Genomic DNA, 71,577 nt, shown 5'->3' with positions numbered 1-71,577 from the left:
GCAATTGTTCATGTTGCAAATTCATTATAGGGATTCCATATGAGAAGGACCCTACAAAGAGGAGAAAGAAGAATTAAAGTAGCAAATGGAGTTTAAGCTCAAGTTGAAGCCATTGGAGATCTTTCTCTAGAAATAGTTGATGGTTTTCTACTTAAGCTTTCAGATGTTCTATTTGACCCTCTTTGCGAAGAAACTTAATAAGTGTTTCACGTTTAGATGACGATGGATATGATTGCCATTTTGGTAACAGCAAATGTCAGATTGTTTATAATAATAAATGTGTTGGTCTTGCCTTCCGACAAGATAAGCTTTATTTATTATCACTTTCTGAGAATGTGAATGATGTAAGTACTGAGAATGAGAATGCTTCCTCGTATATGAATGAAACAAATAAGCGAAAGAGAATGCATGATGTATCTTTGAAATTATGGCACTATCATTTAGGCCATATTTCGAAGGGAAGAATAGAGCGATTGATTAAGAAATCAATTCTTCCGCCCTTAGAATTTTTAGATTTAGAACAATGCATAGATTGCATAAAAGGAAAGTATGTTAAGAAAATAAAGAAAGATGCAAAATGAAGCGTGGGAATTTTAGAAATAGTTCACACAGACATCTATGGTCCTTTTCCTGTGAAGAGTGTGGATGGTTATGATTTATTTATAACATTCACAGATGACTATTCTCGTTTTGGCTATATTTATCCAATGATGGAAAGATCGAAAGCATTGTATAAATTTAAAATATTCAAGAATGAAGTTGAAAATTAGCATAATTTAAAGATTAAGGTAGTAAGGTCTGACCATGGGGGAGAATACTACGGTCGACGCACCCCATATGGCCAAGTTCCTAGACTCTTTGCAGGGTACTTACAGGAAAATGGCATAGTAGCCAGTATTCTACACTGGGTGAGCCTCAGCAGAATGGAGTAGCTGAAAGATGTAACTATACCTTAATGGATATGGTGAGAAGCATGATAAGTTACTCTACCTTATCGATAAGTTTATGGATGGAGGCGTTAAAATCGCCATTCATATACTTAATCGAGTGCCAAGTAAGTCGGTGCCCAAAACAACGTATGAGTTGTGGACAAGAAAGAAACCCTCACTAAACTATTTATGTATGTGGGGTTGTCCAGCTGAGGCAAAAGTATTTGACCCAAACATAGGGAAGCTGGACTCCAAGACAGTCAGCTGCTATTTCATTGGCTATTCAAAAAAGTCAAAAGGTTATCGCTTCTATTGTCTTGACAGACAAACGAAGTTTGTAGAAACAAGACATGTTGTCTTCTTGGAGGATGATATGATTAGGGGGAGCATGGTAGCATGAGAAATTAGTTTTGAAGAGAAGCGGATATACATGCCCACTCCTATGGTTCAGGAACCATTTCTTCACGCTACCTGTTGTTGATGTACCAACGGTGCAAAATACTGTAGTAACAGCACTTGTTGTTAGTTCTCCTATGGCAACAAGGAATGAACATGAGGAACTTGTCCTTCAGGATCCCCAAGAACCCATTGTCACACATAAGGGAGAGCAACAATAGCCTTATGTAGAACAAGCGTCATCTAACGAGGCCCCTAGAAGGTCTCAAAGAGTCAGGAGATCAGCCATTCCAAAAGATTATTGTTTACACCGAAATTTGGGAGAAGAGCATAGGAACTCGTAGGCTTCCAAGATTGTGCCAATCAAGGAGTCGATTGCATAAGGACTGATATCAATCGGTTCATATGCGACACTAGGATCGGTTCTCTCTGAATTACGTCAGTAGATAACGATGATGAGATATGATTGGTGTCGGGAAGATACATGTCGGACTCTACAAAAGGGGAAAGATTAGGGTCCAAGTTATCTTAAAATAGGAATGTTTTCTTGCTACTAAAGATTGTACCAAGTCATACTCGAATAGGATTTGTTTTTACGCTCTGGATAGAAATATCAAACCCCGGCTATTGTAAAAGACACACAATCAATCCAATACAAGTTATTTACTTTTTTGGCTCCGGCCACCCCTTAGGAGTAGGAGTAGAGTAGATCTCGGTGAGTTCTTCAGCAAGTACGGCTGCATCGATCTGGTCGACCTCCACTGCTTGTCTATAAGTACCATCATGGCTTATACCTTTGTTCGTACGGCAGCATCAATCTGGTCGACCTCCACTGTGACTCTGGTATAAGTTAGTTATCGATTCTTGTCTAGTTTAAGTAAGGCTGCATCGATCCGGTTGACCTCCACTGCTCGAACTAGATTAAGGTCAAGTTATCGGCTATATCTAAGGGTGGCGTTCCTTTGGATAGATTCATTAAGTTACCGATATTGCTTATTGCTTCCATTATTTATTTAATTACATCAATATCACTTTGCCCGATTGGGATTGATTTAGATTGGCCTTATATCTTTTTTAACCCATCGTTTGTTAATCTAAACTAAACTAATCTACACTTAAAATGATAAGTTATGTTTTATCGTCTGTTTTATATCAATCTTGATCGTGCATAGCGTGCGGTTAAGGCATGTCTAATCTTAAGTAGATCTATTGGCTAGCAAAAACTATTCCATGGCCCATTATCACGGCATGTGTGAGTCTTCCTCACACCCCACTATTAGCACCGTGGAGTGGGGATCGTTATTTAGTAGATCTGTTCCTGAGAAGGCATGACCTTAACTGTGCACTATGTCTGAATCGGTTGTTTTAGCTGATATCGAGTGCTTTCACGAACAGTTCATGTCATGAGACTGTTGAAGTAGAGATAGGTTGAAAGATGTGTTAGCCTTATGATCTTATTATTGTATTACGGCCTGCATGATTCTACCTCATGCCCCACTAATATTAGTAATAAGTTAGGGTCATCGAGTCTATTATTGTTTCTACAGCCTGCATGATTCTGCCTCATGCCCCACTGGTCATAGCGATACATTAGATCTAATATGTTCATTAGATTTATCTTTATTAAATGGTTGAATGATGATGAGCTATTTCATTTATACAAAAGGGGTTTAGTTACTTGCAGTCATTGGCTTAGCATAAACTAAGTATTATTGATATCTTATTTCTATTGACTAATATTTGTCTAAATAATAATATTCATCCTGAATGATAACCGATTCTTCTTATACAACCCCATGAGCTTTAATTGATTTATTCTTATGAATATGCTAGAATCGACTATTTAGTCGATCTCCTTTCATATCGGCTCTCAGAGCCACACATTCAGGACTGTCTGGCAACATCGGCATGTTCCGCCCTAAATTACTGATAAACTTTCTCTCTTTGTCAATTGTAGGGTCAAATTGACTAGCACGTCTTGGGAGGAGTGCGTAGGATCGACCATCCCTGCGCTGAAGCTAGGCGGATCTCCAGCTCTATCGAGCGGACCCTTCCGGCTTGCTCGTGTGCCCTCGGCATAGGACGAAATTTCCGTGTCGACACACGTTTCTGGCACGCTCAGTGGGACCCCACAATCATCATGGCGGTTCACAACAACAATGACATCCTTATGGTACATTATGAAGATCTACCTGATGGAGATAAATGTGTCATCAACAAAGCTAAAGAAGAATTTCAGAATAAGTGTTTGTTGTCCTACACCAAAACACATGACAACACAATTGTTCAGAAATATCTACTACCAAGAGTTCTATTACACGGGCAGATGGATACAGTTGAAGCTAAAGACAGGCATTTCTTTACAAAAGTTGTAGGCAAATCTATTTGTAATGCCATATCAAGCCATAATGAAGCTTTCTTGGACACATTCCACAATGCCATGAAAGAAGCGATTCATGGGTTTCTAGTTGGTCAAGTTGGGCTAACTTATTACAATATTCCACATTCGGTGACCTAAGGGACTAATCAAGTCGGTACCAGCCATCAAGAGGCAGCACCAGCTAGTAATGATGATGTCCAGGCAGTTCAGGGTTCGTCTGAACAAGCTTAAGGGACTACTATGAATCAAATATAGTATAATCCTAAACCCTCAGAACTGTATGTGCAACAGTTGGCGGGGCAAGGTTAGAACCAAGTGATCAATTTTAGCACATCAGGCCACATACCATTGTCGTCTCGAAAAATAGCTCCATCAATTCAAAGGATCCATAGAGATATAGATCCTCATGTCTACAATCAGAGACTTCAAGCAGCAAGCCAGCAAAGGACCCAGCAAATAGAGATTCCACAAGGGTATCATTATGGCATAGATTATAATACCCTTCACATGATTCTGAATCTAGGGTATCATGGTGCATGGGATTTCAATCCACAGATGGGTCAGCAGGTGCAGGGAAATCCAAATTCACGTGCTAACGAGTTGTTGCTAAAGGTAACCGAGATGATAAAGAATCAGTTTAGTCTGAAGCCAAAAGGTCTAACCTTCTTGTACAAACACCCATATCTAGAATGGTATGATTTGGTCGCTCTTTCTACAAATTACAGGCTCCTAGAGTTCGCTAAGTTCACTGGCCAAGACAGTACAAGCACAATAGAACATGTCAGTCAATATCTTACGCAATTAGGCGAGGCGTCAGTTGAGGATGCCCATCGAGTTTGTTTCTTCTCCTTGTCCCTATTAGGGCCAGCCTTCACTTGGTTTTCATCATTGCCGGTTAACTCCATTACCAACTAGGCTGACCTCAAGAAGAAATTTCATACATATTTTTATACTGGGACTAGAGAAAAGAAGATTACCGATCTGACAACTATAATGCAGAAGACTAATGAATTAGGCACTGAGTTTCTTCAGAGGTTCTGAGAAACTAGGAACTTATGCTTCTCCTTAAACTTAGTTGATGATCAACTAGCTACTTTAGCCATTCAAGGAATGCTGCCAATGTGGAAAGAAAAGTTGTTGGGACAAGAATTTGACAACTTGGGTCAATTGGCTCAACGAGTGATAGTGCTCAATAGCTAATTCCAAAGCATGCACAGGGACACTCGATCCCAGAAGAGTATCACAGTGGCCGAAGCTTATAATCCATACTCAGTCGATGACGGCTATGAAGATGAAGAAGAAGAGGTTGCTACGGCTGAATGGAATTGGGGCAAAAAGACAGTAATGGTGCCAAATCCTTGGGGAAGAGGGGTTGAGGAGAGCTATGACTTTGATGTCACAAAATCAAACAAGCTCTTCGATTTCTTGCTTGAGAAGGGGCGGATCAAGTTGCCCGATAATCATGTTATGTTGCCCCCTGATCAGTTAAAGAATAAGAAGTCCTGCAAGTTCCATAACGCTACTTCTCATTCCACTAATGAATGCAGAATTTTCTAGCAGCATATATAGAGGGCTATTCAGCAAGGAAGGCTCAAATTTGATATGCCTCGGAAAATGAAAGTTGATGATAATCCTTTCCCAGGAGATCAAAACATGGTTGATGCTAAGCTATTCAAAGGAAATACTAAGGTCGTAACATCAACTAAATCAAGGGAAGCTAGGACAATCGATCCCGAGATGCAAATATCGGCCGACAAATACAGAGAAATTAGAAGACGTCATGATAAGCAAAAGAGCCAATATGAGCAAGGGGAAAAGTCAAAAGATGGGGCGATAAGGCCGTGAGTTACATCTCGGATCCTGTTGAATAAGTGGCAGCGGTAGAAGGAAAAGGATTATCAACATTGGTTAAAGGATCAAGAATACCAGCGTCAACTAGAAAAATAGAGGTATGAAAGGAAGCAAGCCAAATCACATTGGAATTGTTCTTTCTTCAGACATTGCTGGAATGAAGGTTTGAAGTTTCCTACCAGACATGACTGTCCAAAATGCAGCAACCAATATTGGGAGTTTAGGCAATCTCAAACCAACCGCCAGTCTATCCATGCTCAAGATGCATATCACCATAATAACATGGATCGATGTTTAAAAAATAAAAGTGTTCACGATCGGCTTAGGAAACAAGTTGTTGACCAAGACTGGGTTGATTATGAAGAAGAAGGCAACGAGAGAGAATATATTTGGCAGGCAGGCCAATGGTGTCCGGGAGGTTTGATAAGAAGCCAGAAGAGAAGGGTGCAATGCCTAAGCAATAAAGAGTTGGAATAGGCTCAGGCATCCGGTAAACCTCAAGTATGGCATACTAAGTGAACAACTGATAGAAAGCAACCATCGGCTAAGATCCAAATGGCTTTTCTGTTGCTATCAGAATTCAGAGCTCCAATAGATCAAGAAGTTTATTTAGATTTTGATGAATCAGAATAGGAGGAGATAGTTACCAAGTTGACGGTTGTGCAACAAGCAATATTTGATAAACCAGTCAAGCATTAGCACTTAAAGGCTTTATATATGAAAGGTTTTGTTGATGGGAAGCCGATGAACAAGATGTTGGTGGACGGAGGTGCTTCTGTCAATCTTATGTCTTACACCACTTTTCATAAACTTGGCAATGGACTATGAGATCTGATGGAGACTGACATGATGCTGAAGGATTTTGGAGGTATTGCGTCCAACACCCGGGGGGCAATAAATGTCGAGTTGATAATCAGAAGTAAGACTCTGCTCACCACATTCTTCATCATTGATGGAAAAGGGTCGTACAGTTTGCTCCTTAGTTGTGATTGGATTCATGCAAACTATTGTGTACCATCAACCATGCATCAGTATTTGATTCAATGGCATGGAGATGATGTCGAGTTGGTTCACGCTGATGAATCTATGAGCATCGCAACAGCCGATCTAGTCTTTTAGGAACTAGGAGATTTTGAATGCTTTTATGGCAAATTATGGGAAGGAGGCTTCATTAAAATCAGCAATGAAAGCCAATAGCCAATGCAACCAATCAGCTCTGAGAGTTTGTTTTAGTAAAAAGTCATGGCTTCACGTCGGCCATGGGATTAAGAAAAAATAAGCATTGGTCCTGGAGATGGGTTTAGGCCAACATATGTGAATGCTAAGTCGAATCATAAGTGTGGTTCAAAGTTGATAGATCTCTTAAAGGAGTTCTGTTTGTCTTAACGAGATGCTTGACCTAGGTTGATCAATCGTTTAACCTTTGGTATGAAAAGTTCTGCAGCAAAATATTTAAAGGGACGTTATCCTAGCATTTGATCAACATTTGATAGCCGATTTGTTCAGTCATCGGCTCTAATAGCCGATACCAGAAAGGTATCGCCGCTAGTTCATAAAACAAAAAATCTTCAAAGACATAAAAGCCAATACGATATGTATCGCCTCCAGAGCAAAAAAGAAATAAAAACAAAAACAGTCATACACAAGGGCATTGCACTGAGACCCATTCATGAAAGAACAGGAGTCTTTGTTCATCGGTTTACCCAAAGTACAAACTATTCGAAGACCTTGTTCACTACATCCTGAGTGGATGTGATGTTCACAATGGTCTCCACCGCTATGCCAAATTCTTCCATCAAGTCCTCATGTTCCTCAAGACCGTCGCCCATGGGGAAACCCATCTCCATGGCATGGAGCTCGTACCCAGTCTAGACTTGCGCCATGGTTAGCACCATCGCCGCACCATGATGAACGCCATGGAGGGCGATCTCCTGAGCATGGGCCGAAATGTCGTTGAGGCGAGCATTGATGAGGGAACCCCAAGCATTGACGTCATCCACGGCCGTGTTCACCGCCAGTTGAAGAGACTCCAACTGCACTGTTAGGGCTGACGATCGCGGAAACAGAAGAGTTGTCAACATAAAAGACAATGGAAATCAGAGTAAAGTGTTCCTAGGATTCATCTTACCCGCCACCATGGCGTTAGACTCAGCCATCCGCGCTTGAACAGCACTAGCCTCTTCCTCGGCCGCATGAAGAGTGGCCTGAGAAACCCTAAGATGGATCTTGAGCTGGCCATTCTCCTGAGTCACTTCGGAATAGCGGTTCTGAGCCGCACGCCACTCTCGGAGAAAACACCGGGCGTCGTCGCCGTTGTATGAGTCAGAGGAGTCTGACGATGAGGCGAGCGTGGGAGATGCGGCGTTAGAGGGCTAACCGGCCCTGGGAAGAAGATGGAGACTAACATTCAAAATGAATCTATGGACAAATCAAAATAGTTCGCCATTACAAGAAGAGGATGTCGATCTCACCTCATACGTCAGAGGCACTGATTCACTGGCATGTTCTCTTCCAGAACCTCCTCCACCACACACTTGCCGCGGTTCTCCTTGTCGGCCATGAAGTTGTTTGGATCTACGAGAAGGGAGGAAGGCCGCTATAGTGTTCTACGAGGGTGGAGAAATGCAGAGGAACAAGAATGGTTGCAAATGCGGATGTGCTCAAGGTCAGAACCCTCGGCCGGTATTTGAAGACATGAAGCGAAGAGGCGGACGCCTCGAGGCGTGCAAAAGGCAACCGCAATCAATAGAAAGCGAGGCGCCACTTCACTAATGCCGAAGAGAATACGGTGTTGGGTGATCAAGGATAGAAGATTGAGGGGTTCGCTTAATGAAGGTCATGTTTTTAGACTTAATTGGATTAAGATTAGAAGTCTGGGATCGACTATCTCAAATTGGCTCTTTAGCGAAAACAAGAATTACGATTAAGTGATGAAGAGTATGATCGATTCTACACAAGATACGCGTTAACATGCAAATTACAAGGCTAGAGCATCCTAGATTGCGTTCAGTACTTCTAGCCGAATAGCATCAGCTTCTGCAATCTGTTGCTTATATTCTTTGGCTGATCTAGGAATGTCCTCAAGGCCGTTGTGGATGACCCTATCTTCTCTAACCTTGGCCAGCAGTTCTTGCTTCTTCTGTTTGATGACATCAGGTATTCGGGCTAGGGTGGACTTGCGATGGTCAATGGCAGCCTTCACATTTTCTAGCTCCCTCTCAAGTTCTGCGCGCTTGATCTCCAGTTAGGACAATTCTGGATCTGTCCTGAGGGAGGAATTCTTCAGATCATCAATCAATTGTGTTAGCTCTTTAGTCTCTTGCTTGTTCAAATTCCTCTTGGCTAGTAAAGTTTCACGATCAGATAGATTCCTCTGAGCCTTTTCCACCTTCAGGGCCTGAGCTTCAAAGATAGACAAAGATGATAAGATTCTGGAGAGAGCTGGGGATGGATTACTCATGATGGCCAAGAGGACTCTCTGCATTGAATCAGTGTCTTAGACCAAATTGGCTATATTCTTCTCAAGCATTAGCAATACATCTCTTAGCCAATTTCTGGTCTCTTCTGACAAAGCTTCCTTAAAAGAGGTGGCTGACGAACTAACTTCATCTTCATCTAAATATTCCTCGAGATTAAAGGAATAGCTCAGAGCTAGGAGATTGAGTGCCTATGTATAAGGAAATCTCAATTAGGAGGTTTGAGTTAGTTCATAATGAAATGGATAGTTAAGAAGATACTACACCTTCTCTGAAGTTTCTACCTAGAGAGGAGGAACAACTAATGATGCACCGGTGACGTTTGGTTGAATCAGATCTGGACTCTCAACATTTACATCTGCAAACATTGGAAGATTTTTAGTTCATGTTTGTTCCAGAAAGATAAATTTAGAAAATAACTTCCTTACCATCAGTTGTTTGCCGAACTGGGGAATCGACAGTTTGAGTGTCGACGGCAACAAGACCACCTTCAACACCAATAGGATTGCTAAGCAGACTGTCAGGCTCCTGATCTTGCACAGGTGTTTCCTCAGAAAATATCTAGCACGTTAAGAAGTCAGATGAGGGGTAAAAGACTAAGTAAATCAAGAAGTCAAAGAAAATGCTTTGACAAGCATCAAGGATAAAACTCAGATTTTCTGTTGATATGGAAGCATCGGTTATTTCAACCAAATTCTGCTCCTCTTGAGGATCAGCCAATGGGGGTTCAGATGGTGCTGAGTCAAACACCTAGGATAGTAGTTCCGCACCTAGAGCAGGTTGGGACGCAATGCTCGATAGCTGTGAAAGAATGGAATCAGCAGTTGAATAACATTTTCAAGAAGAAGATAAATTGTTTACCTAAGCAGCTGATGGCCTCGTTTGGCGGAGTCTCTTCCTAGTAGTAGTTTTTTGGGTTGTACCTTGAGCTGCCTTGCGCTTTGAAGACTGATATGTTACGACGGTGGGGGCAGCATGAGTTTTCATCAGTTTCCCCAGTGTAGGCGCAGCCGATCCCATTCTTGAAACAGGACATGGTGGTTGATAGTTTATAGGACGCCCCTTCCTATCCAAGCTTGGAGGATCAAATTCAGCGTCCTAAAAAGGATCAGTTAAAACAGTTGGCAAAAGAATTCATCGAATAATTTTCTTGAAAGAAGATGGCAAATTACCTCTCTATCAGAAGCGAATTCCCCATCCAAAGCTACACACAAAGGATGGACCGATCCACAGAAAAGATGGGAGCACCATTCTTGCCACCAGGAGTTGAAGAGAGTGGAAGAGAGGCTGACTCTAACCCAGTCATGCAAATAGAAGGAGGGAAGATCTGATCCTAGTTGAAAAACTCTAGAGGCTTCTAGTACTTCATTGATATCTTCCCGTGGCTTCAGTATGTTCTTGAAGAATAGCTGAGGAAGCAATTGACCAAAACTAAACTGACAAGCTACAAAGGATGGGCTGTAAAACTCATAAATTGGAAGGTTGCCTGAAATGAAAGAGCCTGTAACCATTTTGCCATGGCCATGATGAAACTTGGCTGGAAGAACACAAGGCTTGACGAAAGAATTGAAGATTATGGCCGCCTCATCGTCCGAACAGCCTGACTCAAATCAAAACTTGAATGGGAAGATCAGCTCATCATTCTCGTCATCATATGGTAGCCAAGTTAGGATGTCTACATCAAACCCTCTGTAGAACTTCTTGAAGAGATGGCCAATGTCAAAATCAATTGTTATGGCCGATACAGCCTCACCATGGCTCATGCATTGCCAGGTTCTTCCTTCTTCACCTTTATATTCCTCATCAAAGTTAGAAGAAGGAAAGCTCGGTCTTTTGAGATTAGACCTCACAAACTTATGCATATACAGGTTCAGCCATAGTTGTATTAACCACCAAGGGCCACTGGCAATATGCACTGGTTCATTCTTTAGAAATTGGGCAGCCACCTGGTACATCAGATGATAAGCGACTCCTAGCAGATACTTTCCAAGAGGGATATCTTTGCCTAATGCTAGGTGCTCCACCATGAGTTTGTGACTATAGGTTGGACCACAAGATGACCCACAGAAAATGAATCTTTCCAACCACATGTTTAGAAAGGCCACGTATTCCCTTTTGCTGACGGCTGATCCATCTCCAACATGATTCAGAATGTAACTGGCCCATCCTGTATAGTCTGCTATTTTGGCTAGTTTCTTGGAGCCAGCACTCAAGTACTCGTAAGGCTGCATTGATCCAGTAATTCTAAGGCCGGTCAATATGTAAACATCGGCCAGAGTGATGGTCATTGGGCCATGACCAAATACAAAGGCATTCAGGGCATTGGACTAGAAATAAGATGCAGAAATCAAGAGTGAATCATTCCTCTCCATCCCGGACAACAAGAGGGTCAAGCATTGATTCAGATCATAAAGCTCTCAATCTCCACCCTTTTTCTTAGACACCCTACGGAACCAATTTCTCCATCCCTTAGGCATCTTTAGCCAATTCCTGAAGAGAGTTTTGGTATTTCAAGAGGACAAATCCACTTCAGATTATTTAAAGGGGATTTGGTTGGTTTCTTGATGGATGAAATCAGATGGATCGGGATCACCCATAGGCCCAAGAAAATAGATATTGGAGGCAATAGCTGATGGAATCAGGATTTCGTTCCCCATTTCCTAAGAAATCAGACAAAATAAGTTTGGGGAAAAAAGAAATACAAGGTAGCGGCCGATGATTGGGAAGAAACTTGGAGACATACCTCAAGGATGTGGTCGATGGTTGCCATTGCAGCCGAAATTGGTTTGAATCTAGCAAGGATTGCTTGGATGATGGCTTGTTGGAACAGGTGATTTGCTAGGGTTTGAGGCCTTGGCGATAACGGCGTCGGCTGTTAAAGTTGGCCCGAGAAAGAAGGAGAAGGTAAATAGGACGAGTGAGTTGGAAAAAATACTATTGGGGTGTTATATAAAACTCAGGCCAAGAAGTCAAGAGTCATGAGTATATCTTGGGATAAAACAGTTGCGGCGTGGTAAGCCAATGAACCAGAATTTTGGTATAAAATCATTTTATCCCAAAACTGGGGGGCATGTGTTTACACCAAAATTTAGGAGAAGAGCGCGGGAACTCGCAGGCTTCCAAGATTGTGCCAATCAAGGAGTCGATTGCATAAGGATTGATATCAGCCGGTTCGGATGCGACACTAGGATCAGTTCTCTCTGAATGACGTCAGCAGATAACGATGATGAGATATGATTGGCATCGGGAATATACATGTCAGACTCTACAAAAGGAGAAAGATTAGGGTCCAAGTTATCTTAAAATAGGAATGTTTTCTTCGTACTAAAGATTATACCGAGTCGTACTAGAATAGGATTCATTTTTCGGCTCCGGGTATAAATATCAAACCCCGTCTATTGTAAAAGACACACAATCAATCCAATACAAGTTATTTACTTTTTTTTGCTCTAGCCACCCCTTAGGAGTAGGAGTAGAGTAGATCTCGGTGAGTTCTTCAGCAAGTATGGCTGCATCAATCTAGTCGACCTCCACTGCTTGTCTGTAAGTACCGTCATGGCTTATACCTCTGTTCGTACAGCTGCATCGATCCGGTCGACCTCCACTGCGACTCTGGTATAAGTTAGTTATTGATTCTTGTCTAGTTCAAGTAAGGCTGCATCGATCCGATCGACCTCCACTGCTCGAACTAGATTAAGGTTAAGTTATCGGCTCTATCTAAGGGTGGTGTTCCTTCGGATAGATTCATTAAGTTACCGATATTGCTTATTGCTTCCATTGTTTATTTAATTACAGCAATATCACTTCGCCCGATTGGGATTGATTTAAATCGGTCTTATATCTTTTTTAACCTATCGTTTGTTAATCTAGACTGATCTAATCTACACTTTAAACGATGAGTTGTGTTTTATCGGCTGTTTTATATCAATCTTGATCGTGCATAGCGTGCGGTTAAGGCATGTTTGATCTTGAGTAGATCTAATGGCTATCGAAAACTATTTCATGGCCCATTATCACGGCCTATGTGATTCTACCTCACACCCCACTGTTAGCACCGTGGAGTGGGATCGTTATTTGGTAGATCTGTTCCTGATAAGGCATGACCTTAACTGTGCGCTATGCCTAAATCGGTTGTTTTAGCCGATATTGAGTGCTTTCACGAACAGTTCACATCATGAGACTGTTAAAGTAGAGATAGGTTGAAAGATGTGTTAGCCCCATGATCTTATTATTGTATTACGGCCTGCGTGATTATGCCTCATGCCCCACTGATATTAGTAATAAGTTAGGGTCGTCGAGTCTATTGTGGTTTCTACGGCCTGCATGATTCTACCTCATGCCCCACTGGTCATAGCGATAGATGAGATCTAATATGTTCATTAGATTTATCTTTATTAAATGGTTGAATGATGATGAGTTGTTTCATTTATACAAAAGGGGTTCGGTTACTTGCAGTCATTGGCTTAGCATAAACTAATTATTATTGACATCTTATTGCCATTGACTAATATTTGTCTAAATAATGATATTCATCCTGAATGATAACTGATTCTTCTTATACAACCCCATGAGCTTTAATTGATTTATTCTTATGAATATGCTGGAATCGACTATTTAGTCGATCTCCTTTCATATTGGCTCTTAGAGCCGCACATTCGGGACTGTCTGGCAACACCGGCACGTTCCGCCCTAAATTACTGATAAACTTTCTCTCTTTGTCAATTGTAGGGTCAAATTGACTGGCACGTCTCGGGAGGAGTGCGCAGGATCGACTATCCCTGCGCTGAAGCTAGGCGGATCTCTAGCTTCATCGAGCGGACCCTTCCTGCTTGCTCGTGTGCCCTCGGCACAGGACGAAATTTCTGTGTACTCTATGAAGTTTATGAATGTGAGGAATTTCAAATGGAGGGTGATCCCACCTCATTTGAAGAAGCCATGAGAAGCACTCACTCATCCAAGTGGCTTGAAGGCATGGAAGATGAAATAAAATCAATGAAAACCAACGGAGTTTGGAACTTAGAAACAATTCCTAAAGGAGCCAAGACAGTAGGCTATAAATGGGTCTACAAAACTAAATATGACTCCAAAAGTAATATAGAAAGGTTTAAAGCGCGACTTGTGACGAAAGGTTTCACGCAAAGAGAAGGCATAGATTACAATAAGACATTTTCTCTAGTCTCACGTAAGGGTTCTTTTAGAATCATAATGGCGCTTGTAGCACATTACGACTTAGAATTACATCAGATGGATGTAAAGACGGTGTTCCTAAATGGGGATTTGGAGGAGAACATTTACATGGCACAACCGAAAGGTTTTGTTGTGGAAGGAAAAGAACGTATGGGATGCCGTCTAAAGAAATCCATTTACGGATTAAAACAAGCTTCAAGATAGTGGTATTTGAAGTTTGACAGTACAATAAGAAAGTTTGGGTTTCAAGAAAATGTAGAGGACAATTGCGTTTATGCAAAGTTCAAGAATGAGAAATACATTTTCCTAGTCTTGTATGTGGATGACATCTTGCTCGCTAGTAGTGATGTTAATCTACTACTAGAAACAAAGAAGTTCTTGTCCTCAAAGTTTGATATGAAGGATCTCAATGAAGCTTTGTTCGTCCTAGGAATAGAGATTCACCGAGATAGAGAAAAGGAGGTTTTAGGATTATCACAAAAGGCATACTTAGAAAAAGTTCTAAAGAAATACAGTATGCAAAATTGTAAGTCATAACCTGCTCCCATAGTCAAGGGCGATAGATATGGGGAATTTAAATGTCCTAGGAACTAATATGAGATCGATCAAATAAAAGCGGTTCCATATAGTTCAGCTATCAGAAGTTTATAGTATGCTCAAGTGTGTACTCGCCCTGACTTAGCGTTTGTTACTGGGTTGCTTGGCAGATATCAGAGTAATCTAGGAATAAAACACTGAAAATTAGTAAAGAAAGTGTTACGTTACCTTCAAGGTACGAAGGGTCTTATGCTAACGTACAGAAGATCTTATTCCCTGCACATAGAGGGGTATACAGATTCTGATTATGCGGGAGATGAAAAAAAGTCCACGTCAGAATACATATTCACTCTCGCAGGAGGAGCTATATCGTGGAAAAGCTCAAAGCAAACCGTCACTACATCATCCACAATGTATACCGAGTTTGTAAAATGTTATGAGGCCACAGGGCAGGTGAATTGGCTAAAGAAATTCATGCCTGGGTTGAAAGTGGTAAACAACATACATAAACAACTTAAGTTATACTGTGATAATAATCCAGCAGTATGTTATGCTCACAACAATAAGTCAAGTGGTGTTGCCAAACACATTGACATAAAGTATTATGTTGTAAAAGATAAAGTCCGGGATCATATAATTAGTCTTGAGCATATAAGAACAGAAAAGATGCTCGCAAATCCGCTTACAAAAGGCTTACCACCCAGCGTGTTTAGAGAACACTTAGCCGGCATGGGTTTAAGGGAAAGCATATGATTCCTAGACAATAAGGGCCTAGTTAAGAATCTGTTTCAAAACATAAAGGTGCATTGTAGCTGTTTAATCTAATGGCAACTGACCGTGATGATGAGGCACGCTCTATGCATTGATCTGTAATGGAATGGGAACAAGATAAAGTAAGTAAGTTGAGTTTAAGTAATAAGGTGAGATTAAGGGGGGGAATATTAGTTGATATCCAAGGCCAATTGGGCCCTTGGATCCGCGCCCTGATCGGGGGCGCCCAACCCTACATGGTTGGTGGGCCCCCGTCACACTGTGCTATAAAACAAAGGTGGGGGTCGGCGGCTCAGATGACGAAGTTCACCTGAGCTATAGTCGCCCCACCGACACAACCCTAATCCGATCTAAGAGAGGGTGCGCAGCCAGTAATGGGAAGCACCGCCATCGGCCAACGCCGACACTGCACCGCCACCCTTTGACACAGCACCGCCACCGGGTCTTCACCAAGCACCGCGATGGCGAGCCCGTCTTCCTTGAAGGCGGCCGATGGTTTGCACCCCCTTCACCCCTCTCTCTCTCACTCTATCTATTAATCCTGTACTAGTAGATGTTTTAGGACTCACTGTTTATTCCAAAAGCAAGTAGACACGCTAGATCTATGGCTAGTGATCATGTTTTAGGTCTATCACCTGAACCTCCACCACCGGCGACATGGAACATGGCTTAGGGTATTGCATTTTTTTCCTTTCATATTTTTTTCAGATACTATTAGTTTATCAGCAAGCGAATTGGCTGTTGTCATATAGCATCATCTTTTTGGATTTTCTGGCAGATCATAAGTATTAGCAAGAGGTCGATCTCGATTATTTCGTCAGCGGAAACAATTAGTCAGAGCTGTGGACTGTGTGTGATGGCGTCATGGTCAACCACAGTACGTAGTCGAATGTGTGTGTTGTGAGCAACTGTGTTGTACTCAGTAATTCTAAAAAAGGAGTTTGGTTACAGCATCATGGTTAAGATCCCTATCTGGATTTGATTAATCAATGTCATGTACCATTGCTCTATGCATACTTGGATATAATATCTACAGACATGATCATATATTCTCTCTACTCGAGCCCGATTTGATTTGATTTTTTGTTTCTTTTAGATCCAATTCCTAGTATACTACCATTGTTTCTGTTTTAAATAAACCATACAATATGATGTCAAGAGGGTCATTTAATCTAGCGCACAATATCGTTGCATACATCAATGCAACATCTATTTTGTTATAATTGATGTATTATAAGATAAACTGATGCTCAAAGTAAGACTTTTTAATCCTATATAATACTTCTAATAAAAGGTAACTTGAGAGAATATTATACGAATATGATAAGGTCAAGGGACAGAATTAGTGTGGAAGCTACACAGGCTATTTTGTGGCTGCAAGAGAAACCAAGGACTCTTTAATTTCTCCGCCAAGATGGCCTACCACTAACTTTTACTATGCTTACATTCACACCCAACCAGGAGGGATATTCCATGTGTAAATAAACCATGTAATCCATCATGATAAGGAGACGATATTGATATGATGTGAGAATTGAGTATAGCTCTTCTTTAAGAAATCCATAGAGTAATATCCGATGCTAGTTTTGTCCTATCCGCCACATACCCTTCCGCGAGTTGGTCATTATCAAAATATTTATTAATGTCTGATTTCTTATATGAATCCGAATAATATCTGCAGACATGATTGTTCTGTCTACTTGAGTTGTACCATTTTCATTTGCTTTTAGTTGTTGTTATTGATTTATTGGAATATAAAGATAGTACCACTGCCCTTTTTTAGATCCAATTTCTATGCTGTGTGCAGTACACTCCCTTTTGTTTCTTCCTATTATATAATAGTACGCCATAATATGATCATTTCAGTAGGTTATATTTAATCTATTGTACAAAAGTTGCATGCATCAATAATAATAGAACACCTATTTTCTTACAATTGATGATGTATTATAAGATATAAACCAAGGCTCAAAATAAAACTTTCTAATCCTAATACCTATTTTGTCATGTCAAAACACTATACTACGTAGTATAAAATATTGTTAGAAATCCGGCAGTTACCTACGCATCCAACCAGCGCGTAGCACTCAATCATATGTTGTGCGTGAGACTTGGCTATGTATACCAACTCAGTCATATATTGTGCGTGAGATTTTGGCTACGTATACCAGTATACCAACTCAATCACGCATATGTTGTGCGGATCTGAATCTTAAATATGACTTGGCTACGTATACCAACCCCGGCCAAGCTCCAACTTTATATCATACGTATCTTATATTTCTATAAATTTGGTTAGATTAATAGATACAATATGATTTTTTTTAAAAAAAAACACAGGCAAGAAAATATGAGGCATATGTTAATAGAGAATAAGAACCATACAACAACTCAAACTAAACATAACAAAAACATTTACAGTTGAAGTGACAGCATGACAACCACCACAATAAACATAGCCTGCTTTACCACCAAAGCACATGCAGACAGCGCCGCAGAAAATAAACGAAGAGCTTAGGGGAGGGGGATGTTCTCAAATAATGATGCCTCGAAGGAAAAAATGACATTCACAAATGTCGTCAACACCTGACGACATCCACTCTGCACTTTAACCATTTTTTGACAGTGGTAAAATGCCCCTCACTTAACACCATTAAGTGCCTAAACTAACGGAAAGGCCATATAGGTAACTAAATTTAGTTTTCGGACCTCATAGGTAAGTTAAAAAAAGATCCATGAAAGGAAGCTGAACTTTTTTTTAGTGGGGGGGGGGGGGGGGGGGGGGGGGGGGGGGAGGGGCTCATAGGTAATTTTCTCTCTAAAAAAAAGCATGACACCGGCCCGGCTGCTAATAAGCCCATCCAATGACAGATTTAATAATGGATTCACCGATCACTGCTGCATGCTAGCAGCACAAAAGGCCAAGCCCACTTCATGAACGTGGACGCTAGCAGCCCAGCAGAACGCCAGGAAAAAAAAGATTGATTGGACGAGGCTCTCCGCAGACACGGCTCCGGTGTGCCGCATGAGGATGGCGACTTGGTACGAGGAATTGAATGAGGTACCCCCAACTGTGATTGCTTTGCTCCAAGAAAAAAACGTGAGCTGATCTTATTGATATTGAATACAATCGCATTTCTAGGCAATCACAATGAGGCTCTCTGTGCCCTCCTTGTACACATAGTTGCATTCCTCTCTTGCCATATACTATTAAGATTGTTGAGATTGTCTACGTGTTGATTAATTCTTGTTTCATCAATTCCGAGTTAACTTTGCACACTCAGTGTCTAACTTATTCTAGAAAAAAATCGTGTAATTAAATTAGTGATTTTAATCATATGTTATGAATGGCTACAGCCTACATTCAGTATCAACTTTATCAATTATATGTTGACTAATTAGATATGCAATCAAAGCATGTTGGAACGATCGATTCTAAAATCTAGCTATTAAATTGAACGGTACACAATTTAGTTCTAGTTTCAATAAGGTAAATCCTACATTGCTTATTTTGGTCCGAAAGAATTTCCCTCATGCTAGCTGGGATGGATTGCCCTGACCTTCATATTTACATTGTTATATTAACATGAGTACTAATGCAAGATGTGTCTAATTATATACTATTTCTGAGTCTGATAGAATGATCATGGATGCACAAAACTGTCTCAACTTTCCTTATTTGTTTCTATCAGCTCCTCAAACCAACGTAATTCTTCCTATTGTCACTGCATCAGTGGAGAGATGCTTTCAAGGACAAAAATTGTAGAGATGTTTTACAAAATTGTGTCATTTTATGAATTTGTTAATGATGATGCCACTATCTCGGTGGAACATGGATTTTGTTATACAATTCCAAACGATAATGTGATAATTTTCCTTATTAAGATAGGCGGCCATACTTGTAGAGCACAACTATAAGAGGTATTATATATCTTTGAGGTGGAGTGATGTGAGTCCATCAGCATTTATATTTCACGCGAAGAACTGTGTGACTTGTGATTGCCTGGTGGGTTTTCCCCCAGATTTTTTTTTGCAATTCTTTTGGTTTGGTTTATGATTTTTTGATAATTCTGAAAAACAATCCGTCTGTACAAATCTCATTTCTAAGGGCGCTTTAGCATCTGCCTCTATTAATCGCTTATTTCCTCTATAGAACATTTGTAACCTTATTTCTCGTTAACAAATTAAAGACCTTTTCCTAGAGGCGGCTGAACACCCTCGCCTCTAGAAAACTATTTTGTCCACCTCTGAAAAAGATGTTTGTAGTAATACTATGAAGTCTAGAAAAATACATACAACAATTATATCTGATGGTGGTACGCTGTGGTAATTAAAAGCTTGTTTCTTGTTTCCCATGTGAAGTAGAGTGGATTTAGTGAGGTTGAAGAGGCCAATAGTTTATTTTCATCGCCAATAATCCATCGGATATGCTTTGCTTAGGATGTTCGGACGCTCCCGTTGTCGTAGGCCGCGACAGCCAGAATGGCCAACTGCGTCTTGCCCACATTCCACTCCATAAGTTTGTAAAAAAAGTCTACTCCAGAACGTTTGGAGCCTGGCTTCACTCGACTCATGCGACCTCCACTCTCCATCGAGCCCACGTCGTCGCGGATTCCGGCGCGGTCCACTCCGAACTCTCCGCCGCAGGTCCCAGCCATGGCAGAGGATGCCCCCCAACACTGCCACTGAGGGTAGCCAGCACGCGAGCCCCGAGGGATCCGTCGACACCGCCCCAGTGCCTACCGCGACCGCTAAGGGCGTGGAGGTGTGGCTCCTGTTGCTCAGTATTTGACGCTGTCACAGTGCATGCGCGACGCAGTGGTGCGTCGCCTTGTGCAGACGCTCGCGGCGCCCAGCGTCCTCTCCTAGTGCTACGACGTCGTCTCGAAGCCCGATGCCGAGCGCGCCGCCGCGCCCATCGAGGCCTTCGCCGCAGCTTCCAAGTCTGTCGCCGCCAAGTCCTCGGCAATCCGTCGAGGAGGAGGCTACCGCAGTTCCTCACTAGGTAGGTCGTGGTCGCCGGCGATATCGTGTCTTAAGTGTTCAGGTGTTTTAGACGTACGTTTTCAAGTGTTTTATTTGGATGTTGCCTATGTTGCAATAGCTATGTACGCATGTTGCAAGCATATGTTTCAAATATTTTAAGTGTTTCAGACGTATGTTGCAAAAGTTTTATCAGGATGTTTCAAATGTAGATCTTGGTGTTGAACATGTTGCAATGGCTATACATATATGTTTCAAGCGAATGTTTCAAGTATTTTATCTATTTTCAGACGTATGTTGCAAATGTTTTATTCGGATGTTTCAAAAGTACATCTGGTGTTGCAAATATTGCTATGACTATACACGCATGTTTCAAGCACATATTTAGTGTTTCAGCTATTTCAAACATACGTTGCAAGTGTTTTATTTGAATGTTTCAAAAGTAGATATCGGGGAAGCACGTCCTACTGCTGCTAGTGCGCCGTTGTGGGTCACCGTACCATGCCGCCATGGGTCACGACGCGAGAGAGCTGGGTGTCAGACGCAGGCGCGGGAGCACTGTCTGAAGCTAGCGTTTGGATTGGACGTCCAGAGCTAGCAAATCCGTCTGTCCATATCTCCTACAACTAAAAAGAACAAAGCGTGGACATCTTTTGGTGCGACATTTGTTTTAGTTCGTCCGTCTACCCACCCCGTATGAAACCCCGCGTAATAGAAAAAGAAATTGTCATCCCTGCGATCCCCATCTGCTTTGAAGGAAACAAATCGATCACCTGAGGCCACATGCATGGAAGGAAATAATAATCATGCATGGAAAGAAACAATCATGCATGGAAGAAAACAATAACCATGCATGGAAGGAAACAATAATCATGCATGGAAGGAAACAATAATCATGCATAAAAGGAAACAATAATCATACATGGAAGGAAACAATCATGCATGGAAGGAAACAATAATCATTTACTCTTTTTTTTAAATAGTGGTCTTTATTTCGGAGCCCTTCATGCAGTTTAATAATGGCTGGGGAGCTAGGCTTGCGAGAACTTATGCTTAATTGGGTTGCGAGCTAGGGATGTAGCACTTCAATGGGTGTCTCGGTTGAGTTCTACAATTGCCAAAAATTGATGGTGCTGATAAGATTGACAATCTTGTAACTCTGCAGTAACTTTCTTTTTTTCAAAAAAAGAGGGCAAATGCTATTTATAGTTGAATCCATGTTCTTTTTGTTGTTTTGATTTGATGCCCACAGCCCACAGCCCACATGTTAACTTTCAGATGTGTTTGTAAAGAATCAAAAGGAATTGGCCTAATTCCAATCTTTCTTGTCGTCTTTTTCATTTTTTATATTTATACTAGGTAGCGTGCCCGTACGTTGCTACAGGATAACTAACAATTTATATTAAAAACACACGGATCGCACGATAAGATAACAATACTGTAAAAATTAAATAGCAACGTTAAAGCGACATTTAATCCAAAAAGCAAAGTTTATGAATTTAACACAGTCACGAAGTGCGCGGCGTCGCAGGCTCGTAAACTCTACTTTATAGACCTTTCCGTGATGCGGCTAAGATAATGTTTTATATTGGTAGGAAAAAATCTATGATATCCATTTCTTTTATTGTAATCCATTTATCTGGACAATGTTTGAGGTGAGGGCACGGTTATAGTTTTTAGTAGCTTTGCGATATTGTCCGAAGCTATGAGATGATTGATGTCTTATAGTGATTCTTTCATTAATTTAGTTTTCTATCTATGTTTAATTGTTTATTCAGTCTATTTTATAGGTACGCCGGTAGACAATGGATGACAAAATTCAAGCATCCATAATTTATCTCTTTGACTTTGAGCATGAGTTTTGTTTTTATTTTTTAATTGATATATTGTCCTTTTATTTTTATCGTAGCGTTAGCACAGGCATGCATGAAAAACGAAGATGTCTTTACACTGCAGAAATCTTTCAAGAAGATCATGCATAGATTATTCTTATATTGAATATTATATATATACAATCACTTAAATATTCTAATTAAACTACAAAATTTTGAATTAGGATACGAGGTAAGATATGCAAACAGATATTTCAAAACTACCTGTAGAGTCCAAAGAACTTAATAAATAAATCCTTCTAGAGGCAATGCAAATTCTCTCTAATCTTTCATTTGGTGTAGTTAGTGTTATCATAATACCCGCATGTATTCATGAGAAATAAATCGTGGACAAAACGTGGATAATTTTTTGTGCGACATTCCAACATGTGTCCATCGTTCTGCCAATATCCTTGAGGCGGATCACATAAAGAATGAGAGTCCCTCTATGAGATTGCTCACAAGAGATTCAAACTTATATCTGATCATGGTAATGTTGAATTGCTTTGCATCAAAAGCATCGGCAATGATAAACGGGGACATAGGTTTTAGTATGCATAGTGGAGGAAAACTCAACCTTGGCCTTCTCAGGAGCTTTTCTGAAACTTTGCAGTGCTAACTTGTCCTTACTCAGATAGTCAAGAGGTGCACCATAAAATTATGCACCACTAAGAAAAGTATCACCATTAGTTGCCTTGACCTGAAAAATATGTCGAAATTAAGAATTACAACACCTAATTCAACATCTTGGAACAGATACTCAAGTGGATACCTTATTCTATAATATATGTATGTGTGAAATAGTCCTAAAGCCACACATATTTATACGGTGAGTATAACATACTTTGTTTTAAAATTTTATGAGAGATTTTTTAAGACACGCAGTATTATCCATGTGACAGACACTAATATTTACATATATATACTTGAACCTGTGTGTACATGATTATATGGAGATGCAGCGAAACTTATTCATGGATTTATTGACGCATGAAAGAAATGGATATTGAATAATTCTTTCCGCCGATATAAAATATTATCTTAGCCATATCACAAAAAAGTCTATACAGTAGAGTTTGTGAGCCTGCGACGCCACACTCTCTGTGACTGTGTTAATTTCACGAACTTTGCTTTTTTGAATTAAATGTCACTTTAACGTCGGTATTTAATTTAACAGTATTGTTATCTTATCGTACGATTCGTGTGTTTTTAGTATAAAAGATTTAGTTGTCCCATAGCAACGTCTGAACACGCTACATAGTGTATTAAGAAGGTATAGATTTATCAAAATCCCCGTCCTGTCTAATAACGATAGTGTCCCTTTGGCCCTGTCTCCTGTCTTCATCTATATATCACGACCCGGCTCTAAAACTCGGTTATTTCAATCGCTGAAATTTGGATTGGGGTCGGCTAGAGAAGATCGAGTGAGAAGTTGCGCGCGCGTGAAGCCATCATACCAAAGATCATCCATGGCTAGTGCTCAGCTGTCTCTGCTGCTACTCCTGCTGCCCTCTCCCCTCCGGGAGCATCTCTCCGGAAACAACCATGCCGGCGTCAACGACTTCCACCCGATCTTTCTGGTACCTGGGGTGAGCTGCAGCGACCTGGAGGCACGGCTCACCAAGCCGTCCACAGTGCGGCACGACGAAGGGGAAGGGATGGTTCGGGCTGTGGAGCAACGTTTCAGACCTGGCGGGAGATTGCTAGGGTTCAGTTCCACACCGAATATTGACGGTGGTGAGCATAACATATAAAGCGGGAGAAATCTAACCTATCATGTTAATTTTTTGGGTTGACTTAGGCCTAGGTTGACTTAGGGCCAAGGACTTATTTTATGTTGTGAGCTTCGGTGGACCTAGGAAGCCGTGCCAGCTCCAAGATCGAGAACTCGGTGATTTGCCATTGGCTCGCGGCGACGAGCCGAGCCAGCTTTGAGATTGAGAACTTGGTAATTTGCCATCTCCGTTCCAAATTATAAGTAGTTTTGAGTTTATCTATTCATACATTTTGTTACGTATCTAGACATATTATTATATCTAAATACATAGTAAAATAAATGTATCAAATAAGCTATAATTTGAAATGGAGGAAGTATATTCTTATGCGTGTGATTTGTGAAGAATGTGATAAGGAAAGGCTCCAACCACTCACGATGTTTTCACAATACCATCCATCTCCTTAGCTTCAAACATTGCGTAGACTATTGTCAATTATTGTTATAGCATGTCGGGCTGATAAGTCATGGCTGAAAATACTGTTAGATGATTTGTTGTGAGAGAAACATTGTTTCGGCTGAAAAAAAAATAAGTTAAAAAATACGAATTATAAGACAAGCGAACAAGGCCATAGAAAACTAATAAATAGGAAATGTAAGGGAGGATAAGAAGTTTGTTGCACTTTATTTAGGTTATTACTATCAACTTCGATACATGTGTTTTCCGATTCATATATTGTTTCTGTGGATAAAAAACAAACTATAACCTCATTTTTTATAGATATAAAACTATAATAACCTAGGCCACATTTAGAATGTGGATTTTTTTCTGTTTTCTATATTTTTCCTATGAAAATGAATTGATTCCTATGAAATTCATTATGAATTCCATGAGAATTCCTATGTTCCAAAGGGCCCTGAAGGAAAATAGAGTAATACAGAATCCCCTACAGTGCAGTCAAACCGTGCCTCGGTTGTTGACGTGTTATTACTCGAAAGCAAGTCTTTGTGTCCCGACAAGTGATGCATAACTGCCTCCCTTAGCAACCAGTTCTCCGTGCGTCCCCAGTTCAGTTATCCTGCCCTCTGAGCAAACAGCAATTCGATGTGCATTCTGTACGGTGCTCAGCCTGTGAGCAATGACCAGAGAAGTCCTTCCCTTCATCAAGTGGTTGAGAGCTTCCTGCACGAATCGCTCACTTGTGGCGTCCAGTGCACTAGTAGCCTGCAAAAATAACATAAGTTCGTAGGTAGGCTCAGTGTATTCGCAGTGAAGGAGAAATACCACATTCTGAAATATATGTCGTTTTAGTTTTGTTAGAAGCTGAACTTTTTAAAATTTAACCAAGTTTATAAAATGGTTTATAAAAAAATATATCAACATATATTACACAGATCAGTTTCATTAAACCCACTATGAAATGTCCTGAGAGTGCATTTACTCCGCTATGTCAATTATTTTTCTATAAATTTACTGGTTAAGGTTAGAAAAGTTTGGCTTAGGATAAAACTAAAACATTTTAGAATTTGGAATGGAGCATGAACTACCACCAATATGTGCCATTTTATTATAGATTCATTATTTTGAAACTTTTTAAAAAATTAAGGCTGATCTACACCACATTTGTCTATTGAAAGCTTATCTATCATTTCTTTAGTATAGAGTATTGGCAGACATCCATCTATAGTATTGCAAAAGGTTAAAAAGGCAACACTTTGAAAACTTGGTTTTAGCTCATCCAAAGAAACTCTCAAGTTTACACTTGATAACTGGCGACCTTCACCTGCAAACTTTGAGTATGTACTCAAGTTTTTGTCCTTTTTTGCCCTAGATCAATGTATTCATAGTTTTGAGTTACCTGAATCCATGTGCCGACACTTTAATATTCTCGACATATTTACTTACCTTTCTCTATTTGCACAATAAACCCAATGCAGCAGACATGTTTGACCCAACTTAACAATGATTTGATACAGTCAGCTCAAGCCATCTAGCTTGTGCAGTAATTATTGGTAGCTAATGATACATTTCTACCATTAATCCCTCCATTTGCAGATTCCCTGAGTTACAGTAATTATTGGTCGCTAATTATACATTTCTACCATTAATCCGAGTGATTACACATTACTGGCCCCTCCTTTATTTGTGTTATTTGTGCTGAAGCTCCACCACTACTGACCTTCGACACTGATCTCCCTCAAGATCAGTTTGTTAAAGCTCTACCCATTGAATGACTACATTCCACCCAAGCATGGGTAATGACAGGTCATAATTATAATTTATCTTTATTATCTCCTATGCCACATCAATGGATCGATTTTATGAACTGAATGATCGATTTTATGAACTGAACAATACAGTAAGTGCATAATCACACGGACATTCCCTTCCTAAGTTTACTTTTTTTTCTCCACAAGAAATTAAGTTAGCATCCTTGATACAATATTTGGAAAAATATAAAGAATAACAAAGCTAGTTGAAATGTAAGAATGGCATACCTCATCAAGTATTAGAATAGGAGCATTTTTCAAGAGGGCTCGTGCAATTGCAATCCTCTGCAAAGCAACAAATAAGAGTGTACATTCACAACAGAATTATGAACCTTGCTACAGAATAATTATGAACCTCCTTTAAACGTGAATGTAGCAGATTACCTGCCTTTGTCCCCCACTTAGGAGACTACCTCGCTCTCCAACAAGAGTGTCATACCCCTAAAATACCAAACAAGGATATTAGCATATGACTCGAAGATAACTAGTCCAATCAATGGTGGGCTAAAGCCAATGATAAAGATTTCCGTACCTGTGGAAGAGAGATGATGAATTCATGAGCATTGGCAGCTTTAGCAGCTTTTATTATCTCATCCTTAGAGACAACATCATCTGGGAGACCATAAGCAATATTTTCTCCAACAGACACGGAGAATAGGACCGGATCCTTCATGGAAGAAAAATATAAATTTCTCATAACACTAGCTACTTCTACATATTAAAACATGTTTCAAACATGGCATGGACAATGAGACACAACTATGCCTATTAATTTCTATGATAAATGTAGGTTGAAACAGTGAAAATATGATACAACGAGAGCGCAGTTCATTACAAACCAATTGGTTTTTTTTTTGTTATGGTGGGTCCTCACTAAAACAGTAAGGTCAGGGGTGGATATGAATAATTAACCACATGGAGCCACAGCGTAGCTAGCAAAAGAACAGTTAAATCCTAACTGCAGTTATTTCATTATGTTGTCTTGAGTTCCCTCCTGTCCACACAGTTCCAGGTTGACATGAAATGTCAAGAACTGACCCCAAACTCATAACAGTTTCACAGTCAATCAGGATATATTTGCACATATCATTAGTAAAAAAAAAACATTGATAACCTACTCCAAACGATCCTTTGCATACATTGATGGTACATTGAAACTTTTTCTGTGCTCTCATTCTCAATATGTGAATCCTTGCAGACAAAAAAACAACTGCTCAAATCATAGTAGCCAAAGCCAAACCTAGTGGATCAACAAGACAAAAGAAACTGGCCCCTTTGTCTGGTGTGGGATGCTCCATGCCAGAATCTCCTTGAACAAAATAAAGAGTGGCTTCTATTGGCAAAATTTTCTGAAAGTAACCTAAACGCCAGCATGACTGAACTGCAGTTGAAGTATTGGGACTCTTCACTCTATGAAACTTCAAACTGAACAAAGAGCAGCTGAACCTATCTGTTTCCCAGAAACCACCTAAAAGCCAGTGGCAATGTGTACAGAAAATGCAAGAACTCACAGGGGCTCTAGGACCCAGGGGGGGAGGGGGCCGTAATGCCTTGTATATATGTGCGGCAATCAGGTCAGCTAAAAAAGGGCCCATCAGGCCATAATCAACCCAGTTTGAGTGGCAACTACCTTCAATCTGCTGAATAGCTGATTGCTTTAGTTACTCAGATTCTTTTACGTACGAATATGGACTAACATGTTCAACCCTATGCCAATCTTATAACAGCAAGTGACAAAGAAGTTTATATCCTCGAAATATGTATAGTTATAGCAGCAAAATACATGGTGTGGAAATTGCAATAATATACCTGATTCACTAGAGATACTACTCGAGACCATTCTCTTTTGTCAAATACACGGATGTCTTCTCCTGCGACAGTGATGGAACCTTGAGTTGGCTGCAAAAATGGAGAACACTCAAAATGTTGCTACAATGAAAAAAATATTAGTATCACTATAGGATACAGTACCTCATAATACCGTGCTAGAAGTTGCACCACTGTGCTTTTCCCAGCACCACTAGGCCCGACAAGTGCTGTGACTTTTCCACACTCAATTGTAAGGTCAAGGCCATTTAAAATCTCCACATCCGATCTCAGTGGATAAGAGAAATGGACTTCTGCTAGAAACACATGACTACATGAGCGAGTAGAACTGAAGTCATCCAAGAATGTTATGTTAGTGCATTAGAGGTTGCATGCTGCATGTACTATTGACATTACAGAAACAATCATAAAAATAATAAATTGAATTGCTCTCATCAAATTTAATAAAGATGAGCTAATGACACAATGTTAAGTTACCAGGACTATTCACAAATTTTAAGTTACCCTGACTATTCACAATTTTAAGTTACCCTGACTATTCACAAATTTGATCTGTGAACATATTTCATCTTAAGTATGTTTTTTTTAGAAAAAATAAAGGTGAAAACAAATTAAAAAAAAAAAGATGAGCTAATGACACAGTTTTCAGTTACGAGGATATTCAATCATGACACATAAGCTAAGGAACAATATGCTATATAATAATAATATATAAGGCAGACAAAAGGTGAAATATAGTATAAGCTTAGATATAAGGGCATCCTAGATATAAATACAAACAGACCTTTCAGATGAATGTCACCAGACCAGGCTAGATTACTACAGCTACTGGATGATTTCAGCTCTGACATGAAATGTTTGTTAACAGAGCCATTTTCATACACTCCATTGGAATCATCAAACTCTTTGCCATCAAGTTCTTTGGCTAAACCATACGCAAGTGAATCATCAATGTCCTTCGCTGAAAGAACAGAATTTATTCTCTCTACGGAAGCCAATGTGGCACGCAGATCACTAAGGGTATTAACAGCTCCTTGAACCTAAAATGTATGATCAGCATAATTAAATATGCAATAAAATAACATCAAACTACAAAAGGTTCTCGGAAATTGCTACTTACAGCAAAGGTTAATGTGAAGGTGTAACCAATAAAAGATACCATGGTTCCAACAGATAATTTGCCCTGAAATGGTGAATCATCATATTCTTTTTTATTCCATGACCAGTCAATCCAAGCTTGACAGAATCAAATGAAATTTCAAAACACAAATAGGGTACTAAATGACTATATAACTATTACAACAAAGTTTCTCCATGCATACAGTCCTAACATAGGTACAAATTGCACTCCATAAAAAAAGACAAACAAATCACTTTAAACATATAGTTTTTTTGGTTCTGGAGGTACATTCCACTACAAGCTGCAAGCACGCTCAAGCGAATGAATTTGATACAGTAGATCAGCATTTTGATGATGCAATTGTTGCAAAATGATGTTCTCATAGAAAACAAAGATATAAACTAATGGTAATCTATACCAAAGATTCAAGCATTTTCAGAGTCTGTCTAGCACGATAATATGTTTATCTCCATATATGCCAGATATTATCTAAAACACTAGGAATTCACTAGACACATAGCACAAACATCCAAACAGCTGAGCTCCATTTTGGAATTCACGAGACACATAGCATTGAGCATTGGGAGAAATCAGAGATGGTTTGAAAAATGTGAAATGGCAACCTAACTACATAGTCCGAGATTTTCGGGGACTGGAACTGGGCGCATCAAGATAAAGTAGTGTCTGTGCACAGATTAAGCTCACCAACTCTGGCCATTCTGGCATTGCTTACTCCTTATTTGTTTTTCTTTCTTGAACACGCAGGAGAGCTGTGTATCATTTTCAATAAAGAAGAAGGTTTAATAAAATACAGAACAACGCTCCTGAAGAAAACCTTCTGTCTGATAGGCAAGTAATCCCTGTGTTCATCATTTTCATTAGCACTAGTGGTGATTGCTGCTGTCATATAGGAAGGACATGACCTTGCTCTTTTGTTTGAGAAGCAACGGTCAGCAACAGTAGGCAGTAAGGAGTAATGGAGTGGTTGTTAGATGATGAGTATGTGTGTGCATTCTACCTCCATTGGCAACGCTGTCATTCGCGCCACACTAACACAAAACACGACCACAAAGACAGCCCCTAGCTCCAGTAGCACAGCAGAAAGAGCCTTGAACTGACACTGCCCTCACCACTGAAGCCACATTCAAGTTGGCTCCATTGAAGACAATTGTTGCAGGTTTTTCCAAATTTCCCAGGCAACTAGAATGACCAAGGAGTTGAACCTCTTTCTGAAGGGTTTCTGTGCTTGTCAACTTGTTTTAACGTTTTGCACCACCAGCTTATATGTTAACAGAGGCAACAAGTGCACCGCTTTTACCAAAGAGAAATTAATGTAAAAAAAAAAGAGTAATACATATATGTAAGCGATTATGTGGCTTACCGCATTGACTTTTCTGCCACCAAGAATGTAAAGCGCCATTAGGGATATATAGACAACTACTCGAGTTAATGATTCATTAGCAGATTTCAGCACTCCAAGTTTTGTGCCACTAATTTGGTAAGCATGTGCCTGTAAAACCAAAAAATGAACTGGTGAGTAGATGAAGTATGACTGTAGTACCGGTGTACTGCCTCTTACAAACCAAATGGTGCATAACCTGCGTGTTCGAGAAAAAAAAAATTATGGGATAACATTTGGCTCCTTTTCTTAACTCATTTATTAAACAAAATGCTCAAACCTACATACTGTTTCTAAGGGAATAAGTACATTTGACTCTATGCTTTCAAAAATGGTCAACCTAATTCCCTGAAATTCATGTACTAGAGCACTTAATTGCCTAGGGATAGTTCCGAAGGCATGCATGGCATGGTCAAGATTTCATCTTTACAGAGGTGCCACATGGCCAAACATGTTAAGTTATGCATGGAGACTCTGAAATGTTTGGGAGTTAAGACAACTCTGATCAGTCTGGTACTTGATTCTACGACTCCACGTAGGGAAACCTCTTCTGAAATAACTAGAGATCACTGGTACTTTAAGTATAATGGTAGATGACCTGAAACTATAGTACAGGGAATGTGGAATTTCCTGAAAGTTTAGAAGCAAAATCTTCAAGTTTCAGGTTTCTATTGTGAACATAGATAGGCAGTATGTACTTTAATATGTGTGTGGGAGAGACAGGGACATGGGCTACTGCGCTACTTTAATATGTGTGTGGGAGAGACAGGGCATGGGCTACTGTGCTCCAGCCTTCTAGGCCCAAAAGTCCATGGATAGGAAGCACACTTCAGAAAATGTAAACTATTGAAATCACAAGGGAATTGGGTCTGTTTTAACTTGCTCATCGGCTAAGTACCTAAGCCCAACTCTGTTTCAACCTGCATCGTCCTTAGTCACAAGAATTTTCTTAAAACCACAATGAATGCCAAATATAATAAAATAATACTAAGCATCTCATGTCTTACCAAATTGTCAAACAAAGAAATTTGTCGTTTTTCACCACCAAACGACCGAACCTGCAAATGAATTTTTGAATCAAGGATAACATAAACCACAGCAGTTAACATAAGATGAGAGTAGATAAACCATTTCATCAGTAACACAAAAGAATGAACCTTGAAATTGAATTAATGTTTAAATGTGCATGTTTCAGACGAAACAATGGCACTCACAGTACGAATAGCTGAAAATGTCTCTGATGCACAGTCTGATATGCGTGCTTGCAAGATTCCATAAGATTTAAAAGTGGGAACAGTTGACCTCTTGAAAATAGCTGATTTAAAAAAAACATAAACTGGCATGTTAAAGGATATGCAACTAAAACTATCAATAGCACTTCAGCAAAATATTTCTTAAGAAGAATGTAGTAATCTGTCACCAAAATGTAAGAAAAATCATTCATGAAATACACAATAACTTAAAAGGTATATTCGGGTGGGTTGGACAGGGAAACTTCAGAATAAGTCCTATGCTATCCTACAAAATGATATAACATTGCTAAATTTTAAAAACAAATCCTATGCTATCCTAGAAAATGATATTAAATATTTGTAAGTTTAGCATGCACAAGACAAGAAGCAAGTAGATCAATTTGTAAAAAGAAAAAAAAACTGATAACCTAAAACAAAACCAAAAAAAAACATCAGCAGAAAGAGGGAGATACTTTTTATACAGAGTGATTGCATTATGAACATTTACCACAATTAAAACTCACAAATGAACATGATTTGTGGAGATATGTTTAGACAACTCAAACAGCACAACTGTCTGTATTATCTCAATTCGGGCTTTCCACTAGTGTTCCTCAACATATCCAATACATTCTCAAGCAAAATCAGAAATCCAGCACAGAAAATATTGCATTTTAAGTTCATACTATATACAAGAAACCACAGAAGTATAGGTTTTGATGGATCTGATCTAACTCCATTATTCATTATATCCTAAAATAGCTACATATTTTGCATTCATCACATATATCATTATGTCCCAACAGTGAGACATACTGATGGCAGTCAGTTATCAGAAGATTACCAACTAGCGCGGAGATGGAGACCATAAGGAGCCCAAGAACTGGAGCTAGCTCAGTTGATAGTGTGAAAAGTATACAAAGTGTACCAATGATCTGAAAAGTAAAAGTAGGAGAAAAAATGTTTTAGTAGACCCTCACCTGAAATAAGGAGTAAGTAAATGAACCACTAAGTTCAGTATTATGATCAAGAGAACAGAAGGTCAAATATGGTTGAAGTTAACATTTTCATATCATTCTAGTACACCTCTGAAATGTTGTGATTGTATTAATCAAACTCTTAGCATTTAGCAGTATCAACCTTACATTCTCATAGTGTAAAGTTTCTTGCCTCAGAGAGTGCCCTCAGTCCACGATCTCTGGATATGTTATCACTTACAATACTCTTCAAGGAACCCAAATCAGATGTCAATAAACCAGTCAACTCACCAACCTGCCATCAAACAGTAAGATATTTATCTCAAGATATGAAGAGACAATTTCTTCCCAATTTATCGAGTCTAGAAGGCACCATTTTCATATGTTTTCATGGATGATACATACAGCTAAAAATTCATGCTTGAGACAGACATAGGCAAAAACAAAATCATACTTAGAGAATTGCCCTTGGATAGGAGTGCATAGAAAGCAAATATTCACGTGCCCAAACTCTATCAGCAGGCTTTAGATCCCCTAATAATATCACTATTATTGATGCCTTAGATATATTTATTTTATTTTTCTCTTTCTTTTACCGAAAGCTGGTTTTCATCTAATCTTGAATAAATCATATAAAATTCTTCATAATCATACAGATCAGACCAATGTTAATGGTATGTATGCCATTATGGAAGACGTATCACATGTTACCAACAATGGAAACAAGAGCCATATACTTTATTTCCAATCTACAGTACTATTGATGATATTTCAAAAAGTACATACATTTTAAGTCACAAGTGGGGGATTTGTATTTTGTTAATGAGGTTTTCTTCCTTCTTGGTAACTATCATGATTAAGTATGAAGATGGTGCTGTAATTGCTAGAAAATATATTACCTTGTGACGATCGAAAAATAACATCTGCAAAAGGCAAAAATAAGAAAGTTTAGAGGGAGTTCCAAGCAAGGAGCTATTAACAACAAGAAGTAAATGCACACTCTTTTGCTGACTACCAAATTGAAATGTAATGAGAAAATGCAGCCTCTAATAAATTCTATAGATAAAGAAACTTATGCACTATGATTATGAAAGCAATAGCCAAAGACCCTAGTACATTGAGCTTTAACAGGCTATGCATTAACGGATTACTAGTACATAAACAGGCAACGTTAAAGCACAACCTGTTTTAAAGATTTCATCATTGATGCATACAATGCCTACTGCACTGGAGTGTTGATACTACATGAATATTTACATAACTTGCTGCTAGTATCATCCAGGTATGTAGTATATTTACCTAGTAGAACTGTATTAAGTACTTATGCAACCTAGGAGGCAAAACAATGTGAATCACTTCATCATATGGATCGAAGACTAATTCTATCTCTGAAGGTGTATTAAAAAGTTAATTGATGATAACTTTGTTTGAGCTACACTTGGCAGAATTGTTGGAGAACCTAAAACAGCTCTGCGGTCAAGGTAACAAAGCCATGCAAGTAATCAGCAAATGTCGATTCATCATTCATACAAGCACATCCAATGTTGTCAGAATGCAGAATAATCAATATTCCATTCGTAAAACAGGAGATGTCGGGTGAAAGTACCTTTTGGATCAGAATCCTTCGAAATATCTGGCTCCGCAGCCTTGCCATAACCTGCTCCCAGATGATGGTCATATTGATCACGAATATGATGGTGAAGACGGGCTCCAGCGTGTACAGCACCGCGATCTTGGACAAGAGCCTCCACAATGGCTCATTCCCCCTCCCAATCAGGGTCTCGAAGAACCTCCCTGCAACATAAACACAAGGCGCGGCCAGCACATTTCAGAAAACCAAACAAGCAGCATCCGCGGCGCACCCGAGAGAGGCCGCAACCAACGCCCCCAGTACCTCACCTGAGAAGAGCGGCATGGAGAGGGTGCAGGCGGTGCAGGCGACGAGCGCGGCGAGGCAGACCGCGATGCGGGCCCTGTGGCGCGAGAGCAGCGCCCAGACGCCGGCCCAGGTGACGGCGTCGGAGGATGAGATCGCGGCGGCGACATCGGCTGCCGCCGCGGCGGCGTCGAGGGAGGGCGGCGCGTAGGCGGCCTCGGGGCCCGGCGCCGGCGCAGAGATGTAGGCGCGCGGCGGGCGCGGGCGAGCGAAGTGGAGACGGTTGCGAGGAAAGGACGACGAGAGGGGGTTTGCGGCAGGAGGGCGAGGGGGCCACGGCCACAGGGTGGCGCGGGAGGAAGCAGGGGTGAGGAGAAGGCGCGCGCTCCAGGTGGAGATCGCCATGGCGCTGATGGCTTGGTTTGTGCGGATATCTGATGCGGCGATGGGAGGCGGAGAGGAGGCGAAGGAACAGGCAGTTGTGTTGCTGTTGCACGCGCAGCCGAAGAGCGGCTATCCGTTGCAGAACTCCACGGATCACAGATGGGCAGACGCAGTCCTTGCGTGCTTCGCATGCTCTCGTTGCTTTCTTGTTTGAAATTCTCCGAGCTCAACAGCTAGGTGGCATGCCAATTTGGAAAGATCTTACTCCTTCCTCAGAATGGCCGGATTAAGAAGATAAAATTACCCCAAATTAGCTCTATCCGAATATTTTCTCACCTTTCGCTACTACTTTTATAGCAAAAGGGAATGACAGAAAATTCGCTCAAATTTGCTCTATCCGAATATCCTCCCCAGAATGGCAGAAAAATAGCAAAAGGGACCGGTTCTTTTTATCAGGTAGTTAGGCCCGTTTTGGATGGACTAGGAAATAATGATTAGCTATGACTAGTAATTAGCTAGCTAAAATTTAACCTAGTCATGTTTGGATCATCATCTAATTGTTAGTCGCTGATAGCTAATTGTTAATCCAAACAGGATCTTAGAAGTTGGGGCGAAATATTAGAGTTAGCTAGCCGCTTAGCTAACAACTAGTCGTGGGCTTAGCTAACAAATTAGCTCACATGTGAGCCCCATCGTTTTGAGTGGGTAAACTAGGAATAATTTGGGCTATTTTTTTTTGTTGGCTAACTGTTGCATATAAATGTTTCAAAAGTAGATTGGGTGTCGCATATGAGATGTGCGTGTGAAGCGAGAGAGGGCGCGAGCAGTCCCCACCCGGTGACGGTCGGGCGGCACGGGTGATACAGGCGCGGTCGAGCCACATCAGGTGACACGGGCCCACACGTGAACGCAGGATACAGAGGGAAAACTCACTGCAGCCACGTGCATCCGGGCGCTAGCGATGCCCCGAAATTATGTGGTGTTTGGATTCAGTGACTAAAATTTAGGAGGTGTGTCGGGAGGACGTTGCATGGGGGTTCGGATACTAATAAAAAAACAAATTACATAATCCGTCAGTACTCCACGGGATGAATTTTTAAGCCTAATTAATCCATCATTAGCACATGTTTACTGTAGCACCACATTGTCAAATCATGGACTAATTAAGCTTAAAAAATTTATCTCACAAATTAGTCACAAACTATGCAATTAGTTTCGTAATTAGTCTAAATTTAATACTCTATGCATATATTCAAACATTCGATGGGACAGCGACTAAAATTTAAGAGGGACAATCAAACACCACCTTAAACTCCAATTCCGTTCGTGGTGGCAGATGGAGTCGCCGTCTATCTCTGGACTAGACTGAGCGTGACCCTTTCCTGTAGTCCTGTGACTTGTCGTTGTCGACACCTCCGGGACTTCGGGTCTGTTCGGCTGGTATTAAAGTCGGCTGATAAGTCGATCTTAGCTGATTTGCTGTGAGAAAAAAATACTGTAGATTCTAACTGATAAGCCGACTAATAAGTTCAAGTGAACAGGCCTATCGACTGTCGGTCCAAATCTGACACCACCATGACTTTTTGAAAAACAAGACTTTTAGCACTCACTTTTTAAAGTTTATTAGAGATGGTAGAGGAGTCGCGGTCTTTTTAAGGTCACGTTCGTTATCAGCCGTAACGTTTCAATAAAATAATAATTTTTTTTTCGTAATAAATCAGCATAAACATTCACCGTTTTTTTAGCCAGCCTTTTTAAGGTCACGTTCATTATCAGCCTTAACGTTTCAACAAAATAACAGTATTTTTTTCTCATAATAAATCAATATCAGCCTCCACCGTTTTTCTAACAGCCGAATAGGACCTAAAGTTTAGGTATCACGTGGCCACTCTAGATACGGTGAATTGTTGTGGTCCAGGTCCAATCTTCCATAGGAATGTCATGAGAAAAATGCTGGGGAGTAAAAAAAAAAGGGCAGACCTAGTGCTAGAGGCTCCCACATGAGTGGGGTTATGAGAAAAATGCTGGGGAGTATACAAAGAAAAAAAAGGAAGTCCATACACTCCAGATTCCTCACAAGCAATGAGAACAACATGCTTATACCAATGAGACTGGCCCGGTTCTGCTACACTACTTCAACAGCTCTTTTTAGCAAATGAATAGTATTTTTCTCTCGCAACATTTCATCGTAAGCCAAATTTCATCGAAAGGGACAAGGCCAATAATTTACATCTGTCGTCATCCTTGCATCCTCGGTTTGGTTTCGGTGTAGTGGTAGGAGAAGAGGCCCATCCATTTTTTTTAACCGAACCCAGCAGGAGACATACTCATTATTTATATTAAAAAGAAGAAAAAACTAGAGTACTAGACTGGATATTACAATAGAACAACAAGAACCCTGAGTGTGGAGTAACGGCAACAGTCAAAACAAACAAGAAAGCCAACATCGATGGACCAGAATTGCATTGACATATACTCGTCCAGGTGAAAGCCAACTGTTGATATTTCTTATGCTCAAATGGAAAATTTCACAAACACACAATATCGATGTAGCTTCACCTAAGAGTATTCTAGGGTATCATATTTATATCCTCAGGAAAAACGTATGGCTAAGAGAATTGATTGATACGATTTCCAATAATTATGCCACCATCAGTTACCCGACTCTAAATGGGGGTAACGATAATAAAAGAGTAATGTGACACAGAAGAATAGAAGAGTATCGAAGAATAAACGACGTAGCTAGTGGAGAACAACGAGTGACTACAAGGTTCCTATGATACTTCTACTACTAAACATAACTCTAGTATCAAACTATAGAGATATAATAACTATGCCAAGAAATAATAAGCTAGGATTCGATAGCACTTCGGGTACAGACCAAACACCAATAGAAAGGGGTGAGAATGGTTGATAGATATAGACCAGAATATTATGGAGAATACATAGGCTCTGTTCGCTTGTTGGTTTTAGCCAGGGCTTATCAGCCATGGTACAGTGTTTTCCTCTCACAACAAACCAGCACCAACCAGGCTTATCAGCCCAGAAACCAACCAGCGAACAGGCTGATAGGATAGACAGGACTGTCACCATCGGCTAATTACCACAACTATCCTTGAGACTAGCCGCAGACTATGTCATCATCGGCTAATTACCACAACTATCCGTGGGACTAGCCGTAGACTAAGGTACCCAATAGTATAAGCATGATGCTTACACTATATGATACTACTCTAATCTCGCGGAAAAAGATCAGACTAAAGCATCCACTAAGGAACGAAGAACCATGCTATGAGATAATCAATTATACTAAACAAGGCTTCAATTATAGCACTATGGTCTAACTAGAGATCAAGACTACTGCACTAGGTAAGTAATACTTAAATGAAGTACTTAACGATGCATTTTGCTTTTCTGAAAAAAATTAGAGTGATTTTGACCTCAGGAGATTTATGAAGGAGACATGCAAATTTTCTTAGGCCCAGTTTGGATGCTAAAAATCTGGAAAATCAGATTCTTTTTACATTCCACTATGAATGAAAATCAATAGTAATTTGATTCAAATTCTAATATTCCTGTTTGGATATCATCCGGAATGTAGCAGAAACCCTAGATTTCCCAGTTGCAGTATAGTCTATGGAAGAGTTGTCAGATTAAAATTCTTCTTACAAAATCCAAACAAGATCAAGATCCTAATAAAATACTACAGATCAAGGTAAGAAAAAATCAGATGGAATAATATAGTTCTACTTGCAACTAACACAGACAAGGAATTTGCCAAAAATAGAGAGGACAAAGAAGGATGACTTTCGTGGAGTGGAAGGTCCCGTCGGCGGCGAGGGAGTAGCATAGGTTTGCGGCATGTCATCAGTACCCAATGGGTAGCAGTACTCGACCACAGTTAAGCGTACGATGGCGAGGGACGAGCTTCAAGATCACCAGCCGTCCGGGGAGGCTCAATTTCCATGCGAATGCCAGATTCTGGGGAGGAATTTTTGTGAGTAATAAAGAAACTAAAGTTCTTATCATTAGTTGGAATCCGTTTCCAATTCTAGGGGCAGCTAGCCAAACGGAATTTGGTGGAATCAGTTTCCAATTATTGGTTCCGGCCCCAATTGATAGGATCAAAACAGGCTCATGAACCTATATCAGACATGACGGAGATACAGTACGACTGCATCATTCCAAAACCCAAAGTACAACACTGCAGCCACAATTCTGCGCTAGCTGTAATTTTCACCGCCATTTAGAAGATATGCATGTAAACATAGGACTTGGACCTGAGCACCATAGCGCTATTCGCCACCAACTTGACGTTTCCAGGAGTCCTCCACGATAAGCTCGTCAACACTCCAGTCCTCGTAGCTGTGCCAAAACAATGCAAATAACATTTCAACTATATTGAATATAGATCATACATAAATGTTTGCTTCTCTAAATGAAGGAACCCACCTTCCATCTGGTAAATATCGCCTGATTGTGAATGGGATCGTGCGTGCTCTCAATTCTTTCATGGCAATCTAAAGTAGCACAAGCAAGAAGTATATCAATTCATCACATATAAACATATGGGTGGACTGAAACATTTCAATCACATAAGAGCTGACAGTTTGAGGTTGAACTGGTTTTAATTTTGTTTTGTCAAAGGCTTGGAGCTTGAAATATTTGCTCCAATGGTGACAACTTTTGCTATTATAAAACTGCACAAAATCTGCTTCCATAAAACAGCATACCATGTTTTGCCATGAAGGATTAATTCAGATGTAATTAAACCTTCTGCACTTTTTTCATAAGCCATTAATTGACTGATAATAGAAGTAACTTCATATATGGGTACAGGTACGGCATATTAATTGTACTTTCAAAATCATCATATTTTACTGAAAAACTTGCAAGAATGTGAATCGTTTATCTAAACAATTGTATTGTGATAGAAATTAGAAATAGTATAACATTAAGAATCTTTCAAGTCCAACAGGAATACAGAAATAAACGCTTGGATAGAAAGCTATCACTTAATACAGATATCGAAGAAACACAATCTTAGTAGAGACGTAAGAATGAGAAAAGATTTTATCCTTTCTAGCCACATGAATAAAACAAAAGGCTTCAAAATGAAAAAGAAATGGTATAACTACAAGCCATTAATTTTTAGCATATTAGCATGTAAAGAATGTTAGTCACCGGACGGCGGTTGATGCCGGCGGGAGGTCACGAGCACGACGATGCACGGTGGTTTTTTGGTGCTGCCTGAAAGCGCAGCTTTTCTGAGTTGCTTTCTTCCTTTTATTGAAACGGATTACAAAGAACGGAGGTCTCAGCGGCAGCCCGTGCATCGCGCTCTGGTGCGTCCATCCCCACACCCACGATGTCGTGCACGACCGAGATCCCAGGCTCGTGGGCGAGCTAGTCCAGCTCCACGGCCTCCTAAGTGTGCGGCTAACCACAGGTTGGTGCTCGGCACATGCAAAACAGAAAAGGAAACATGCCTATCTTTTGCAACTAATCCTGCGCAAGAATTACTAACAAAACTCCTCCTAAGTCTTGCGCAGGTTCTGTACATTGATGACACCGATCCTGGAACGAAGTTCACAAAAACGATCCTGTCCCAGAGCCTTTGTCAAGATATCAGCCAGCTGCTCAGCAGTCCCAATGGACTCAACCTTAACCCTGTCTTCCTCAATGCATTCGCGAATATAATGGTATCTAACATCAATATGTTTGCTGCGATCATGGAACACAGGATTCTTACTGAGCTGAAATGCCGACTGGTTGTCAATCTTCAAGCTGATGGCACTGGACTCCTTGCCTTTGAGTTCTGCGAGGAGGCGTGCCAACCAGACTCCCTGGCAAGCAGCTGTTGTTGCAGCCATGTATTCTGCCTCACATGTAGACAGTGCAACTACCTTTTGCTTCTGAGATTGCCAGGTGATCAGATTGTTGCCGAGGAAGAAAAGAACTCCTGAGGTGCTCTTCCTTGTATCAATGTCTCCTGCATGATCACTGTCACTGTAACCCATCAGCTGAGCTTCTCTCTTCCTCTTGTACTGACAGCCATAATGTAAGGTCCCAGAAATGTATCTGAGCACCCTTTTGACAGCTGCCATATGTTCAGTGGTTGGGTTCTCCATGAACCGGCTTACATAACCCACTGAGAATGCCAAATCCGGCCTTGAATTCACCAAGTAGCGCAAAGATCCCACAATGCTTCTGTACTGAGTTGAATCAACAGCAGGGGCAGTGCTCAACTTACTCAGTTTCAACCGTGGCTCCATGGGAGTCTTGCTTGGTTTACAGCCGGCCAGACCGGCTCCTTCAAGGATCTTCGCAGCATACCCTCTCTGGCACAGGGTGATCCCATCTTCAGCCTGTACCACCTCCAGCCCGAGGTAGTATTTGAGCAGTCCCAGATCAGACATCTGGAACGTCGACTTCATCTCCTCCTTGAACTTGTCGATGTCGGAGTGGTTGTCGCCGGTGATCACCAGGTCATCCACATAGACCCCCACAACTAGACGCCGATCACTCTGTCCACGCAGGTACACAGCATGCTCTGAAGTGCTCCTTGTGAACCCAAGCTTGAGCAACGAGGCGTCCAGTTTGGAGTACCAGGCACGGGGAGCTTGGCGCAGACCATACAATGCCTTGACGAGATGAAGTACCTTGTGTTCGTGCCCTTTGAGCACAAAGCCTGGTGGCTGCTCGACGTAGACGTCCTCCAGTAGCTCCCCGTTGAGGAACGCGGACTTGACGTCCATGTGATGCACTGCCCATCCTTCACACGCAGCATAGGCCAACAGCAAACGCACGGACTCAAGGCGAGCCACTGGTGCGAAAACTTCGTCGTAGTCCAAGCCTTGTCACTGCACATAGCCCTTTGCGACGAGCCGGGCTTTGAATTTGGTGATCAGCCCAGCCTCATCCCTCTTGGTCTTGTACACCCATTTGAGGCCAATGGGGCGCGTCCGTAGCGGCGGCTCGACCAGCTCCCAAGTGTCATTGGCCTCGATGGAGGTGAACTCGTCGAGCATCGCGTGGCGCCAATTTTCATGCTTCAGCGCCTCCTCGAACGTTACAGGTTCAGCTTCGCTCGCCAGCAGCAGCTGCTCCTCCAGCTCTCGTGCGGCCACCCCAGGTCGTGTGACCGACCCCAAGATGTTGTCGACACCTCGGTACCGGAGGGGAACATCATCGTCATGGTCCGCGTCCAGGTGTTGCGATGCGCCGGCACCCGGTGGTGACACGAACTCGACCGGGTCCGTGTGCAGCTGCGTGTGCGTGCCCGGCGTCGCGCTCCCGGCTGTGTGCCACGGCGAGCCTGGTGGTGGTGTCGAAGAGGACGATGTAGACGAACTCGCCCCTGGAGTCGATGTGCGTGTGGTCGTCGACGTCGTGGTGGTGATCACCTCGGGCGACGCTGTGGGGAACTGCTCGATGACGAAGTCCCCGCCGTCGTCGAAGTGGCCTTCACCCCAGCTCCACTGCGCCTCTTCTTGGAACACCACATCGCGACTGATATGGACACGCCGCGCCACCGGGTCGTAGACACGGTACGCCTTGGAACCTGGTTCGTAGCCGACGAAGATCATCTTGCGGCTGCGATCGTCGAGTTTCTTGAGGCTTGGGGAAGTCACCTTCACATGGACGAGACACCCAAATGTCCGGAGATGGTGGACAGCTGGCGTGTTCCCCGTCCAGAGCTCGTAGGGAGTCTTGCCCCCGACGCTCTTTGACGATGATCGATTGAGCAGGTACACCGCCGTGGTGACTGCCTCGCCCCAGAACACGCCGGGGAGGTCCTTCGCCTTTAGGATGCTGCGTGCCGTCCCCACGATGGACTGGTTGCGGCGCTCCACGACACCGTTCTATTGTGGCGTGTACGGTGCCGTGAGCTCACGCCTGACACCGAGTTCAGCACAGTAGTCGACGAAGTCCGCGGCAGTGAATTCCCCGCCACGGTCCGTCCGCAGCGCCTTCAGCTTCTTCCCGCTCTTGCGCTCCGCAGCGGCCTGGATGCGCTTGATCGCCGTCGGGGCAGCATCCTTGGTAGGCAGCAGGGCGAGCCACATGTAACGAGAATAGTCGTCGACGAGGAGAAGGAAATACCGGTTGCCGCTCGGCGTCGCCGGTGTGATGGGGCCGCACAAGTCACCGTGCAACAGCTGGAGCGCCTCGGTGGAACGTCCCCGCGCACGCTGGGGAAACGGGGCGCGCCGGTGCTTCCCAGCGAGGCAGGCTTCACAGACCTGCTCCACCTGAGTGAGCAGGGGCAGACCTCGGACGAGCCCGTCTCTGCCCATCTTCCGCAGAGCGACGAAGTGGAGATGCCCAAATCGGGCATGCCAGACCCAGGCGTCGTCGTCGACGCGAGCAGCCAGGCAGACCGGCCGTGCGATGGTGACGTCGAGCACGTACAGCCTCCCTGGGCTGCGGTGGATCTTCGTGAGCAGGCGCCTTTCCTCGTCGCGGATCCGCATCACGCCGTCCTCCACGAGCACCTGGTACCCGGCTTCGTCGAGCTGGCCGACGGAGATGATGTTGGCGGTGAGGCGCGGAAGGTAGTAGACGTTCGGGAGTGACCGGTGCTCGCCATTTTTGCAGGCGAAGAGCACAGTACCACTCCCTTCGATCTGCGCGACGGCGCCATCACCGAATCGCACGGTGCCGGTGATGCCGGTGTTGAGGTCGGCGAAGGCAGCTCGCGATCCCGACATATGGTTGGACGCGCCGGTGTCCAGGATCCAGCGCTTCGGATCCCGGTCCTCCGCGGCGTCGAGGGTGGCGTGGACCTTCTGCTCGACGAGGTGGAGGGCGGCGCCATCTTGGGTCGCCGGGGTAGCAGGGCGCGTTGGTATTGGCGGCGGCTGCGTGAGTGGTGGAGCGGGCGGCGGCTGGGCGAGCAGTGGAGCTGGCGACGGCGGCCCTGAGCCGTGCGGTGGCGGCGGCACTTGACTGTGCGGCGGCGGCGACGGTACGAAGGAGTACGAGCTCTCCTGCTCGTGGGTGGAACTGATGGCCAGCAAAAGAGTGGGCTCATCGTCTTGGGCCGCGTGGGCTTGCTCCTCCCTTTTCTTTGTCCTGCAATCTTTGGCCCAATGGCCTTTTTTCCCACAATGTTTGCACTCATCGTCAGGAATTGGACGGCCCGTGCTGGAACCAGCCCTCGAGTCGTTGCTGCCGCCGGCGCCACGGCCGCGGCCTCTCCCACGACGTTTGCCGCGGCTGCCAGAGGTCGAGCCGCCACGATTGGACCCTTGGTCCCGCTTCTTGTAGCGCTCGATCCACTGCTCCTCCGTGAGTAGCAGCTTCCCAGCAACAGTCTGCGCCGGCGGGGGCTCGTCGTCGGCAGCCTTGAGTCTCCCTGTGACTTCTTCGATGGACAACGTGGAGATGTCCAGGAGGGTCTCTATGGAGATGACAAGTTGCTTATACCTTGGGCGCACGACGCGCAGGTACTTTGCCACCACCTTCTCGTCCGGCTCCGGGTCGCCCAGCATTGCCAGACGCTGCACGATGTTCGTTAGACGGAGCGCAAAGTCTTCGATTGACTCGCCGTCGCGGATGGCGATGCCCTCGTACTTGCAGCGGACGGCCTGCGCGGTCGCCTTCCGCACGCGGTCGTCGCCGATGCGGAGGGTCTTGATGGCCTCCCAGGCTTCCTTCGCAGTTAGCTTGGTCGCGAGTGCGGGCACCATCTCCGTCGGGACTGCGCTGCAGATCGCGTCGAGTGCGCTGCGATCGTCGTCGAACTCCACGTCGTCGTACTCGACGGCGTCCCAGAGGTGACGCGCCTGCATCTTCAGCTTCATGCGGAGCGACCATTCGTGGTAGTTCGTCCTTGTCAGCTGCGGCCAGTTGCCGGAGCTGCTGCCCTCCCGGATGATACGTTCGATGACGACCTCCCGCGGACGTCGTGCGTCGCGGGTGCGCGAACGGCGTGCGTCGCGCGTGCGTGAACGACGAGGAGGGGAACGAGTCGTAGTAGGCGTGCGCGGCGGCGTCTTGCCGCCGGAGCCGCCGGAGCCGTCATCCTTCTTGGACAGTGAACGGCCACGGGCTCTCATCGGAGACACCATGGCGACGGCGAGGTCCCTCGAACTGAGCTCCGATACCACTTGTTAGTCACCGGACGGCGGTTGATGCCGGTGGGAGGTCACGAGCACGACGATGCACGGTGGTTTTTTGGTGCTGCCTGAAAGCGCAGCTTTTCTGAGTTGCTTTCTTCCTTTTATTGAAACGGATTACAAAGAACGGAGGTCTCAGCGGCAGCCCGTGCATCGCGCTCTGGTGCGTCCATCCCCACACCCACGATGTCGTGCACGACCGAGATCCCAGGCTCGTGGGCATGCTAGTCCAGCTCCACGGCCTCCTAAGTGTGCGGCTAACCACAGGTTGGTGCTCGGCACATGCAAAACAGAAAAGGAAACATGCCTATCTTTTGCAACTAATCCTGCGCAAGAATTACTAACAAAGAATAATCACTGTCTTCATTCCTTAGTGCTTGATCTATAATGAATGAATGCTGTTAAAATACTTAACATGGTCAACAATATAATTAGGTTGCATACAAGCAATTGGAATAATGAGATCCCAAAGAAGAAAATTAATACTTCAAAATCATACTGGTAAAATGAAAACCATCACTTTCATCAGCATCTGTATACTATCATAGCCTAGCCATGAAATAGAGAAATTCCCATTCAACCAGAATGGCAGCATGCATATGAGAATTACTGGGTTCTGACTAGTTTCATCATAAAACACATTCATCTGTTGGCAGTTGGATGTAAGCTAGATTCACAAAAAATGGACACTATCACAAGACAGAGAGTGCATTTTCTTTACACACTCAAGTATTCAAAAGATCCAATCATCCAACCTTTAATTCAGAAGGTAAAATGTTATTTACGAAAAATAAAAGACGTTAAAAGGTTGTGATCTTTCAATCAAGGAAAGTTGTTTGTGGTATATGAAAATTAACAGCCAAAATAACTATAGAAGACAAGTTATTCTAGTGGGCCAGTCCCAATTGCATGTCACACAGAACTTTACCTCAAGAGGATCAGTCTCCCCTTCAAGCTCAACCATAACTGGAGCATTCATGCTGTAAAGTAATTGACAATGTCAACTTAAGTTTCCCTGAAGAATCTATATAATGGTATTATACACAGAAACAAAACATACCTAATCTGCAAAGCACGCGTACCAAGAATGCGTGCACGCTCATACTTTGTCATATACTTTGTTGTTTTGCGCATGCGTGCTGTCTTTTCCTGTTCCTTGTCTTCAGCTTCTGCCCCTACCATATCATCAGGGGCGTCCTCGTTGTTATTCTCAAGCTCCTCCTCAGCCCCCTCCTGTTCATAAAAACTAAGGGCGTGTTTAGCTCCGAAAATTTTTGGCTTTTGGCTACTGTAGCACTTTCGCTTGTATTTGGCAAAAATTGTCCAATTATGGACTATTTAGGCTTAAAAGATTCATCTCACGATTTCTCGACTAACTGTGTAATTAGTTTTTTTTTCCGTCTACATTTAGTACTCCATGCATGTGCCGCAAGATTCAATGTGACGGTTACTATGCAAAAAATTTTGGCTTTTGGGTGGAACTAAACGGGGCCTAAGTCAATCAGAATTCCTCCCTCTAACAAACACATGATAAAGTGAGCACTGAAGAAAACACAGTCATGCACCTCAATCTCTGGCTCTAGGGGCTCGTCCTCATACCTGAAACAAACAAGATTCTATATTATATATGAAGATCCACAGTTGCAAAGTACCAATGGTCGTGTAAATCACATCAGCCAGCTACATGCAAAAGGATAGTTGATACATATCTTTCAGTCATGTAATCAGTAATCACCCACACCGCCCCACTAGAGCACTCAGCATGAAAGTTCTCTTTTATATTTTCTATAACCACAGAATATGCTTAAATCATAATTGCATCCTGATTTCAGAGGACTTATCAACCCAGTTGCAACAAGTAAAAAGGATTCATAAAAAATACTGTACCTAGCTCATAGGGACATTTTTTTTTCGAAATTAGTAAGTTATGCATACTAATTTCAGAGAAGATTCTAGAGCAAGTATGTTAAAAAATACAACAACCATCACCAAGGGACACATGTTTCAGACAACTTGTGAGCAACTAAAACTTTATAATTACATAGATACCAAGAAACATGAATCCATCTGAGCTCAGACAAACATCCTATAACATCAAACAGTATCAGAGATATTCCAAACCAAAAACAAGGACTATCGATTAGGTTGAGAAACTAACGATGAAGGATGTAGCAGGCAAGTGCAAGATTTTAAGAGCATAAACAGACACATAATTTTCTTCACAAACAAAAGGTACAGCCCTTGCTCGGATAAAACCAAAGAGCAGCTCATTCATTTGCTCTATTATTTATGCAACCAACAATCGCCTCAAATCAATTCAACAATCGAGGATTAAGTACAGGATAAGAATGGCCACCTCCTTTCCACCAATCAGTACCATGATGAAACGTCTAACTAGGATCTCTGCTACCGTATCCATCCATATACCAGAAAACTTCAGTCCACACAATTCATGCACATGGATGAACAATTAAAACTTCCCAATTTGCGAAACAAAGGAACCTACAGCCATCTAACTGATAGCAGGCCAACGACTAATTTCAGAAACCATCTAACAGTAATTATTGGAAGCCTGTTTGCCGTGGTATGCTTTACTGTGCACAACTGCACAGGATCATGAGATTTCCCCCAATATGTTTCCATGGAATGAACCAAAACGCCGAGCGAGACCAATGTTTATTGGTCTAACCCCAGGATTTAGTATAATATATCCTAATTCCTTAATCCTAATCCCTTGAGAACGCCGCAACCCTAGCTTCCTGCGCTCATGCGACACGCGTAGGAGGGACGGTGGGAAGAGGGAAGAGGCTCGGTGCGTGGAGAGGCGGACCCCATGTCCATCTCGTTGTAGTCGTCGTCCGCCATTGTCGCCGCCGCTCGGCGTGATCGCCTGCTTTTGCAGGCTTGTCGCGCGAGTGGGGAGGAGGGCAAGGCGCAGCGGAGGCCACAGGGGAGGACAGGACGGAAGAGTGCGGTTTGGTTTGGGGAGGCGAGGCCGCGCTCTTCTTTACATGTGTCTGTCGGATGGCTCTGATCAGTCCGATCTGCGGTTCCCCGTCGGTGGCTCGGTCGGTTCCTGTGCTGGGTTCAGCGCGTTTTGTGTCCCACTGTCCCTAGATCCAAAGATCGAGCGAGATGCACGTTTCGAGTCTCTGTCTCTCTGCATGAATTAGGCAGCGTTATATTTTCCCCGTCTCTAAACTTTGAATAGGAGTCGGGTATGTCCATCTCGCTCGATCTTTGGATCTAGGGCCAAAATGCTTCGAACCAATTCATCGTAACGGTGAACCCAAATGGAATGAAAAAAAAAAATCAAGGACGAATCGAGGACACCAAGAACTATGAATACATTTAGGTTGTTATTCATCTACAGTAAGGTACCCTGGTTATTGTTCATACAGTAAGGTACCTTGAGTACGTATCACCGATACAAACCTAATAATTTTATATCTTTGCACGGAAGTGTTAGAAAAGAAGCTTACGCTTAATAACAACAACGGTGGGCACAATCAGCTAAGTATACGTGAGGCCATTTGGCAGGGCTTCTTGGAGCAGATTCTCCATGAAAATCACCCATCCCTAGCCAAACAGCTAATCTCGCACAGATTCAAGTGGGAGCAGGCAAAAATTACTTCTCCATTTACACTAGGAGGTGGGAGCTAAAAACATGCTCCCCACTACTCTCAATTCAAAACCCACGAATCACTCTAGAATCAATTCTCACATGCTCCCACCAGAATAAAGTAGAATCACTTAACTAGAGAATCAAGGAACAGAGCCAGAGAATCTAGAAATGTAGCTCTATCAAACAAGCTCTGTATATGTGTACACCGCATAGGGTGGTATTGCAACTAAATAGATGGAGTGCATATTTGCAATAGAAACATATTATAGGGTGGTATATATATCTCAAAATCTATGACAGATGGTGGGGTATTTTTGCAATTTTCTCAAAAAAAAAGTTTCAACTATAGTTTCATCTTTGGGACCCAAAATGCTCGGAACCAATTCAACAGTGATTTCAAAGGGAATGAAAATAGGGCCATGTTTGGACAGCTCTGCTTTCCTAGTAAAGTAGTTTTTTTTTCTTCAGCTCCATGAGTAGCTTTATCGGTGAAGGTAAAACGATTTTGGTGAGCCATTTGGCAAAATAGCTCTACATATAGAGCTTTTTAAAACATGTTCTCATAGAATCTCACACATGACCCACACAAATTCCTTGTGAGAGCGCATTTTAAAGAACTTCACACGTGAAGCTAAGTAAATTGACGACCAAAACCAAATTATTAGCATCCTATTCTCCAAAAAAAAACAGTGGTCCAAACTTTATTTCTAGCTGGTGTGTACATGGCAACTATGCTGAGATGATCAGCAGAGATACTGCTCGTGAAGTCGTGATGATTACCCTTGCACGGGCGGCCATGCTGCGAGGTCAAGAACTCAAGAAGGGCTGCGAGATCAATCAGTAACAATATTAACAAGCGCCAGAGTTGCCGCTCTATTTGATGACTGAATAAGAGCGAGAGAGATCGACGATGTGCGTACGTCGTGTACTCGTGTGTGCTCGTACCTTGCGCAGTACGTGAGGGTGTCGCCGGCGGCGCGCCCGGCGGGCGGCAGGACAGCACAGAGGACCGGCAGCAGCGCGATGGCGGAGGCGTTGGACGGGTACCGCCGAACGAGCCCCGCCATGCACCGGCACACCGACCGCCAGTTGTCCGCGGAATCCGAGGCCACGGCGTACAGCTCCGCCACGCCCTCGCAGCACGCCGTGCCAGGCGCCGGCACCACCGCGCCGCGCCTGACGAAGGCCTTGCAGCCCGCCAGCAGCGACGTCACCGTGGCGCAGTCCAGCGACGTCGACGTCGACGCCGGCGACGAGCGGCCCGCGTACGGGAGTGGCCTGGCCGCGGCCGTCGTGGTGAAGCATGGCGAAGACAGAGCGACGGCCGCCGCCACTGCCACCGCCACGGCGGCGCCGACTACAAGAGACCATCTCGCGGCTGCCATCATGGCCTCATGCATGGAGCGTGAGGGATCGATTGGATGATACGTAGGTGGAACGAAGTGGAGGTTTTGGCTGCGAGCTCTCGGTGATTTCTGGTTCGACGCTTCTCATGTCAGGTGCGCGTTGCATGCAGCGGTACGGTGCTGTGGTGTCGTGTCATCCATGCGAGCATGATGAGCCAACGGCTTTGTTTCCTATGGCAAAAGTTTAGATCGAATCTTTGATACCAATTAGGAGTATTAAACATAGACTAATTATAAAGATTGAGACTAGTTTACGAGACATATTAAGGCTAATTAGTCCATGATTTGACAATGCGGTGCTACAGTAACATTTGCTAATTATGGATTAATTAGGCTTAATAGATTTGTCTTGCTAATTAGTCTACTCTGTACAATTAGTTTTATAATTAACTCATATTTAGTTCTTCTAATTAGCACCTGAATGTCCGATGTGACATAACTAAACTTTAGCCTCCGGATCATGACACGCCTTACTTAGTGGATCCTCCAAACTCAAATGCTGACGCTGCCTGGCTACCATCATCATCGAACATGATACCATCACCATGCTATACACAAACCGGCAACACCAAAAGAGATGAAATCATGAAAGGTTACATATAAACTGAAAATTTGGGCCTTCTAAATGCAATGTTGCTTCAACCTTGTGCTCTCTTACCACTTGTACTTACCCCCAAAATCCCTTCTCACACGCAACCTTTTTTATACAAGAAAAAGATGATCTCATCGTTTGACACGTATGTTATCATTTCATATCATAAAAAGGTTACGTTTGGACACTCATGTTCTGCGTGCCAAAGAAGGGTTTACCATATTTCAAAAGTGAACCGATTCACAATACTTGCACATCTTTTTTTTTTTTTTTTGCGAAAAACAATATTTGCACATCTGCATAAACCTGCTCCCGCATTCACATTGTCCTCAAATCATTTATGCCAACCAAAAGCAATCTATATACAAACAACTGACTGCTTTCAAGATCCAACATGACCATGTTCATGTACAAATAAATCTGCAATGCAATCAGATCGAGCAGAAAGAGAATGTACAGCCCCTGCAGAAAATTGCTAAAAGGAATATTCACGAGAACCAACATTGCAACCATCTGCGCATCACCTATGACTTTTAACTATAGGACCGGTAATCACAACTCGGTTCATAAATGTGGTAGTACTGAAGAGCACAACTGGGACATGCCCGAAATGTTTTGCCACGTTTTTTTTTTTTGTAAACTAGACCTCTTCTCTGTCGAGATTGCTCTTGACGATGTTTAACTTGCACAATGGGCATGTAGCATTTATGTGAAGCCACTTGTCTATGCAGCTGCAGTGAAAATGGTGGTTGCAAGGGAGCTCACGCAGTTCCACACCATCTTCATATGGGCATAGGCAGATACAGCACTCCTGCATTAAAAATGGGATGATCAGATTGAGTCTGATAGAACAGCATTCTCTGACTTAGTAGTAATAACAGTGTAAGACTGCACGGTAACTCAAATGTATGTGACTAACAGTACTGTGGTAACAAGCAAGTAGCAAAAAAAAAAAAAAAAAAAAAAGGGAGCTCAACATAATACTCCTTCCGTTCCAATTTATAGGTCATTTTGGCTTTTATAGATACATAACTTTTACTATGTATCTAGACATATCGTGTATCTAGGTGCATAGCAAAAGCTATGTCCTAGAAAACCCAAAACGACCTATAATTTGGGCAGAGGGTGGTAACTCTTTCCCAGAAGATAACAAAGGTTTGAGCCAGCCCAAAACATTCAGAATTGAACATCAGCTTCATAAAGACTGGTACGTACACAAAAGGTGAATGGCACAATCCAAGAGGCAGTAATTACAAGTTTCCAACTGACCAGTTGAATGCTCACACATGGGCAAACTGGAAACATCGATCTTGCAGACACTGAGAACACTACTGAGCTTATCATTAATTGAGTTCAGCTGCCTGTCACACGTCTATAAGATTTATGACACCAAACTTGATTGCTTATAGAAAAACATGAGTTGTACCCATTGAGTACAATTTTAGTGTATTTGTTTCGAAAAACATATAGAAGTAGTTGAGGTCACATGCCAGCTAGATAAGCTGGCACCAGAATATTACAATTTTATTAATTATTTCCAGATCCCCATATTCTATCATATATCCATTGACCATTGCCATAGAATTCAAATGAGACTCCCAATCTAAAAGTAAGTTGTGTGCATGGAAAAATAAAGCAGTGTACTTTGCCTTTTAAACTTAAAGTTGAATTTAAAATCTAAAACTAAACCATTTGAAATCAATGTATCAACTTTGTTTTACAATTAATTTGGATTCAAGTTGCAGATATGAAACTTCTCCTCAGATAAGACAGAAGAATTATCAAATTACTCAAATTCTTTCCTTTGAACTCTAAATCTTTAAGTGGCAAAAGACATTCAAACTCTAGCTTCAATTTTTATTTAAAAAAAAGGTACATGGATTGGTCATTTCTGAAAACTAGATCAGATGTTTATCTACAAAGCTCCCTAGTTTCAAAGGTGCATACAACAAATCCAAAGAGAGAGGGATGGCGAGATGCTGAAACCCTTCTACACTCACAGAAGTTCAAGATAAATATTTCGACACAGACAGGAGAGCTTTTATGTGCATAGACACCTAGAATGACACCTAGAATCACAACTTCACAACCATGGGGTGTTAAGGAAGTAGAACTGCTTATATGGATACAAGAAGATAGTGACATGACATGTCCCATACAGGCAGAGGCACACATCCCATAGAACTGAGGAAGGCAAAGAAAAAATGAACAAATTGACATTCTACAAAAACTTAAACATACTATTCCCTCAGTCTCACTTTCACTGTTTTGTAGGCCTTGGGAGAAAACGTTCTACCATGTTTGTTCATTGATGGTATGTAGTGTGCAATTATTGCAATATTTCTACTCCACACCCCTGATTCAATGCTCTAATCATTGTTTTTGAGGCGCTGCGGCGACGCGCGGCGCCCTACCCCCTTCACAATGCCTAGGCGTTTATGGCGGACGCCTAGGCGACGCCATATGATCATCTTAATATATAATGCTACTAAAATTCAGAAGCAAATCATACCTTAATATTGCCAAGTCTTAGCATGTAATACCATAATAAATAATGTTACCAGAGTGCTAGTGCACAACATAAAGTAGCAAAATAGCAATTCTGAAATCTCTCATCACTCAATAGCAACAAATTAGTCTCTAATAACATAATATAACTTAATGACTAGTGCTGCTAGGGCAAAACAAATATAAGTAGCATAAGTGCAGATCTGAAATCTCTAGTCAGTATCATCTAGGGATGATTATTCAAGCAGTTTTCCATCTCCACTTTAATTGCAGTGGTAGTTTTCATGCGCTTCCTTGTATCTCCAAAGCCACCCGCCAGATGTTTCTTCAGCCTTTTTATCCCTCCGGTAAGTGAGGCACCACATAGAGTGCATGCCACCACATCTTTGTCTTGAAGGTTTGGCCAGTACCCATACTTCCATCCTGGATCCGCAGAGTTTCCCTTCCGAGCTAAATCAGTCCTGGGATCATAATTGCTGATGATGGAAAATGGACTTGCCATTGTGCTATCAGCTGTAAAAACAAAGAACTCGAGCACTTCCGGTCACCTCTATATAACAAAGCACGAGAGACAGGGAAAGAAACAGAGGAAGAGGGAAAGAAACAGAGGAAGAGGAGGGAAGCAGAGGAAGAGGAGCAGGGCTGTAGAGGAGACCAGAGAGGAGGCAGGGAGCATACGAGGCGGACAGGCAGACGGTCGACGGAGGCGGGCGAGCAGGTGCGGACGGGCAGGAGCTGCAGGTGCGGTGCGGACAGACCCCTGGTGGACTCGAGTACCAGGCGGAGGTGCAGGGGTGGACCCGACGGAGGCGCAGTCAACAGGCGGGCCGACGGAGGAAGACTCGAGGCAGAGTCACATGAGCAGGTGCGGAGTACAGCAGCGACGTGCGACGATGCTGGAGCGGCTCCACGGCAGGGGCGGACAGCCAAGCGGAGATGCAGGGCTGGCTCCGCGGCAGGGCCAGCCGGCCAGTGGACACGAGCAGAGGAGCAGCCAAGCGGAGGTCGAGGTCCGTCCGCCGCCTTGTCTCTTCCTCTCCCCTCGCCCGCACTCGCGGTAAATGACTCGTGCAGTAGATTTCCCGCGCGAAGAGGCTATCTAGGCAGACGCGCGGTCAATTTCCCACGCCTCTTACTTTCCCCGCGGGCGCGTGGTCGATTTCCCGCGGGGCCGCACTCCTTTTGGCGCCCTTCCCCCGCTGCCGGCATCCGGCGTCCGCGGCGCGACTGTAGGCATCCGCCTGATGTCATTCGCGCCTAGGCGACGCCTAATCCTATGAGGCGGATGCCATACACACTGAGGTCGTGGCGACCCCGATGCCCAGGCCCTCGACCACGCCTTGTCGCCTAGGCAACGACTAGGCGACGTCTCAAAAACATTGGCTCTAATAGTAGAGAAACGGTTACACCATGATGTATAATACGAGTAGAGATGGTTATTTCATGTTCCTGTTACTAGTAGTGCCTTGGTTTGTGCACATGGTTTGTTGTGGACAAATACAGTGAAACAGAGGGCGTAATGTTTCGCCATGTAAAGACAACTGTAACTATGGAAGTACTGTGGCAAAAGAAGGAAACAACTTCCAAACTAAAACTCCTCCAATGTCAACGCAAATCTAGGGAATATCCTACTACAATTTCAAATTTCTGAAATGCATGCACCACTGTAGGAAATGGTTAACTATTCTACAGATAATAGACTTTAGGCCTCAAGCAATGTAAAAATTAACATGATGTAAACAGTTTGCTGCAATTATCCTAAAATTCCACCATTATTCAAATGAAATGGAATTTCACATTCAGCGCCAACCATAAATATCTACAGAAGGAGAATGATAACACAATGATGTCACTAAAACTTCTCAAAATAAACTTGAAAAACTTACTGCATCCTCAGCTGAAAGAATATGTTCGACAGGAGGATTGGTACCACACTCTGTCATCACTCCACCCACAGGTGCTGCAATGCCGGCAGCTAGCTTGTCTGCATCACTCATTGTCCAAAATTTGAATTTGGAAAGGTTGTTTATGTCATCTTCAGATGCTCCCTCCTGCTGAAATTGAAACAAGTAGATAGTCTCAGCAAAAACAGTGTGTTTCACTGGTTTTGTGTCAGGAGGCAGAGAAGAAGAGAATCGTTTCTGTCATGTCAACAACCATCTTAAGCGTGAACAATTCAAATAATACTGGTTAATAAGTAGAATAAGTAGTTGTGGTAGTGTAAAGGAATAAAGCTACAGAGAAAAAGTTCAGACAATGATGGTTGCTAGCTCACTGCACATCAGCATAGGAGACATCAATGATCCCTGGCAAAGCCTCTGTTAAAATTACTTGCACCACTACAGGGCATGCTAATATCTTTATGGCATGGGTGTATGAATGTAGCAAAGGGCAGCAAACAGGAGTGTTCATATCATCCAAAACAGGGCATTAGCCATTGCATTTGACAGAAAAAAAAGGAGCTGTATTTAGACGACCATGGTGGGCACAGGACATACCTGATCAGTTACAGCATATAAGATAGCAATAATGCAGGGAAGGCAGCAACAAACAGCGATTCCAATCACACAAGCCAAGGCAACACAGAAGACCACAAAGAAAACATCAAATGCCAGAAAAACAATTGACAGCCTGTAAAAAAGAAGAAAAAGAAGATAGACATTTCAGAGAACAACATTGATGAACTTAAAAAAGACCACACAGATTTTTTCCTTATTCACACATCAAAGTTACAACAGACATACCAATAAAGCTGAGGAGCATCATGTGATAAAGCTTGACCACCTGCAGACACCCAATAGAACCCAACGATCCACCATATGAACGAAAACATCGTGTTTGCAGACTCCAAGTGCTTCACAATACTGAACATGGAAACAGATAAATAGTAAGTATGATGACAAGAACAAGTAATCTTAAGGATTTCAGTATTGAAATGTTTCCTAGTGTGATTCAGGTAAAATGAAGGAAAGACATGTGAAGGCTTTGTACAAAAGCACCAAAAAGCTAATAATAGACAAGTCCATCAAATCAATACAAAATTTTCATTGGGGCCATTTCTATGTAAGATATCGGTTCATATTAAATAATATCCGCCAGCAACCTACTCAGTTCTCAGGCTAAAACTCTTGTTTTCAGTTTTTGTACTTCATTGTTATATATGATAATTTCATTACTTATTGCTTTCACTTGTTCTAAAAGGATTGCAATCAAGTGGTATATGCCTGCAAGTGAACCACAATGAAATATTCAAAACACATTTATGGAAATTACAGGGAATACGTTCAATAGAAGCATCTTGGTCATCATAAAGTTGGCTGCAAATACCAAGAGAATAAGGGCCTGTTTAGGTAGTGGGGATTCAGATCCAACATATAAAAGAATTGTCAGAGAAATCCCCTCAAGCACACCCTAAATAATCTCCCGGTTCCACTGCAAGTCTGCAATGTATGAAGTCACACATGCTATCATCAATTACTCTAAAAAATTTTCCATAAGAACGCAACCTTAACCGAAACAACATAATTACACTGACAACCAACCTTCCACCACCACCCTATGCACATTTTTTAAGCAAAGGAAATCATAAGTTGTCCAAAAGTAATAGACCTGTCATATTATAGAAAAAGAAAAGGGGGATCAAATAAAGAGGAAAAGGAAGAGTCCCCATAAAAAGGTGCATAACCCCCATCGAGACAACTCAAATGAGAAGGGCTTCAAAACACCAACAATAAACAGCACGAGGTAGCTACAATCAAAAGCATGAGCACAGAAATGGTCAACACAGCACAACATAAGGAGGCCTGGAGGTGGCACGTAACTTTGACCATATCACGATGGCAATAAGATGCGACACCAGAAGTATTGGGAGCTCGGGATCGATCCAAGCAGAGGCTCACCTGAGCTTGAAATCGTCATTACCCGCGCCCTCCTGGTCCGCGTCCCTGCGTCGGCGCCTGTACTCGACGGTGACGCAGAGGATGTGGAGGAGGCACTGGAGCACGTAGCCCGCGATCCAGACGCGGAGCGGCACGGCGGGGCTCTCGCCCGTCGACGCGGCGAGGACGGCCGCGGCGACGGCGACGAAGGCGAGGTTCCAGAGCATGTCGAGCACGACGACGGGCTTGGAGTAGGCCCAGTCGGTCTGGCGCTCCTCGAGGTGCTCGGCGGCCGTCTCCCGCACCGCCACGGAGGGCTCCCTCATCAGGCGCCGGCTCCCCGTGCGGCGGATGAACCGCGCCGCGCCGCGGAGGCTCGTGAGCCGCCCCAGCGGGCCGCCGCCGGAGGGGCCGGACGCCGGGGAGGTCGGCGAGGAGATGAGCGGCGTGGACGGGGAAGGTGGGTCCCCGCCGGAGGAGCGGCGCGGAGAGGTCGACGCCATGGCGGGAGCCAATCAGCCAAACCCTAGCGCTGTTTTTTTTCTTTTCCTTTGTTTTTTCTCTTCTTCTCCCTCGCGTTAGTTGCGTTTCTGGCAGGGATTAGCGTGGTTTTTGTTGCGGCGAGCGAGTTGGTTTGCAGCAGCGTTAGCTTTGCTCGTGAGTTCGGGAGGCAGTTGGGGGAGCCGGGACGGCGATGACGTGGATGGATGGATCAAGGATGGCCGTGGGCCCTTTCAGGTTTCTAGCGACGCTATTTGGCCATCTTTCGTTCAAGCCCTTGCCCACTGGCTGTTCAAACCGCAATGGTGCTCAGGAGCTGCCAAATTGGACGATCAGATAGACCAACAACAATTCAAGAGCTGCCAGATTGGACGATCAGATAGACCAACAATTCAAGAAGATAGGGTAATTAGAGCTGGATAAAATAAGTCCATGCCAACCGCAAACTGCAGCATACACAGAGGATTAGAGGAAGCAACGTCAAAAGGATCACGGCCCATAATATAAAGCTTAAACTTCTCCAACGATTTTTCTTATTAAAACCACTCTTTAAATACTCATGTAGAGTCCTTCTAATAAAAATCTTGCTCTATATCTCTTCGTCTTCCAACAATTTCTCTATATTTTGTTTGGTACTTTGGAGAGTTAGCTATGCTCACTTAGTGAGCGAGAAATCAAGAATAGAAGGTGAAAATTTTGAGATCTAGTTGGAAAACACCAAAATCAACATACAAGAATACATGGAGAAATAAAAAATAAAGGATAAAAATATCAATATGGGAAGTTATAAAGAACCTCTTGGAGTTCATCTTCCAGCTTCTGAGACTCAATGTGTTTGAAAAAGTGCACATGAGTTTTATTTCTATGAAATTTTTATTATCTCTCTTTTCATCTATTCCATGTCTTATCAGCGTATTTAATGCTATGAAACTTCTATTGAGACCGGCTCTTAAAACCTGTTACATAAAGGGTAGAACTAAGCCAGTGGATTGTGATAGCAACGTTATTTACACGAACCATTTGGTACACTTGTAAAGGCACCCGCAACGGTACCACGTCAGCGAGCTCGAAGGGAGCTGACGTTGGATTCTTGTCATTCTTGAGGACGTGGAAGAAAGAGAAATCAAGAAATCTCCACGCTAGCGTTACTATCAATCGTGCGTCCCGAGGCAAACTGGGCTAGCACATGACCTGTCCTCCACTGCTGGTTCTCTCTCCAGAATAAAGAACGAGGTCTTGTTTAGTTTCGGTCCAAAGTTTACTTATCTCATTAGATATTTGAACATACGCACAGAGTATTAAATATAGATTAAAAAATAATTAATTATATAAATTATGATTAATTTGCGAGACGAATTTTTTAAGCTTAACAAGTTCATGATTTGATAATGTGTAGCTACAGTAAATATACAGTAGCAAGTGCTAATGCCGAATTAATTAGGATTAATAAATTCGTCTCGCGGAGTACTGATGACTTCTGTAATTTATTTTATTATTACTATCCGAATATTTTTATGTAACATTTGGATACGACACCCCTAAACTTTAGCCCCTCCTACTCTTCCGTATATGACTTAAAGACATAGGACCCACTCTGAAAAATTTTGAGCTAGACTATTGGAGAGCATGTCTCGTGCACTATCTCTTAGATGTGGCAATATATGAGCTAGTAAGCTGACTCAGTAGTTGTGGGTGCCCTAACAACAATGACTAGGATATTAAATTAATATATAATAAATACCACGCGTGAGATCGAGTAATCTAGTGTCTAACTATAAATATTTTAACACATTTCCTATCCTACATGTGCCTGAAAGTGAAGACGATGGACTAGCAAGGGAAAAGGTGTACGGCCAGGGTTGAGAACGATTACTATCGTTGGATTTATACTAGATGGATGGTGTTTGTCGCCTGAAAAGAATGTAAAAATCAGGCGCTTGTTATTTAGCAACTCGCTAAACATGCGCATTTTATATGTCGACCTTATTTTGCGAAAGTGAAATTTTGTTGTGATTTTCAGGATTTGAAATGATTCACCGTTAGAGTGTCTAACCAACCTTGCACTTGGGGCCAGACGTTGGTTGGCACTTGGCAGCAAGACTAGAGGATCATTCCATATTCGTATAGAGTTGTGCGAGGTCACATGCTGACTAGGCCAGGGGGAATGGAAGTCCCCTCTAAAATCTGTGAACAGGTGACATATAAGGACACCTAAATTCAAAATGGTCTCCGACAGTACTATTTTTGTCTCCAACAGAGTACCTATATAGGAGATCCATTTTGAGTGTCAGGAGAGGGCACAACCTAAATTTGAGTATCCTCTTTTCTGGAGATTCATTTGTAGAAAAAGTTTTTTTTTGTGTTTTGTTGTTGGAGAAGAAAAAAAAAGGTATTAAACCATTTACATGTAGCGTTACCCATACATAGAATGCGTCTTGTATTTTGGATGCCGTTATTGAAGATAGTCTAAATCTCCTACGCCTTAACCAACGCTTCACGTAGAGTAAACAAGCTGGACCGTGAACTCGATTTGAATGGTTCTACAATGGCCAAGTATTACCATTACTGTTCAGTTAGAGCTTTGTTAGGGTGCGCGGGAGGAACCACCGATTTCTCGATTTCTCTCGTCAAAATTATTTACCGCCGGTCTTAATTAAGAAAAGTAATTAATGGTAGTTTAGTACTTTTCCTACCGGCAGCACCGCCGGCTGCGTTGAGCGCGCCGAACCGCTCCAACCACGCGTTCAGGAGCGGGCTCCTCGCGGCGTCGAAGAGCCTGAAACCATAGAGCTTCTCACCGGCAGGCTGCCTAGCGTGACGTCCATGTAGGCATGTACCCAACGCTGTTGTCGCCGAAGAAGGCTTACCCTTGGAGCACTCCTCGAAGGCTTCCTCGTCTGCGCCGCCGCAAGCGTCTGCTTCAGCCCCTCCGCCTTCTCCTCGTCCGTCTCGCCCGTGAATGATTGCAGCCACGAGGGCAGGAGCTGCAACGGCACGGCACACCTCCGGCTCCGGCCATTTTCTACTAATTGTTCAGCAGCAGCCACCGCCGCTCATGCATTATGCTCGCTGTCGCGGCCGCCAAGAATCCCCAGATGCAAGCGGCGTCATCGTGCCGTCGTGCTAGGAGAGGGAGGGAGTTGCGGGGCCCGTCCACCGGGGCCGTGCGCGCCGGGGAGCCTCTGCGGCCGCCCCCGCCCGCGCTCGGAGACATGAAAGGAGACACGAGGGTGGAGCAGCAGCTACGTGAAAGTACTATTCTACCCTTTAAATTTATTTTAAAATAATTCTTTGCTCATATATTTTTAGTTCTGGACCTACATATTTTTTTTGTTCTGACCTACAGCTTAATTTCCTTACTTTATAGTCATCTGATCTATCTAAATAGATGGCTCTAGTTTCTTTCAAGTACATTAAAATTTTCACATTCTGTTATTGTAATTTTTAGAATAGCTTATCTGTTAAATCGAGATTAAAAAAAATCTAGTCTGGCCTCCTCTTTACTCACTCTCCCCTCCTGGGTTAAGATGATGTATATGTCCATGCTTATTTCATTTCTCTATTTCCATGTCCCATCCATGGTTTCTATCAAAAGTTACAGTAGTTTCCATTAAACTTGCGGGCACAATATTTCAAAAACGTACTCCACATTCTTCCTGACAGAAAATCATTTAGCAGTTGAAAAGCTAACTGTTTTTCAGAGAAACACAGCAGATTTTTTTCTGACCTTAAACTTTATAAGCATCACATGATCGTGATCTTCCATCCAACCTTTATAGGCTCTGTTCGGCTTACCCCATATTCGATTTGTTCGGCTTCTTTTTTCAGCCGGAACAACGTTTTTCTCTCACAATAATTCAGCAAGAACAGTTGTTTTCAACCAGTTTTAACCAAAATTCTATCAGCCGAACGGGACCATAACATATTAGTACATATATGGATGGCGGTGGTGGTGGTTGGGTGGTGTGTGTGTGTGGGGTGGCGGGGGGGAGTTATTGCATCTGGAACAGTTGCGGTGGCATCATGGGTCAATATGACTTTTGCTTCATTATTGATACAACAGATTACGGATACATGCTATTCCAAGTTGTCCATATAAAACTTGGGCTTATAGGCTTGCCACGGGCATGATGTAAAAGGTGGCTCGAGATGTGTAGCAGAGCCTTTTGGTGTCCTTAAGTCTGAAATCGATTGTGGTAACCACGATTGATCTGCCCTTCCTCAGTATCTGCGCTTCAACATCCACTTCAGACTGCATGAAGATAAATGATGGGATTAGGATTGGATACATGCTTGAAATCTGACATGATAAAGTATTTGACAATGAGATGCAAGAACTCGAATGTCTTTATATCCCATTTTTCCTATTGTTCACTAGTTTGTGTTTCAATTAGAAATACTATGTTAGAGATTTGGCATCAGAGGAGAGTAGTATAGCCACGATTCCTCAGAAGTTGATTTCTAATGCTTGTAAAGAAAATATGCCATGCCTAAATTCAGTGAGGAACATAGAGATATTAGTACAAAGGAGAGAGTGCAGGAAATAAATGCAAGAAATAAATTATGGCACAAGTGAAGAGAAGCCCAGGACGGGTGTCGTCGTCTAGGCGTGACTTCTTGTTTTGATCTCCCCTACGCCTAGGACGTTGTCTGGGCCAAGAGCTGTTTCCATTTGGTTCTTCTTTCTCGTTGTTGATACCCGTTCCCGAGGGAACCGCAGCATGAGGAATGTCCGCGTCTCGTCGCAAGGCTCTTCACTTTTTTATTAGTAAGGAGTAGCGAAAAGAGACTTTCTATTTCTCAGAAGCCTGCCTCCATCTGGCAGCTTTTTTTCTCACGAAAGACCCTTTGACTTGATAGCCAGAACGCCGATGAAAGAGAACGGAAGGAGTTCTATAGCGCCCTTCCTAAGTTTACTGAATTGGCAAGAAATGACAGAAGTACTATTCGCAGCAGCAATGTCAATGGGATTCGTTAGCTACAAGGTTGTCTTCAGGGTCAGCAGATGAGAATGAGATAACTTAGCATTTTGATTTCATTTTGCTCCTACTATCATGTAAATGGACTCAACTGTGAGTTAAATGTACGCGACTGATGTCACACTGACATGGGGCATCACAGCAAGTATCACGTGGAAGAGCATGGAATTATAAAACTGGTATCTGTTAGATTTATTCCAAATCAAAAGCATAATTTAGAGCTATATGACATGCCACTCTTCAGGGCCCACTTTATCACAATCCAATTTCCCAACAAGGACACAACATTACAACATACATTACTAGTGAATGACCGAAAAATTACCAGTGACAATCTCAAGCTTCGAATCTTTTTTTCTCAGATTAGATATAAATCAGAGAGAAGCTAAAAGTGTTCAGTTTGTGAAAGTTCAAATCAAAATAATTAAACCCTTGGACCTTTTGAGGATTAAAACCGTCTTATATGATTATTATATAGGACAAAATCCATCTTAGAAACTGTGTTCCAAAAATTATGACAACAGTAGAATAGATGCAATCAAACTACAATAACTTTTCGCTTTGATATCATTTGTAGATATTAAATTTTTCAAACTGGCAATATACTCTTTTATAAGCATTTGAATACCTATTTCATTTATGCTCATCACATCAATCATATTCTACCATTTGCGGCCTCTAGAATGCCATGCATTCTGGATCTAATGCTTTGCAGTATAGCACTTTTAAGCTCCCATACTTTCTCTTTTTAAGTGTGAATGTATGAAACCTTCCACGGTTATGTACATGCTTGTATTGAACTATTGAGTCTGGACTGGACCCCTAACCTTTCTTCAAAGTTGAAACAAATGGACCAAGACTTTGCAAGACCTATTAGCATCGGATAAACAATCACCAGGTTTAACACTATTTAAACATATTTGCTACCAGTAAACCAGATATTGGCAGGCCTGATATATTTCACATCTATCATTCTATAACGTTTACCTCAAACATTGGCTAGAGGTTCTACTAGATCTCACTCAATCAAATCCATCCCCTTTCTGGCAAAGTTGCAATGCTTGTTCAACGACTCTCATTTACAAACAGTTATTTACATCTAAAACTAACTGCCTCGTCAGGTTGGGGAGCTTTTGGGTTGCAGTCTGAACTCTGAATCAGAGTTGTAGGCAGTAACCGGTTCTGGTTGCTTTTCTTTTCTCCTCTGCTACAAACTCTTGTATTTCAGTTGCTTTAATGGAAATGGGGATGCCTCTGTCGGGAAAAAAAATTACATCTAAAACTTCAGAAAATCTGTTTCCTGTAGCTACATTGATAACAACCAGCCAGACACCCCCAATCCCCCAAATTATCTTGACGTTTTAAATAGCTGCACAAAGTTGCCCAAAGAGGACATAGTAATGTGAAATTCGAGTATATTGATGCTGGATGTAGGCCAAGATTATTGGAAAAGCAATATGTATCAATATGTATCAGGTGCACAGAACTTAATTAAAAGAAGATCACATTGCATCGCGCCGCAGCGAGGTAAGCGGTGCTAAGCTCGCCGAGGAACATCTCCCGATCCCCGGCGGCTGCCCGCGCGCACGCCATCCCGACGGCCTCGGCCACGGCCGCCACCGCGCCGCCGTGGAGCGTGTTGTATGGGTTCTGCAGGGAAAAGTCCATGGAAGGGAACTAGGTAGGTAAGCAGCAGAGAGAGAGAGAGATTTGAACGGGGAGCTCAGTAGCAGTGGGTGCTCACGGTCACGGCGTGTGAGACGGTGATGGTGCAGGAGACCCGCGGGGCCGGGGAGGTGGAGACGGCAACTGAGGAAAGGATGGCGCGGACGAGCGCGGAGTAGGCGTCGGGCTGCTCGGCCGATGCCGGGAGGCGCGCGTCGGCGCCTAGGGCGCGGAAGAATGCCAGCATCACCGCCCGGGAGTCCGCCGGTGACAGCTTATGCCCCGGTTTCCCGTCCGACTCCGACATCTCCTCCTCCGCCTGCGTCGTTTGCTTTGCTGCTCCGGAAGTCCGGCGCCGTGGGGGTGGTGCGAGTTCGGGATGGGGCTGGGGCGGGGAGGCATGTACCGGCCGGAGTAATGCGTGACAACTGACAACCGCTGTTGGTTGTTGGCCGTGCCGTGCTCCCTGAAAATATCGTGTGGTGGACGAGGGCCAAGCGCTGTGCGTGCACGCGAGGCGATCGCGGCTATAGTTCGTCGTCGGAAGAAGAAAACAGAGGAAGGCCAGCTGGGTGAAGCAGGCCAAGGATGGGCCTGGCCCATTTACCGTTCAGGCTTTTTTTCTTTTTAATTAAAATTTCTATTTTAAGTTAATTCCTGAAATTCAAGTGAATTTGAATCCGGCATAAATTTGGATGGAGAATTAAAAGTTTCAGTAAAAGTAATAGAGGGACTTAGGAATCTTATATACTAAGTTTTCATAATTTTCATAGAAATGTCCCCAAGCCAGTTTCTTTTATTTGAGAGGTATTGATACTAATTTGAATTTTTGGTCTGATAGATATTATCCCCTTCCCCTCTTGCAATCTTGAATTCCTGATAGAGTTCCTGATACCTACTCGTATTTCCCAAGCAATATTCGAGACACAAAGTCCACCCTGATCACCTCAGATGCCAGAAGATGTTTGACGAGTGGTACAACCTCATTTCTTGCAGAATCATATTCAGTGATTCTCAACCACATGTTCTAGCAGTATAACTTTGCTCTCATCATCTTTCTCTCATCCTCGATTAACACATTACTGCAAATCTCCTATCCCCACAATTCCCCGCATCAGGAAGGAGGTTGAGCTTCTCAACTAATGCAAGAAAATTGCCTCAAAGCACATAGAATTTTGTGACGATCGATTCAATCCATCCTACACAGCGAGTGCTGTATATGGCGAGCGAAACCATTGGGAAAAAAAAGTGAATGGATCTGTATGTTGACTGTTGAGGATCGGGAAACTCACGTTGAGCCGCACGGCGGCAAGGTACGCGGTGCTGAGCTCGCCGAGGAACATCTCCTTTATCCCCAGCCGCGGCGCGCGGGCACGCCATCCCGACGGCCTCAGCCACGGCCGCCGGCCGGAGGTAATTAGGAGAAGGGAGAGAGATGGAGATCGAGATTCTCTTATAATCTTTTTTTTTTCTAGCAACAAGTCAGTATTTTGATTTTTTTTTACGAAGCGACAGGAGTGGTTCTGTCATATTCGATGCCTATCCGATGGGAGTGGTTCTGTCCTATCGGAGGCTAATTAAGAAGCAGGCGCTCACCGTGCAGTCGTATGAAATCCTGCTTTTCTGTCAGTTACCCGCCTCCCCACGCACAGCGCTCGCGTGCCCGCGCCCGACCGCATCAGAGACGAAGAAGAAGACGGCGATGACTGTAGAGGGGTGAATAGGCTGTCAAAACAAGCACTTAAACTTTTATCAAATTCACCTAGCGGCACTATCGCTCTAGAGAACGGCACTGCCGGACTACGACACTGTCGGATCAGAACAGCGGCACTGTCACATCTGCAGACAATTTCGAATCACAGTTCAAAATCCGTGAACAAAAACTTAGATCGAAGAAATTTCCAAGCTTACTACATGTATGACGATCACTGATCAAGAGCTAGAAGTGGTAAGAACAATACACACAAGTAGATCGACTAGAAACCCTAGAAATCACCATCAACCATAATATGTCATGTAAGTAATATAAATCAAGTACAAGTGACACAATGATTTATTCCGTGGTTCGGCTCGTCACCAAGGCTTGCCTACCTCTACGTCATTGAGGTTAACCACTAAAGCTTAGGGCTTTCCAACCCTTTCTCATTCTCAAATCAAGAGACATAACTCTTGAGATGAGGGGGTGAGTATACTAATTTCAAAAGATGGTTATAAACCTTTTAGGGCTGCCACACAAGTTGGTAAACTCTATGGGCGACGCTCTAGCCGGCTAAGAGCCAAGCTCCAAGAGTAACAAACACAACCACTGGCTAAAATATGAACCAAACGCTCTTTAGAGTTTGTGAATCAATAGAGCTGCTCTCTAATCGAGTTTTAGACCCTTTTTCCTCAAGATTGATGGGGAAATCAATAGATTTACTTGGGGACTTGAGGTCAACAATGGATGGAGAGAGAGAGAGAGCTCCTGCTCTGTTTTGGGCGTGCTGAAGTGAGGAAGAAGAGGCAGATAGCCGTTGAGGAAGAAAGAGAAATGTATATATACCCCCAGCCCCCAACGGTCACCGCACCTAAGGAGTCGGACGAGACGGAGCTCGCAGCCTCGAGGTCGAGCGATACAAAGCACGCGGCCTCGAGGTCGGGCGAGACAGAGCCCGCGACCTTGGGGTCGGACGAGATGGAGCCCGCACCCAAGGGGTCGGGCGAGACGAAACCCGCGACCTTAGGGTCGGGCGAGATGGAGATCGCGATCTTAGGGTCAGGAGAGACCTTTTAATACATCTCGAGCCATCCGACGAAGTCAGCGTGGACGCTAACTTCCTTATGCCACGACTCAAGTCCGGCAGTGCCTCTCTTCAAATGCGGCAGTGCCGCACCACGCAAGATAGCAAGGATAATAGTGAAGTGTAAACTATCTTGGCTATGAATCTGAGGATGCATGTGGTTGTTTGAGCACTTGGTAGTATATATTAGCTTAAGCATTGTATCCCCCATTATAGTACGACTTTTCCTATACTTAAATTCAATATATAAAAGAATTTAAATCTTCTTTGAGTTTGAAGCTATCTTTATTTGTAATTGGGGGCTCATCCGTTTCGTGTAGAATCATCGAATATAAATTTCCTGCTTGCCATCTCGATAAATCTCATTAGTTCTCTAATTACGTGGTCATTATCACCAAAACCTATAATTATGACTTTATTGCATTTTCAATCTCCCCTTTTTGGTGATTGATGACAACCCAATTAGAGCTTACAAAAGATATAAAATAAATATTGAGATTTTTCGAGGCATGGTTGTAGAGCCTCCCCCTAAGTATGTAAATAGAGAGTTGAATTCTTAAATTGGCATAAGAAGCCAAAATTCACATTTTAGTGAAAGTGATGGGGCTCCCCCTACATCCATGCTCTTATGGGGTGCTGCATACTATGTCAGGTATGTAAAACATGATGCAAATGATAGTTTATGCACAACATGGTTTGCTGTTGTAGCTGGGTGCGGCACTGCTACACCAGAGTGCGGTACTGTCGCACTTGCTATAACAGCACAGATCAGAACAGACACTACACAGCATGCGATACATATAAAGATATATATTCTAGCACAATTGTATCACAAAACGACAACATAGATTAATATATGTCCATATCCCACACATATATAAAGTACTTAAGTAGCATTATTATATAAATAGAGTTTCTAATGTACACTCAAACTCTCACCTAACGAAGACTACTCTAAATGGATACGAATATGACTCTAGCTGCAGCAATCTCGATGGCATCAAAAAAGTTATTGACTCCTCTAATTTTCTCCCCCTTTGACATAAAGCACCAAAAAGAAAAGAAAAGAAGAAAGACCAACACTCACTCCTCATCCTCTTGGATCGTGTCCCAATCAACATCATCGCCACCAACAGCTCCACTAGCACCTACGATGTCCTCCTCTCCACCATCATCATCATCGTCAGAGGAGGAGGAAGAAGAAGAAGACACCACCGCCCTCCTTTGGTGACGAGTGGTCGAAATGTGGCGCTCATGCCTGGTGCTCCTCCTCATGAACTACAAGGTGGTCCTTAAACTGGTGTGTGGATCAAGCACTAGCTGCTCCTGCTCCTGCTCCTCCTCATCCTCCTCCTCTGAATCTATCTCAAAAAGACTAGGGAGGTCATCAAACCTCGGTGGTGACTGAACTGGAGAAAGAGGTGGCAGCCCTGCATACTTTCTAGCTTCCCGATTGGCTTCACGGTTCTCCAACCGGTCTTGATATACGGTCCTCGCTGCATAGGTGCATGTGGTGAAGATGGCCTTGATCCACTTTCCAAACTTCTCCATCTGCTTTTCCTTGCGAGGCCTAGATCGGGATGACTCAGGCACGTCCTCAACTGATGGAGAGCATCTCACTGCCCTGCAAGCACCTGCCCCTCGGGCTTCACAATTTTGTAGACGGTGTGAAGACCATCTTTCTCAAATCTGTAGCCAGTGACCCTCTCAATCATAAACATGAGATAGGGGCATAGGGTATCTCCTTTCTCCCATCCTCCATGGTGTTCCTCAGCTCATGCCACATGAAGCGAGGGACATTAAACCATCTAGCTCATCTTCTTGTCTCTAATTAGAGTCACTACGGTCTCATTTCTAGGTGAATAAGTCTCCAACATAATCTTGACAATTTTATGATCATCTAGCTCATCACAACCATAGCCTATAATCTTGCCCACCATTGTCATCAACCTATCAAACATCTCTTGTGCCCCTTATCAATCCAAAATTACAAACCGGTTGAGTTTTGACATCAACAAATCAATTTTTGCCTTTCTCATTTTGTCAACCCCTTCATGTGCTAGGTGCAAAGTGTCCCATATTTGCTTGGCAACATCAACTCCAATCACTCTATTGTACTCATCACCATCCAAGGCACTAAGCAACACACTTGTGGCTTGACCATTGAGGTGAATGATTCTCATCTCTTCTAGTGTTGGGTTCTTGGGATCAATCGGTGGCTCAAATCCATTGCAAACAATCTCCCAAATGTCGGGGTGAACACCTATAAGATAGGTTCTTATCAAGTGCTTCCACTTGGAAAAGTTAGTCCCATTGAAATGAGATAACTTGCCCATGGGCACATTGATGAAAGACCTCCGATCATGGTTAGTCATAGGAATAGAAGAATAGTTAAAGGATACGGTGGTATATTTGTTGTTATTGGCCTTGCTCTTTTCTTTCTTCTCCTTCTTGTTCCCCTCCAACACTTGATATGACTCATCATCATCTCCATCTTTGGAACTACTTGATATGCTTGATGATGCACTTGTTGCCTTCTCTTCTTCTTCCTTCTTCTTTCTAGCTTCTCTTCTTTTTCTTCTTGCTTCTCTCTTGAGCCTTCTTTCTTCTTTCCTTTGCTTCTTCTCCTCTAACTGCTCCTCCTCCTCCTTCTTCTCTCTTGCTTCTCTTTTTAGCTTTCTTTCCTCTTTCTTTCTTCTTTCATTCTTATTGAGAGCTCCTTCGGTATCGGTAGCCTCAAGATATGGGAGCATGGTGTTGCATGTTGTCGACTCGCTTAGCTCACTACTATCCGTGTCGATATCCACCCGCTTCACGTTACTAGTTCCTCCTCTAGGCTTCGTACCTCACGCGGTGAAGTGTATATGAGGTAACCCCTCTCTGATACCACTTGTAGGATCTCTGGTTGGCCTAGAGGAGGGGTGAATAGGCCTATCAAAACAAACACTCAAACTTTTATCAAATTCACCTAGTGGCACTATCGGACTGTGGCACAGCCAGGCCAGAATAGCGACACTGCCGCACCTGCAGACAACTTCGAATCATAGTTTAAAATCCATGAATGAAAACTTAGATTAGAGAAATTTCCTAGCTTAGTGCATGTATGACAATCAATGATTAAGAGGTAGAAGTGGTAAGAACACCACACACAAGTAGATCGACTAGAAAACCTAGAAATCACCTCAACCACAATATGTCATGCAAGTAATGTGAATCAAGCATAAGTGACACAATGATTTATCCCGTAGTTTAGCTTACCACCAAGGCTTGCCTACCTCCACGTTGTTGAGGCTAGCCACTAAGGCTTAGGGCTTTCCAACCCTTCCTCGTTCTCAAATCAAGAGACTTAACTCTTGAGATGAGGGTTGAGTTTACTAACTTCAAGAGATGGTTACAAACCTCCTAGGGCTACCATACAAGTTGGCAAGCTCCACGGGCGATGCTCTAGCCGGCTAGGACCCAAGCTCTAAGAGTAACAAACACAACCATCGGCTAAAACGTGAACCAAGTGCTCTTTAGAGTTTGGGAATCAATGGAGCTGCTCTCTAATCTAGTTTTGTACCCTTTTCCCTCAAGGATTGATGGGGAAATCATTGGATTTGCTTAGGGGCTTGAGGTCAACAATGGAGGGAGAGAGAGAGCTCCTACTTTGTTTTGGACATGCTGAAGTGAGGAAGAAGAGGTAGATAGCCGTTTAGGAGGAAAGGGAAAGATATATATACCCCTAGCCTGCAATGGTCACTGCACCCAAAGGATCGGGCGAGACGGAGCTCGCTGCCTCGAGGTTGGGCGAGACAGAGCCCGTAACTTTGGGGTCGGGCAAGATGGAGCCCGCACTCAAAGGGTCGGGTGAGACGGAGCCTGCGACCTTGGGGTTGAGCGAGACGGAGCCCGTGACCTTGGGGTCGGGCGAGATGGAGCCCGCACCCAAGGGGTCAGGTGAGACGGAGCCTGCAACCTTTAGGTCGTGTGAGACAGAGCCCGTGACCTTAGGGTCGGGCGAGACCTTTTAATACATCTTGAGCCATCTGGGGAAGTCAAAGTGGGCGCTAACTTGCTTGTGCCGTGACTCAAGTGTGGCAGTGCCTATCTTCAAGTGCTTTAGTGCCGCACCATGCAAGACAACAAGGGTAATAGTGAACTGTAGACTATCTTGGTTGTGAATTTGAGGATGCATGTGATTGTTTGAGCACTTGGTAGCACATATTAGCTTAAGCATTGTGTCCCCCTTTATAGTATGGCTTTTTCTATACTCAAATTTAATATATAAAAGAATTTAAACCTCCTTTGAGTTTGAAGCCATCTATATTTGTAATTGAGGGCTCCTCCATTTCATGT

The 71,577-nt window shown here is 43.0% G+C and overlaps 4 protein-coding genes across 5 annotated transcripts; all 4 read right to left on the bottom strand.

Moving 5' to 3' along the window:
* Nucleotides 1-24,758: 24,758 nt before the first annotated feature.
* LOC136541722 (ABC transporter B family member 28-like) lies at nucleotides 24,759-35,344 on the bottom strand. Its single transcript, XM_066533774.1, has 16 exons — nucleotides 34,821-35,344; nucleotides 34,528-34,715; nucleotides 33,821-33,844; nucleotides 33,115-33,216; nucleotides 32,789-32,879; nucleotides 31,927-32,027; nucleotides 31,720-31,770; nucleotides 30,695-30,823; nucleotides 29,314-29,376; nucleotides 28,978-29,233; nucleotides 28,338-28,486; nucleotides 28,176-28,265; nucleotides 26,899-27,033; nucleotides 26,751-26,807; nucleotides 26,595-26,651; nucleotides 24,759-25,320 (listed from the first exon to the last, which is right to left on the bottom strand). Exons 1-16 carry the CDS (start codon nucleotides 35,200-35,202, stop codon nucleotides 25,084-25,086), a joined length of 2,112 nt encoding a protein of 703 aa, XP_066389871.1. The 5' UTR covers nucleotides 35,203-35,344; the 3' UTR covers nucleotides 24,759-25,083.
* A 3,831-nt stretch (nucleotides 35,345-39,175) lies between these two features.
* LOC136541721 (DNA-directed RNA polymerases II, IV and V subunit 6A-like) lies at nucleotides 39,176-48,296 on the bottom strand. Its single transcript, XM_066533773.1, has 6 exons — nucleotides 48,136-48,296; nucleotides 46,871-46,904; nucleotides 46,366-46,538; nucleotides 46,234-46,285; nucleotides 39,634-39,701; nucleotides 39,176-39,546 (listed from the first exon to the last, which is right to left on the bottom strand). The coding sequence occupies exons 1-6, from the start codon at nucleotides 48,168-48,170 to the stop codon at nucleotides 39,477-39,479; spliced, it is 432 nt and encodes a 143-aa protein (XP_066389870.1). The 5' UTR covers nucleotides 48,171-48,296; the 3' UTR covers nucleotides 39,176-39,476.
* Nucleotides 48,297-51,236: 2,940 nt separating this feature from the next.
* LOC136541720 (E3 ubiquitin-protein ligase At1g12760-like) lies at nucleotides 51,237-57,987 on the bottom strand. 2 transcript variants are annotated; one of them, XM_066533772.1, is made up of 5 exons: nucleotides 57,336-57,987; nucleotides 56,181-56,300; nucleotides 55,935-56,067; nucleotides 55,323-55,487; nucleotides 51,237-51,739 (listed from the first exon to the last, which is right to left on the bottom strand). In XM_066533772.1, exons 1-5 carry the CDS (start codon nucleotides 57,815-57,817, stop codon nucleotides 51,569-51,571), a joined length of 1,071 nt encoding a protein of 356 aa, XP_066389869.1. In that variant the 5' UTR covers nucleotides 57,818-57,987; the 3' UTR covers nucleotides 51,237-51,568. The 2 variants fall into 2 exon arrangements, with proteins under 2 accessions (XP_066389869.1, XP_066389868.1); XM_066533771.1 differs by having other exon boundaries at nucleotides 51,240-51,739; nucleotides 55,323-55,490; nucleotides 57,336-57,983.
* A 3,849-nt stretch (nucleotides 57,988-61,836) lies between these two features.
* Nucleotides 61,837-64,960, bottom strand: LOC136545843 (uncharacterized). Its single transcript, XM_066537821.1, has 3 exons — nucleotides 64,539-64,960; nucleotides 64,301-64,444; nucleotides 61,837-62,067 (listed from the first exon to the last, which is right to left on the bottom strand). The coding sequence occupies exons 1-3, from the start codon at nucleotides 64,764-64,766 to the stop codon at nucleotides 61,924-61,926; spliced, it is 516 nt and encodes a 171-aa protein (XP_066393918.1). The 5' UTR covers nucleotides 64,767-64,960; the 3' UTR covers nucleotides 61,837-61,923.
* Nucleotides 64,961-71,577: the final 6,617 nt, after the last annotated feature.

The sequence above is a fragment of the Miscanthus floridulus genome, chromosome 3 (genome assembly GCF_019320115.1).
Source record: "Miscanthus floridulus cultivar M001 chromosome 3, ASM1932011v1, whole genome shotgun sequence".
NCBI lineage: Eukaryota > Viridiplantae > Streptophyta > Magnoliopsida > Poales > Poaceae > Miscanthus > Miscanthus floridulus.
This window is presented reverse-complemented; position numbering and strand designations above follow the sequence as displayed.

Excerpts from the sequence above, each read along its gene's own strand:
- LOC136545843 (XM_066537821.1), bottom strand. The coding sequence starts at position 64,766 with ATGTCGGAGTCGGACGGGAAACCGGGGCATAAGCTGTCACCGGCGGAC. Across the intron at positions 64,445-64,538 it reads CCGTCTCACACGCCGTGACC|AACCCATACAACACGCTCCA; the intron begins GTGAGCACCCAC and ends TTTTCCCTGCAG. Across the intron at positions 62,068-64,300 it reads TCGCTGCGGCGCGATGCAAT|TCTGAAGTGGATGTTGAAGC; the intron begins GTGATCTTCTTT and ends ATCTTCATGCAG.
- LOC136541720 (XM_066533771.1), bottom strand. The coding sequence starts at position 57,817 with ATGGCGTCGACCTCTCCGCGCCGCTCCTCCGGCGGGGACCCACCTTCC. Across the intron at positions 56,301-57,335 it reads AATGACGATTTCAAGCTCAG|TATTGTGAAGCACTTGGAGT; the intron begins GTGAGCCTCTGC and ends TTCCATGTTCAG. Across the intron at positions 55,491-55,934 it reads TATATGCTGTAACTGATCAG|CAGGAGGGAGCATCTGAAGA; the intron begins GTATGTCCTGTG and ends TTTCAATTTCAG.
- LOC136541721 (XM_066533773.1), bottom strand. The coding sequence starts at position 48,170 with ATGGCGGACGACGACTACAACGAGATGGACATGGG. Across the intron at positions 46,286-46,365 it reads ACGCGTGCTTTGCAGATTAG|CATGAATGCTCCAGTTATGG; the intron begins GTATGTTTTGTT and ends ATTACTTTACAG. Across the intron at positions 39,702-46,233 it reads GGGAGACTGATCCTCTTGAG|ATTGCCATGAAAGAATTGAG; the intron begins GTAAAGTTCTGT and ends GTGCTACTTTAG.
- LOC136541722 (XM_066533774.1), bottom strand. The coding sequence starts at position 35,202 with ATGGCGATCTCCACCTGGAGCGCGCGCCTTCTCCTCACCCCTGCTTCC. Across the intron at positions 27,034-28,175 it reads TAGTATCTCTAGTGAATCAG|GATCCGGTCCTATTCTCCGT; the intron begins GTATATTATTGC and ends TCTTCCATGAAG. Across the intron at positions 26,652-26,750 it reads TAAGTGGGGGACAAAGGCAG|AGGATTGCAATTGCACGAGC; the intron begins GTAATCTGCTAC and ends GTTGCTTTGCAG.